The following is a 72,089-nucleotide window of genomic DNA, read 5'->3' as shown; positions in this document are numbered from 1 at the left end:
AGTGCAGCCAGTATTCAATTCCTGGGCTAAATAATTTTAGAAAGCTTTGTGTTATTGAACCTACAGGGTTTTTCTGTAGTTTTAACTCTTTCTTTCTGTGATTTTCCCATTAGTCACGTAAGTAACTGCAATATAACAGACATTGAGGATAAAGAAGGACTGAATAGAACAATCCTTGGCCTCATGAATTTGAGAATCTAGCAAGGGAGTCAAACAATTTAATCATTCAGAGACAATTTATTGAGTGCCTGGCCTAAGATGAGCACAACAAAACCCCAGCACAGAGGAATCATTTTAATGGGAGAGATAGATAATAGGTAAGCCAACTTAAAAAAAAAAATCGTACTGGTTTTTCTTTAATAGTGATGCATATTTGAACTAAATAAGCACATTTTAAAAAGAGCAGTGATTGAGAAGTGGCTTTTTAACTAAGTGGTTCTGAAAGGGCCTCCCTGAAAAAGTCTGTTTTGAACAGATTTCTGAATAATATCAGCTAGGAAGCTGCGTAAAAATCTCAGGGATGGGTGATTTTTCCAGTCAAAAAACTATAAAGGCTCCAAAGTCACAATAGAGCTATAAGTTTCTCTAATAAAGTAACTTCTGACAAAGAATGAGAAGAAATAACTAACCCAGGTTTGAAAGAAAAGGGACAGACTTTCTATGGAATTAATATTTAATTAAAGCTCTAAAGGACTAAAATACAATAGAGCAAAATTCTGGTCACGCTGATATACCTAATGAAAGTTCAAAAAAAATGTGTGGGTAGCAAAGAGTGTGTGGGAATGTTGGTAAGAACAGTGGGGAAGAGTCATCCCTGAACATGTTCTTAAATGAAGCAATTCTTGTGTTGTTTTAAAGGGTAAATTGGAGTTTGCCTAAGTGATTAGAGAAGGATGCCTCAGCTTATGGAATTTCAAAGCCATAAAAATGTGATAAACTACTGCAGACATTTTCATGTATATTTGTTGTTGCTTCTAGTAATGGTGATCTAAAAACTCCTACTTAAGATAACTAAAAGTCCAGACAAAATAGCTTTAAAATTAAAAATATCAGTATGATTATAAAAATTAAGAGTGGGATTACTGGGCCAAAATACGAAATACAATGAGAGCCTAGAGATATATGCCCTGAAGCCATTTTAGCTATGAGAGCATTTGAAACTGCTAAAACACACTGAGCTGTGTTGTTAATAGACTCTTGATACTAGAGAAACAAAATTCAAAATCCAGCAGCAATCAAATTTGAGGACTTTCGTACAACCCAAATTTAAGTTGAGATCCCCAAAGCACAAGGAGAAGCAGAAATAAGACTATAGCCTACCTTGCCTTCTGTGTAACCTGAGAAAGTCAATCACTGAATTTGGAATATGACTGTCTTGTAGAGTCACAGATATAAGAGAAAATCCTGCCAAGGAGGACCATACCATTATTATAGCTCTTAATTATCCCTACTCAATAAGAGTTTCAAATATAATGTCTTGAACATAGCAAAATGTAACAAAGCACACAAAGAAAAACCATTAACAAGATTTGATAGACAAAATGGGATTAAGTATGATGTTAAAATGATCAATAAAGATTGTAAAATGGCTTGATTACTCTGCTCAAAGAAATGAGAGGGGAAGCAAATTGAACAAAAAACTGAAACTAAAAATGATATTGAGAAAGATTTTATAAATTAACCAAATGGATACTCTAGAACTTTAAGGATATGACAGCTAATTTAAGATACCACAGGGGTGCCTGGGTGGCTCACTTAATTAAACCTCCAATTCTTTTTCCTTTTTTTTAACACCTTAATTTTATTTTATTTCTTTCATTTTGGCTCAGGTCATGATGTCAGGGTTGTGAAATAGAGCCCAGAGTTGGGCTCTGTGCTGAGCCTGGAGCCTGCTTAAGATTCTTTTCCCTTCTTTTTCTATCCCTCCCTGCGCTCTCACTTGCTCGCTCTCTCTTGCTTGCAAATAGATAGATAGATAGATAGATAGATAGATAGATAGTTAATAGACAAAGCAAAATAAAAGCAGATTATGAAAATAAATATAAAGATTTTGAAATGAAAACAAGTTCAAAATAAAATAGAGAAGACCTACACAGCTAAAAGTTCATTCAGAAAATCTACTATTAAAGAAGTCAGTATGACACAATGTTAAGATATCAAAAGATTTGAGCATGTACTTTACAGAAAGGGTAATCCAAATGGCCACTCATATATAAAAACTGTTTATCTTTATTATGAATCTGGAATTAAATTAAATTAAATTAAAAATAAATTAAAACCTAAAATGACATACTATTACACACTTACCATATTGGGCAACAGTAAAATTGTCTTGCAAGAATGTGAAAGAATAACAGTGCCCATAATAAAAGCATTTGAGGTAAGTTGGACAATATTTAGAAAACTTAAAAATAAAAATAAAGATTTGGTCCATTCCTAGAAATACAACATGGAACTAAATGAATATTTTCACCAGGATATGCAAACAGATGATTATAGCTATTTCATTCATAACGGCAGATCAGTAGTGGTCTATTTGCACAATGTTACATTAAATAAGAGAGAATATTAACAAACTGGGAGAAGGGGCTAGGTTGTTATCATAAAAAGATCTTCTATGGTGCTGATTATGTTCTATTTCTCAAAATATTTAAGTTAAAAAAGTTTTCAAATTTATATCTAGATAGATAGATGATAGATAGACAGATATCCCAGAAGCTGCAATGCTAGGCTAAGACCAGGCTTTAAAGGGCTTTTCTATACTCTACTAAATACTTGAAACCATTCATTATATCATAGCTCAGTGTTCAAATCTCCATTTGTTTCCTCAGTTTCCTAATATTTATCTTAAGGTGACCTGATCCAGACTTTTGATCACCTTTGTCTAAATATTTCTATTTTAACAAAGTCCTTTTTAACACTGAGAGACTAAAACTTAGAAAAATACTCTGATTGTTATCTCAGTAGAGTGGAAAATATATAGTTACCCATTAACTAATGATATCCATGTCTACATTAGCTCCATGACATTTTTAATTCTTGGGAGCTTTTGGTTAAATGAATTTTTTAAGCTTCCTTTAAATGAAGCTTTAAGCCATCACCACATGAATAAAATTAAAGAACTAAATGAAAACAGGCCAAGTATTTACAGAGTAATAGAATGTGCAGTGGAAAGAGTACAATTCTGAAATCATAAAGCCTAAATTAGTGTGATGCATCTTTACTAGCCATGTAATCATAAACCAGTTATCTAAATGTGTTATCCTCAGTTTTTTCACCCATGAAATGGTGATGATAATACTTATTATGCAGAGTTGTTGTGTGGATGTGATGAAGCATGGTGCATGAGAGTCTCATATTCCATGCTAAAATGATAGCTATTTTTTTAAAGATTTTATTTATCAGAGAGAGAGAGGGGGAGAGAGCGAGCACAGGCACACAGAATGGCAGGCAGAGGCAGAGGGAGAAGCAGGCTCCCTGCTGAGCAAGGAGTCCGATGTGGGACTCGATCCCAGGACGCTGGGATCATGACCTGAGCCGAAGGCAGCTGCTTAACCAACTGAGCCACCCAGGCGTCCCGACAGCTATTTTTATACTTATAATAATTCTAATAATAGTAATTAAATTGTTCAAAATGGTAATATTCATTTATATTGAGGCATTGTATTGACTATTCATAGACACATTTACCAAAATAAATTTCATTTTACTTTACCCCCTCTGAGGATATATATTCCATAATTCAATATGAATCTCATTATGAATAATTATTATCATAATAAATATGCTGATTTTTCTTCTATTTATTTTTAGGGAAGTATCCTTTACTGTTGAACATAAAGAAACTTAAGCAAGTCTGTCTTATTCAAAATTTGCATGCTGCTTTCTTATGAAACTAGATTATAGAGTTGTATGAAATAAATTCATGCAGTTAAGACATTTAAGTTTGGAAAACTGGGTGGTCAGTTTAGTATTTCAAAAGAAGATTTTAAATTTAAACCTTAAAACTGAGCTCTTTCAGCTTTATTTATAGACCATCCTTCATGCTTCATAAGTACTCCTTCATTGTAAACTAAGTAATAGTTTTTGTCACAGTGTATATAACTAAAATGGATTTTATATTCTATTATTTCAGAGTTAGTTGCAGTTTCTACTTCCTTACTTCCTTTTTTGAAAAATAGATTAATTCTACAAAAAGTTTTTGCCAGCTTTATTGAAAAAAAATCGACATATTATAATTTGTAAATTTAAGAAATGATTTCTTATAACATTGCAAACTTTTAACATTGTGTAAATTTTGTACAATTTGATAAATCGGTATACATCTTTATTGCAATATAATCTACATAAAAATGTTAATACATCTACTATCTCATATAGTTGCCACTGTTTTTTATGCATGTATCGTAAGGAATTTTAAGATCTACTCTCTTAGCAACTTTTATGTATATAATATAGTAGAGATAAACTTCAGAGGTCTTGTGGGTTTTGTTCCAGACTGCCTCAATAAAGTGATTATCTCAATAAACTAAGTCAAATTATTATTATTATTTTTTTTTGGTTTCCCAGTGCATATAAAAAATTATGTTTCCCAGTGCATATAAAAAATAAACACTATACTGTACTGTTCAAAAGCATTATGTTTTTAAAGAAAAACAATGTATATACCTTAAGTAAACTAGTTCTGAGTTTTCAGTGGGTCATAATTACTGATCACAGATCACCATAACAAATACAATAATAATGAAAAAACTTGAAATATTGCAAGAATTACCAACATGTGACAGAGAGACACAAAATGAACAAATGTTAGAAAAATGGTGGCAGCAGACCTCTTTTATACAAGATTGCTATAAACTTTCAACTTGTAAGAATGTGATATATGCAAAGTTTAATAAAGGGAAGCACAATAAAAAAAGTATGTATATTTTATTAACTATGATCATCATGCTGTATATTAGATCCCCAGAACTTTTTCATATTATAGTTGCAAGTTTGTACCCTTTGACCACCTTACTCCACCCCAGGTTCACCCCTTGTCAACTCAACTCTAAGTTTCCATTAGTTTGCCTTTTCCTCAGATTCTGTATGTAAGGGATATCATAATACATAAATTAAAAAATATATAAAATCTTTGAAATATTTCACTTAGTATAACACCTTCAAGATCCATCCATGCTGTTGTAAATGGCAGTATTTCTTAATTTTTCATGGTTAAGTAGTATTCCATAGTATATATTTACCATACTTATTCATTCATCCATTAATGGATACTGAAGTTATTTCCATCTCTTGCTTAGAGTTAATAATGTGATAATAAACATAAGAGTGCAGATATGTCTTTGAACAGTGACTTCGTTTCCTTTAGATATATCCCTAGAAGTGGGATTACTGAATCATATGGTAATCTTACTTTTAATAATATGAATAATCTCCATACTGTTTTCCATACAAATTTATATCCCTATCACAGTGCATAAGTTCCCCATTTTCCCCAACATTTAACAAAATTTGTTAGTTTCAATTTTTTGGTAGTATATATTCTAATAGGTAGTAATATCTTGCTGTGTTTTTCAGAGGTAAACAACAACAACAAAAACATAATGACTTTGAACGGAGTTTTTTACGTTGAGCACTTTTTAATGCTCCTGTTGGTCATTTATATAACTTTTTTGAATAAAAAAGTCTATTGAAATCCTTTTGCTATTTTTTTAATTATATATATTTTTTCTATTTGTATCTGTTGGTTATTAACCTCTTTTCAGATATAAGATTTGTAAGTATTTTGTTACATTCTGTGGATTGTGTTTTCATTCTCTCAAAGGCAGTTGCTCTTAGAGTCTGCACATGGCACTTGGGGCCTGCTGGTCATTGGCTACTGCCCTCTGTACCTTGGGTCTAACAGCTGCGGGGCATGAATATGAGCACATCTCTTGTTCTAGGACTTAATATAGTTTGGGGCACATGGTAAGCAATAATCACTTCTTTAGTTGATCCAAGTGTTGGACCTTTCTTAATTATTCTACTACCACAATTTACTTGTTCTAAGATTTGCCCCCCCCCATTTTAATATCTCTTAAGGTGGCACTCACCTTGCACTTGATGTCATATCCTAGTTTAACTGACAGCATTTCTCTTTCTTAGTAGTACATAAACTATATTGCATCTTACCCTTGATAAAAGCTAGGGTGCAATTAAATACTCTATTATTTTTACGATTCTGATATTTGAAATCTTCCGGTAACTCCCTCTGGCCCCACAGTGTAGTACCTCACCTCCTCGCCATAGTACACAAACCATCTCACCCCAGTGTTAACCCCGGGGCTCGGCCTCCATCCCCAGGTGATGCTGCCAGATCAGCTGTCGGTTGTCATAAACTTGCTGTAGTTTCCCGAATGCACTGTGCTGCCTCCTGGCACTTTGAAACTTGACACACTCATCCTCATTCTTCGCTTTGCCCTTGTCTATCACCTCCCCTGAAAATCTGTTCCTAAGTGGCTTTTCCCAGCTCCAACCTACCCTTGGCACTCTTTTATCTCCCTGTGGTAAAGCCTGTCACACTGCACCATGGACATGCCCGTTACTCCCAGAGAAGAGAAAAGGGACAATGAGGGCCCCCAGCATTTGCAGCTCTAGTGCAGAGTCCCATGCCTGGCTTGCAGGAAATGCCAGATCACGAAGACAAATGGAGATCATCCTCTGGCTAAAACCAGCTCTTCTTTGCCTACCGCAGGATCTGGATCAATAAAGAGCAGCCAGTTATTATTGCTGTTTTTCTAGGGATTTTTTCCCCATATATTTCCCAGGTCTTTACTTTTTTTATAGCACTTTAATTCAGGCTTCAACCACTTCCTAGTCAGATCAGGTGAAATCATTTCCTTCCCATACCCTCGATGATGTATTTCACATCTAGTAATTCTTTTTTTAAAGATCTTATTTACCCATTTGACAGACAGATCACAAGTAGGTAGAGAGGGAGGCAGAGAAAGAGGGGGGAAGCAGGCTCCACGCTGAGCAGAGAGCCCGATGTGGGGCTCCATCCCAGGACCCTGAGCCGAAGGCAGAGGCCTAAACCACTGAGCCACCCAGGAGCCCCCATATCTGGTAATTTTTAACCAACGTGGATTTGCTGCATCAAATAGTTCCTTCTTCTTCAAATATAAATATATAAATATATTGATCAAGTCACTCGCATGTCTTAGGAGAATGTCATACCATTAGTAGCAAACTTGAAATCTTGGCCATTGGTTTCTATTTTTGTTTTGGTTAGATTTGGTTCGTTTTTTGTAATTTTAAAAATCCCTCCAGCCCTTGGCACTGTCTGACCTGATTGCTTTCAGCTGTTTCTGCAACATAATCGTCCAGGCAGCGAAACTCTCATTGTTTACAGTGGCGCCCCCTTCTGAACACTTTGTTAATAAAAAGCTTTTTTTTTTTTTTCGGGCTATGGTAAATGTGGAACAACAATGAGGTATTTCAAAGAGGTGAACCACAGATAAATTTTCTAAGGGTGGGGTGAGGGTTACTCAAAAAGGAACTTGACAAGGCTTTTAAAGATATCGACAATCATTATAACATAAGGTGACTGATTGTCACCGTGCCCTTAACTGGGCCAACACTTGTTGGCTTCCAAGTTAGACTAACATAGTTGAGATGGTTCTAGGGGCTTTCTAGCACAGGGTCTCATGAGGCAGGGATTCTAGCCACTGGCTGTGCAAGGCATGAGGCCTGTTAGTGATTCTATTTTTTCCTCTGCAGAATGGGTCTTTCTACATTCCAGGTCCTTTCTACCCCAACAAATAATGCGGCGATTCTCTCAGTGAGTTGTACTTTTGGTTTAAACAGCCAACTGTCTCTTAAAAAGGTTTTTTGTCAAATTCCTTTAAAAAAAAAGTCCTTTCAAAAAAAAATTTTTTTATTTTTTATTTTTAAATCCCATATGTTTACTCTGATCGTGGAACTTTGTCATTTTGACCTTCTCTGCTGATTAAAATATTCTTCATCATCAGCTCTCCTCTCCTGGTGGTCTCTCCGGAAGGGGTCTTCTCTAGCTCTTCTAGCAGGAGATGGGCACTTCCCCTCTACCCCTTTTTCCAGACCAGCCTTACCTATCCTGCAGGGTCAGGTCGGCCTGGTCTTTTATCTGTTGTTCTCTTCTGAGTGGTTAGTTTTCATAGATACCGTGCTTTACTTTTGTCAGGATTTAACCTGGACTATCAAAACCCCTTTCTTGTGACAGTGAAGCTTAAGAAACAGTCCGGATGAGAGAACCAGGAACGCAAACAGATCATATTTATCCTGAATGTTCTGTCCAAAATGAAAAATACATTTCTGAGGAGCCTCAAGTTCTCTGAGAAGGGAAGTTTCACCAACTCTGTCATGTAGGGGCATCAATTCCGATTCTGTGTCAATTTTCCTACTTTCCCAGCTAGTAATTCTCTACCTCAGAAAGCCCACTCTCAACCGTTTCCTCTCTCAAAGGCAGTTGCTCTTAGAGTCTGCACATGGCACTTGGGGCCTGCTGGTCATTGGCTATTGCCCTCTGTACCTTGGGTCTAACACCTGCGGGGCATCAAGATGAGCACGTCTCTTGTTCTAGGACTTAATATAGTTTGGGGCACATGGTAAGCAATAATCACTTCTTTAGTTAATCCAAGTGTTGGATCTTTCTTAATTATTCTACTACCACAATTTACTTGTTCTAAGTTTTGTCCCCCCCCATTTTAATATCTCTTAAGGTGGCACTCACCTTGCACTTGATGACATACCCTAGTGTAACTGACAGCATTTCTCTTTCTTAGTCGAACATAAACTATAGTGCATCTTACCCTTGATGAAAGCTAGGATGCAATTAAATACTCTATTATGGTTACGATCCTAATCCAATCCATTACTCTAACACTGACTACTACATAACCCTGTCGTTGACCCTAATGTGGACTTTAAACCAATACCTGATCCTGACCGTAAACCTGACACTGGCCCTAGACTTCACCCTGAACCTGACTCAGGCAAACACCAGAAACCTAACCCTGAACCTAAAAGTGACCCTGACCCTGACCCTAACACTAACCCTGACACTGAATGTGAGCCTGACCCTAACTCTAACCCTAAACCTAACCTTCCCTGACACTAACACGGCCCCTGACCCGAAACCTAACGCTGAACCTAACCCTAAAACTAACCCCTAACATTATCCCTGACACTGACCCTAACCCGGTCTAACCCTAACCCTCAACCTACCTCTACCCTAACCCTAACCACACATTAACAATAATCCCGAAACTCTCCCTGACCATGATCATAACCCTAACTCTGAAATTTGCCTTTGTCAGATCTTAAACTTAAACCTGACCCTGGCCTTGACCTTAACACTGACCCTAACCCAGATTGTAAACCTAACTCTGATGCAAACCGTGATCCTGAACAGAATCGTAACCCTAAAGCTAACCCTGATCCTGAACCTACTCATAAAACAGAACCTAAACATAAAGCTGACCTTACCATAACCATGAAGTTAACCCTGACCCTGACCCTACCATGACACTAAACCTGTCCTAAACCTAACCCTGAACTGACATGACCTTGCCCCCAAACATAAACTTGAACCTGACCGTAAATCTGACCATCATCCTGAACCTGACACTAAACCTAACAGTCACCCTAACACTGACCCTGACCCTGACACTGACCGTAACCCTAACCCTGACCCTACTGTGAGCCTGACCCTAAACCTAACCATGAACTTAACCCTAACCCTGACCCCTACCCTAAGCCTCGCTAACCCTGACCCCAACGAGGTCTGAACCTAACCCTGATCCTAAGTCTTTCTCCTCCCTGACCCTAACACTAACCTGGTCTAAACCCAGCTCTGTTCCCTCCAGTGGGGACAACAGCTGCACCCAGGCCTCCCAAGGGCTGGGGGAAGGCTGTATGGGGGTCACTGGATGGGCACTGCATTGAGTGGAGTGTGAGCCTTGAGCAGCTTTGGGACCAGCGGCTCAGGGAGCTCTGGTGGAGCAGAAAGTTTGGTAAGGAGCCCCCAGGCAGTGGTGACCTCACTTCCCTGACGACAGAGCCCAACAGAATTGGAACCCATGTATCCAGGCACCCCATAAAGAGAAAACCCTCCTGCCCAGCTCATTTCTAGGCACATCCTAAAGGAAGCAACATGTTCTTCTGCTGTACTGAAGCCGAGAGGATGCAGGGAGAAGAGAGCTGGCCCGTCAGACAGGTCCCCTCGCTGGCAGGTCATATCAGGTTTCCCCAACGCCTCAGGCCCTTTGGCTAATAAAATCAAAAGGTGACACCAGGGGGCTCAGAGTCAGAGAGTCCCACCACTTCTGATCCACTGGTGTAGCCCTAGGTCTCTTCGCAGTCTCTCTCACTGTGTGTGTGTGTGTGTGTGTGTGTGTGTGTGTGTGTGCGCGCGCGCCTCTGAGTGTCTGTGTCTTTGTGTGTATAGAGGACCTGGCCATGCCATCATGGGTGGAGATGCCCCAAGCAGGATCAGGCTGATGAGGGGTTAGATGTCTGGTGGGCAAGTCATGTTCACACCCCAGTTTAAGGCTGGTTAAGTGGGATCGGGTGGAGGGTCTACACCCTTCCGCCCAGGGTTTATCCGGAGACCTTGAAGGAATGGGTCATGACCGTGGAGCGGGGCTAATCCCAACAGTAACCACTAACCCTGACCCTGACACTGACTGTGAGTCTGCACCAAACCCTAACCCAAGCCCTGACCCTGACCCTGACTGTGATCCTGAACTGAACCCTAAACCTAAACCTAAGCCTGACACTCACCCTGATGTGGACCCTGAACTTAAACTTAAATCTGACCTTACCGTAACCATGACTCAAACCTAATCATGACACAGACCATGACCCTAATCCTAACCCTGACGCTGACCGAACCCTGACCCTAACCCTAACCCAGACCGTGACTGTGAGCATGACCCTAACCCTAAACCTAGTGGTAACTCTAACCATGACCCTAATACGGACCCTGAACCTAAACCTAACGCTGACCCTGACCCTGACCCTAACACTAACCCCTACCCTAAACCAAACACTAACCTTGACCTTACGCTGTCTAACCCTAACCACAACCCTACTTCTAACTCTAACCCTAACCCCAATCCCAAACCCTACCGCCAAAACCTAACTGTGACACTGAACCGAACATTGAACCTAAACCAAAGCCTCACCCTAAACCTGACCCAGGACCTGACCTTCACCTGACCCTGACCCTGACCCTAATCCTAACCATGACACTAACACTGACCACTACATATTCCTGTCCCTGACCCGAATGTGGACTTTAAACCAATACCTGAACCTGACCCTAAACCTGACACTGGAGCTAAACTTCACCCTGACCCTGACCCAGACCATGACGATAAACCTAACCCTGACCCTAACAGTGACCCTGACCCTGACCTGAACAACAACCTGATCCTGACTGTGAGCCTGACCCTACTCTAACCCTAAATGTAGACCTGACCCTGACACTAACACGGGCCCTCCCCCGAATCCTATCGCTGACCTAACCCTAACACTAACCCCTAAACCTACCACGGACCCTGATCTTAACAAGTTCTAACCCTAACCGTCAACGAAACGCTAACCCTAACACAAACCCTAAACTTTAACAATAACCCTTACTCTATACCTGACTATGATCATAAGCCTAACCGTGAACTTTGCCTATACCAGACCCTGACCCTAAACCTGACCCTGGCCCTGAGCCTAAACCTAACCATGACCCTAACACTGACCACTACATAACCCTGTCGATGACCCGAATGTGGACTTTAAACCAATATCTGGTCCTGACCGGAAACTGACCCTGGCCCTAGACTTCACCTTGACCCTGATCCTGGCAAAGACCATAAACCTAACCCTGACCCTAAGAGTGACCCTGACCCTGACCCTAACACTAACCCTGATACTGAATGTGAGCCTGACCCTAACTCTAAACCTAAATGTAACCCTGACCCTGACACTAACACGGGCCCTGACCCGAAACCTAACGCTGAACCTATCCCTAAAACTAACAACCTAACATTGTCCCTGACACTGATCCTAACCCGGTCTAACCCTAACCCTCAACTTACCTCTAACCCTAACCCTAACCCCACTTTAACAAAATCCTGACCCTCTCCCTGACCCATATCATAACCCTAACTCTGACCCAATCCGTGATCCTGAACAGAATCGTAACCCTAAAGCTAAGCCTGATCCAGAACCTACTCATAAAACAGAACCTAAACATAAAGCTGACCATGAGCCTAACCCTGACCCTGACCCTAACCCTGACACTAAAACTGTCCCAAATCTATCCCTGACCCTGACATGAATCTTGCCCCCTAACAAAAACTTGAACCTGACCCTAAATCTGACCATGACCCTGAACCTGACCCTAAACCTAACCGTCACCCTAACACTGAGCCTGACCCTGACTGTGACCGTAACGCTAACCCTGACCCTACTGTGAGCCTGACCCTAAACCTAACCATGAACCTAACCCTAACCCTGACCCCTACCCTAAGCCTTACGCTAACCCTGACCCCAACGACGTCTAACCCTAACCCTGACCCTAAGGCTTTCTAAGCCTAATCCTAACACTAACCTGATCTAAACCCAGCTCTGTTCCCTCCAGGGGGGACAACAGCTGCACCCAGGCCTCCCAGGGTTGGGGGGAGGCTGTATGGTGGTCACTGTATGGGCACTGCATTGAGTGGAGTGTGAGCCTTGAGCAGCTCAGGGCCCGGGGACTCAGGGAGCTCTGGTGGAGCAGGAAGGTCGGTAAGGAGCGCCCCGGACGTGGTGATTTGGCTTCCCTGACGACAGAGCCCAACGGAATAGGAACCCATGTATCCAGGCACCCCTTTACAGAGAAAATCCCCCTGCCCAGCTCATTTCTAGGCACATCCTAAAGGAAGCGACATGTTCTTCTGCTGTACTGAAGCCGAGAGGATGCAGGGAGAAGAGAGCTCACCGCCAGACACGTACCCTACCTGGCAGGTCATGTCAGGTTTCCCCAGTGCCTCAGGCCCTTTAGATAATAAAATCAAAAGGTGACACCAGGGAGCTCAGAGTCAGAGAGTCCCACACCTTCTGATCCACGGGTGTAGCCCTAGTTCTCCTCCCCGTCTGTGTGTGTGTGTGTGTGTGTGTGTGTGTGTGTGTGTGTGTGCACGTGTGTGCCTCTGGGTGTTTGTGAGGGTGTGTGAAAAGAAGAGCTGGCCATGCCATCGTGGGTGGAGATGCCCCAGGCATGATCAGGCTGATGAGGGGTTAGATGTCTGGTGGGCAAGTCATGTTCTTACCCTAGTTTAAGGCTGCTTAAGTGGGTTGGATGGAGGGTCTACACCCTTCTGCCCAGGGTTTATCCTGAGACCCTGAAGTGTAGGGTCCATACACAGGAGCGGGTCTAACCCCAAAAGCAACCAAAACCCTGACCCTGACCCTGTCTGTGATCCTGACCTGAACCCTAAACCTAAACCTAAGCCTGACACTGACCCTGATGTTGTCCCTGAACTTAAACCTAACGCTGATATTACTGTAACCAAGACTCATATGTAACCATGACCCTGACCCTGACCCTAATACTAACTCTGAAGCTGACCTAACCCAGACCCTAAGCCTACCCATGACCGTGATTGTGAGCCTGACCCTTACCCTAACCTAAAGGTAACTCTAACCATGACCCTAATACGGACCCTGAACATAAACCTAACGCTGACCCTGACCCTAACACTAACCCCTACCCTAAACCAAACCCTAAACCTGACCTTACGCTGTCTAACCCTAACCCTAACCATAACCCTACTCCTAACTCTAACCCTAACCCCAATCCCAAACCAACGCTAAACTTCACCATGACCCTGACCCAGACCATGAGCATAAATCTAACCCTGACCCTTACAGTGACCCCGACCCTGACCTGAACAACAAACCTGACCCTGACTGTGAGTCTGACCCTAACACTAACCCTAAATGTAACCCTGACACTAACACGGGCCCTCCCCCGAATCCTATCACTGAACCCAACCCTAACACTAACCACTAACCCTACCACAGACCCTGATCCTAACAAGCTCTAACCCTAAACGTCAACCAAACGCTAACCCTAACACTAACCCTAACTTTAACAATAACCCTGACCCTATACCTGACAATGATCATAACCCTAACCCTGAACTTTGCCTATACCAGACCCTGACCCTATACGTGACCCTGGCCCTGAGCCTAAACCTAACCATGACCCTAACACTGACCACTACATAACCCTGTCGCTGACCCGAATGTGGACCTTAAACCAATACCTGATCCTGACCGTAACCCTGACACTGGCCCAAGACTTCACCCTGACGCTGACCCAGACCATGACCATAAATCTTACCCTGACCCTAACAGTGACCCGACCCTGACCTGAACACTGAACCTGACCCTGACTGTGAGCCTGAGCCTAACTCTAACCCTAAACGTAACCCTGACCCTGACACTAACACGGGTTCTGACCCGAAACCTAACGCTGAACCTAACCCTAAAACTAACCCCTAACATTATCACTGACCCTGACCCTAACCCGGTCTAACCCTAACCCTCAACCTACCTCTAACCCTAACCTTAACCCCACTTTAACAATAATCCTGACCCTCTCCCTGAACCTGATGATAACCCTAACTCTGAAATTTGCCTATGTCAGACCTTAACCTTAAACCTGACCGTGGCTTTGACCTTAACACTGACCCTAACCCTGACTGTAAACCTAACCCTCACCCAATCCGTGATCCTGACAGAATCATAACACTAAAGCTAACCCTGATCCTGAACCTACACATAAAACAGAACCTAAACATAAAGCTGACCTTACCATAACCATGAACCTAACCCTGAACCTGAACCTAACCCTGACACTAAACCTGTCCCAAACCTAACCCTGACCCTGACATGAACCTTGCCCCCAAACCTAAACTTGAACCTGAATCTAAATCTGACCATGACCCTGAACCTGAACCTAAACCTAACCGTCACTAACACTGACCCTGACCCTGACTCTGACCATAACCTTAACCGTGACCCTACTGTGAGCCTGACCCTAAACCTAACCATGAACCTAACCCTAACCCTGACCCCTACCCTAAGCCTTACGCTAACCCTGACCCCAATGACGTCTAACCCTAACCCTGATCCTAAGTCTTTCTTAACCCTAACCCTAACACTAACCTAGTCTATACCCAGCTCTGTTCTCTCCAGCGGGGACAACAGCTGCACCCAGGTCTCCCAGGAGCTTGGGGGAGGCTGTATGGGGGTCATTGGATTGCCACTGCATTAAGTGGAGGGTGAGCCTTGAGCAGCTTGGGGACCGGTGGCTCAGGGAGCTCTGGTGCAGCAGGAAGTTTGGTAAGGAGCCCCCAGGCAGTGGTGACCTCACTTCCCTGATGACAGAACCCAACGGAATTGGAACCTTTGTATCCAGGCACCCCATTACAGAGAAAACCCCCCATCCAAGCTCATTTCAAAGCAAATCCTAAAGGAAGCGACATGTTCTTCTGCTGTACTGAAGCCGAGAGGATGCAGGGAGAAGAGAGCTCGCCCGCCAGACACGTCCCCTCCCTGGCAGGTCATATCGGTTTCCCCAACGCCCAAGGCCCTTTGGCTAATAAAATCAAAAGGTGACACCAGGGGGCTCAGAGACAGAGAGTCCCACACCTTCTGATCAACCAGTGTAGCGCTAGGTCTCCTCCCCATCTGGTGTGTGTGTGTGTGTGTGTGTGTGTGTGTGTGTGTGTGCCTCTGGGTGTCCGTGTGTCTGTGTGTAAAAAGGACCTTGCCATGCCATCGTGGGAGGAGATGCCCCAAGCAGGATCAGGCTGATGAGGGTTTAGATGTCTGGTGGGCAAGTTATGTTCACACCCCGGTTTAAGGCTGGTTAAGGGGGATCGGGTGGAGGGTCTACACCCTTCTGCCCAGGGTTTATCCTGAGACCCTGAACAGATGGGTCCATGACCCAGGAGCGGGGCTAACCCTAACAGTAACCACTAATCCTGACCCTGACACTGACTGTGAGCCTGCCCCAAACCCTAACCCAAACCTTGACCCTGACCCTGACCCTATCTGTGATCCTGACCAGAACCCTAAACCTAAAACTAAGCCTGACACTGCCCCTGATGTGGACCCTGAACCTAAACCTAACATTGATATTACTGTAACCAAAACTCATAACTAACCATGACCCTGACCATGACCTTAATCCTAACCCTGATGCTGACATAACCCTGACCCTAACCCTACCCATGACCGTGACTGTGAGCCTGACCCTTACCCTAAACCTAAAGGTATCTCTAACCATGACCCTAATACGGACCCTGAACCTAAACCTAACGCTGACCCTGACCCTAACACTAACCCCTACCCTAAACCAAACCCTAACCCTGACCTTACTCTGTCTAACCCTAACCCTAACCATAACCCTACTTCTAACTCTAACTCTAACCCCAATCCTAAACGCTATCGACAAACCTAACTGTGACACTTAACCGAACATTGACCCTATACCAAAGCCTGACCCTAAACCTGACCCTGGCCCTGACCTTCACCTGACCCTGACACTTATCCTAACCATGACACTAACACTGACCACTACACAATCCTGTCCCTGACCCGAATGTGGACTTTAAACCAATACCTGAACCTGACCCTAAACCTGAGACTGACGCTAAACTTCACCATGACCCTCACCCAGACCATGACCATAAATCTAACCCTGACGCTAACAGTGACGCCAACACTGACCTGAACACTAAACCTGACCCTGACTGTGAGTCTGACCCTAACACTAACCCTAAATGTAACCCTGACCCTGACACTAACACGGGCCCTCCCCCGAATCCTATCGCTGGTCCCAACCCTAACACTAACCACTAACCCTACCACAGACCCTGATCCTAACAAGCTCTAACCCTAAACGTCAACCAAACGCTAACCCTAACACTAACCCTAACTTTAACAATAACCCTGACCCTATACCTGACTATGATCATAACCCTACCCTGAACTTTGCCTATACCAGACCCGGACCCTATACGTGACCCTGGCCCTGAGCCTAAACCTAACCATGACCCTATAACTGACCACTACATAACCCTGTCGCTGACCTGAATGTGGACTTTAAACCAATACCTGATCCAGATCGTAAACCTGACACTGGCCCAAGACTTCATCCTGACCCTGACCCAGACCATGACCATAAATCTAACCCTGACCCTGACAGTGACCCTGACCCTGACCTGAACACTAAACCTGACCCTGACTGTGAGCCTGACCCTAACTCTAACCCTAAACATAACCCTGACCCTAACTCTAACCCTAAACATAACCCTGACCCTGACACTAACACGGGCCCTCCCCAGAATCCCATCACTGAACCCAACCCTAACACTAATCCCTAACCCTACCACGGACCCTGATCCTAACAAGTCTAAACCTAACCGTCAACCAAACGCTAACCCTAACACTAACCCTAAACTTTAACTTTAACTTTGACCCTATACTTGACTATGATCATAACCCTATCTCTGAACTTTGCCTATACCAGACCCTGGCCCTATACCTGATCCCGGCCCTGAGCCGAAACCTAACCATGACCCTTACACTGACAATGATATAACCCTGTCGCTGACCCGAATGTGGACTTTAAACCAATACCTGATCCTGACCGTAAACCTGACACTGGCCCTAGACTTCACCCTGACCCTGACCCAGGCAAACACCAGCAACGTAACCCTGACCCTAACAGTGACCCTGACCCTGACCCTAACCATAACCCTGACACTGAATGTGAGCCTGACCCTAACTCTAACCCTAAACATAACCCTGACTCTGACACTAACACGGGCCCTGACCCGAAACCTAATGCTGAACCTAACCCTAAAACTAACCCCTAACATTATCACTGACACTGACCCTAACCTGGTCTAACCCTAACCCTCAACCTACCTAGCCCTAACCCTAACCCCACTTTAACAATAATCCTGACCCTCTACCTGACCCTGATCATAACCCTATCTCTGAACTTTGCCTATGTCAGACCTTAACCTTAAACCTGACCCTGGCCTTGACCTTAACACTGACCCTAACCCTGAATGTACAGCTAACTCTGACCCAATCCAAGATCCTGAACAGAATCGTAACCCTAAAGCTAACCCTGATTCTGAACCTACTCATAAAACAGATCCTAAACATAAAGCTGACCTTACCATAACCATGAACCTAACCCTGACCCTGACCCTAACCCTGACACTAAACCTGTCCCAAACCTAACCCTGACCCTGACATGAACCTTGCCCCCAAACCAAAACTTGCCTGACCCTAAATCTGACCATCATCCTGAACCTGACACTAAACCTAACCGTCACCCTAACACTGACCCTGACCCTGACTCTGACCGTTACGCTAACCGTGACCCTACTGTGAGCCTGACCCTAAACCTAACCATGAACCTAACCCTAACCCTGACCCCTACCCTAAGCCTTACGCTAACCCTGACCCCAACGACGTCTAAACCTAACCCTGACCCTAAGTCTTTCTAAACCCTAACCCTAACACTAACCTAGTCTAAACCCAGCTCTGTTGCTTCCAGCGGGGACAACAGCTGCACCCAGGCCTCCCAAGGGCTGGGTGGAGTCTGAATGGGGGTCACTGGATGGGCACTGCATTGAGTGGAGTGTGAGCCTGAGCAGCTTGCGCTCCGGTGGCTCAGGGAGCTCTGGTACAGCAGGAAGTTCGGTAAGGAGCCCCCAGGCAGTGGTGACCTCACTTCCCTGACGACAGAGCCCAACGGAATTGGAACCCACGTATCCAGGCAACCCATTACAGAGAAAAACCCCCTGCCCAGCTCATTTCTAGGCACATCCTAAAGGAAGCGACATGTTCTTCTGCTGTACTGAAGCCGAGAGGATGCAGGGAGAAGAGAGCTCGCCCACCAGACACGTCGCCTTCCTTCAGGTCATATCATGTTTCCCCAATGCCTCAGACCCTTTGGCTAATAAAATCAAAAGGTGACACCAGGGGGCTCAGAGTCAGAGAGTCCCACACCTTCTGATCCACGGGTGTAGCCCTAGGTCTCTTCCCCGTTTCTGTGTGTGTGTGTGTGCCTCTGGGTGTCTGTGTGTCTGTGTTTAAAGAGGACCTTGCCATGCCATCCTGGGAGGAGATGCCCCAAGCAGGATCAGGCTGATGAGGGTTTAGATGTCTGGTGGGCAAGTTATGTTCACACCCCAGCAAATCTTAGAAAAGTAAATTGTGGTACTAGAATAATTAAGAAAAGTTCAAATCACTAAAAAAGTGATTATTGCTTACCATGTGCCCCAAACTATATTAAGTCTTAGAACAAGAGACGTTCTCATCTTGATGCCCCGCAGCTGTTAGACCCAAAGTACAGAGGGCAGTAGCCAACGACCAGCAGGCCCCAGGTGCCATGTGAAGACTCTAAGAGCAACTGCCTTTGAGAGAGGAAACGGATGAGATTGGGCTTTATGAGGTAGAGAATTATTAGCTGGGAAAGTAGGAAAATTGACACAGAATCGGAATTGATGCCCCTACATCACAGAGTTGGTGAAACTTCCATTCTCAGAGATCTTGAGGCTCCTCAGAAATGTATTTTTCATTTTGGACAGAACATTCAGGATAAATATGATCTGTTCGAGTTCCTGGTTCTCTCATCACGACTGTTTCTCAGGCTTCACTGGCACAAGAAAAGGGTTTTGATAATCCAGGGTAAATCCTGACAAAAGGAAAGCACGGTATCTATGAAAAACTAACCACTCAGAAGAGAACAACAGATAAAAGGCCAGGCCGACCTGACCCTGCAGGATTGGTAAGGCTGGTCTGGCAATAGGGATAGAGGGGAAGTGCCCATCTCCTGCTAGAAGAGCTAGAGAAGTCCCCTTCCGGAGAGACCACCAGGAGAGGAGAGCAGTAGGTGCTGATGATGAACATTTTAATCAGCCGAGAAGGTCATAATGACAAAGTTCCACGATCAGAGTAAACATATGGGATTAAAAAATAAAAAATAAAAAAAAGATTTTTTTTAAAAAGACTTTTTTTTTTAAGGAATTTAAACAAAAGTCCTTTTAAAGAGACAGTTGGCTGTTTAAACGAAAAGTACAACTCACTGAGAGAATCGCCGCATTATTTATTGGGGTAGAAAAGACCTGGAATGTAGAAAGACCCATTCTGCAGAGGAAAAAATAGAATCACTAACAGGCCTCATGCCTTGCACAGCCAGTGGCTAGAATCCCTGCCTCATGAGACCCTGTGCTAGAAGGCCGCTAGAATCATTAAAACGATGTTAGTCTTTCTTGGAAGCCAACAAGTGTTTGCCCAGTTAAGAGCACGGTAACAATCAATCACATTATGTTATAATGATTGTCGATATCTTTAAAAGCCTTGTCAAGTTCCTTTTTGAGTAACCCTCACCCCACCCTTACAGAAATTGATCTGTGGTTCACCTCTTTGAAATACCTCATTGTTGTTGCACATTTATCATAGCCAAAAAAAAAAAAAAATCTTTTTATTAACAAAGTGTTCAGAAGGGGGCGCCACTGTAAACAATGAGAGTTTTCGCTGCCTGGACGATTTTGTTGCTGAAACAGCTGAAAGCAATCAGGTCAGACAGAGCCAAGGGCTGGAGGCATTTTTAAAATTACAAAAACCGAACCAAATCTAACCAAAACAAAAATCAAAAATCAAAACCAATGGCCAACATTTCAAGTTTGCTACTAAAGGCATGACATTCCCTAAGACATGCGAGTTACTTGATCAATATATTTATATATTTATATTTGAAGAAGAAGGAACTATTTGATGCAGCAAATCCACGTTGATTAAAAATTACCAGATATGGGGGCTCCTGCGTGGCTCAGTGGTTTAGGCCTCTGCCTTCGGCTCAGGTCATGATTTCAGGGTCCTGGGATGTAGCCCCACATCGGGCTCTCTGCTCAGCGGGGAGCCTGCTTCCCCCCTCTCTCTCTGCCTGTCTCTCTACCTACTTGTGATCTGTCTGTCAAATGGGTAAATAAGATCTTTAAAAAAAGAATTACTAGATATGAAATACATCGAGGGTATGGGAAGGAAAATGATTTCACCTGATCTGACTAGGAAGTGGTTGAAGCCTGAATTAAAGTGCTATAAAAAGAGTAAAGATCTGGGAAATATATGGGGAAAAAATCCCTAGACAAAAAGCAATAATAACTGGCTGCCCTTTATTGATCCAGATCCTGCGGTAGGCAAAGAAGAGCTGGTTTTAGTCAGAGGATGATCTCTGTTTGTCTTCATGATCTGGCATTTCCTGCAAGCCAGGCATGGGGCTCTGCACTATAGCTGCAAATGCTGGGGGGCCCTCACTGTCCCTTTTCTCTTTTCAGGAGGACAACGGGCATGTCCATGGTGCAGTGTGACAGGCTTTACCACAGGGAGATAAAAGATTGCCAAGGGTAGGTTGGAGCTGGGAAAAGCCACTTAGGAACAGATTTTCAGGGGAGGTGATAGACAAGGGCAAAGCGAAGAATGAGGATGAGTGTGTCAAGTTTCAAAGTGCCAGGAGGCAGCACAGTGCATTCGGGAAACTAAAGCAAGTTCATGACAACCGACAGCTGATCTGGCAGCATCACCTGGGGATGGAGGCTGAGCCCCGGTGTTAACACTGGGGGTGAGATGGTTTGTGTACTATGGCGAGGAGGTGAGGTACTACACTGTGGGGGCACAGGGAGCTACCAGAGGATTTCAAATATCAGTATCGTAACCATAATAGAGTATTTAATTGCATCCTAGCTTTCATCAAGGGTAAGATGCACTATAGTTTATGTTCGACTAAGAAAGTGAAATGCTGTCAGTTAAACTAGGATATGTCATCAAGTGAAAGGTGAGTGCCACCTTAAGAGATATTAAAATGGGGAGGTGGATAAATCTTAGAACTATAAATTGTGGTACTAGAATAATTAAGAAAAATAATACAAGAACACTTGGATCAACAAAAAAATTGATTATTGCTTACCATGTGCCCCAAACTATATTAAGTCTCCAAAAATTTTATATCATTTGATAGGTCAGATATATATAAAATTACATTTAAAGTTTTAAAAATATCAGCAAATATTTACATGTAAATGCAAATTTCAAAGAAAATCTACTTTTCCAAACACGACTTTTTATCCTATTGTTTTTTAATTTTGTCGACAACTGATAAAATGTTTAGCGAGACTATAAATGTTTGATCGAAAAAAATGATTAATAGATGTAGGTTCAAATTATTATGTTCCATTAAAAATGATTTAGTCTTTGATGAACATCTGTTTGGTAATATGTTGTATCCAGATATAGTAAATTAATGACATATATAAAATTATAGGGAAATGACACCTTCCGTTCCATTATGAGTAGAGCTTTTAAAATGCTATTTGTCACAACCTGTCATCTTGTCATTATGTAGCATTATGTAACATTTAAAAAATGTATACTCTTCACTTTGAAGTCTTTTAGAAATCTAAAATATGACTTTCTATGATTTGTGTTTCCATATTCCTTTATTGCCAGTTTGAACAAATCCACATGCTTGGATTCAAAGGTAATAAAACTCTTATTTGGAAAAATGATGTTTATTTTTGTTCTCTCACCCTTAGCAGGTGGTTTCATTTTAGCACACTTCAGAGTTATAATTTCATGCTTATTAAAAACATTTATTATGATCTACGTAGATGAATGAAACTTTTATTTATTAAATTATTTGCCAAAAAAATCTGTTATTTTTAAAAATGTATTTCCTTTGAAGGGTTATTTTAGAGCATTCAGAGAGGATCTAGGAGTGTGGTATTATGCAATTTTTAAGTAGGTATGAAATGGTTATTTATATGATTGTTTCTTTAAGGCTTATGTATATTGTCCATTATATGCTATAAAATATTTTGAAAGTAAATTTAAGGTATGTTTTACATAGTTTATTTTTTTGAAAAAAATATTGAAATGACTTATGAAATTCAGTATACTCTACAAATTTTCTACTGAACCTATTATATGGCAGATATTTTCCAAAGTGGTGGTATCATGATATATGCCAACAACAGTTTAGATTTTTTGTTGCTTCTCAATCTAGCTCAGACCAAGTACAATTAGCTTTATAATTTTAGCCATTCTAATAGATATGTAAGCATGTCTCATTATGATTTTAATTTGTATTTCTTTAATGTCTAAATGTTGAGAAATTTGTCATGTGCTTATAAGCCATCCATATCCTTTTGGTGACATGTCTCTGCAATAATTTTCTTCACATGTAAAATTGGATACACTGGTTATTAGTAAGGTTTTTTATTTTTTTCATTTTTTAATAATCAGAGTAGATGTCCATTATCAGATATATAATTTGCAAATCCCTTCTCCATCTTTACGGTTTCTCAATGGAGCTTTGATACCTGTGTCTTTCAAGAAAGTGATACTTCTTTCCTGGTACACGGAGGAATGACTAGAACATTACCAATGTTGACCTTTGCAAAGAAAATCATGGCTTAAGATATATGTAGTCTGCGGTTGTTGGGAGTGTTCTGTAATATCAAGCATATCTAGTTAGTTGATAATTTTGTTCAAGTCTTACATATCTTACCAATTTGATGACCATTTTTCTATATAATCTTAAAATAAAGGTGTTGAAATTTTTTTCCATTTCTATTCTAAGGTAGAAGTTATGATTTTTGTTCTTAGTTTTTCCCTATATATCCCCAAATCTGTTATTAAGTATTAAAAGTCAAGAATTATTATACTCCCTGAGGAATTCATCCTTTTACTCTTCTGTGTTTTTGACTTGATCTTTATGTCTGATAATGAAATTTGCTTTAAAATCACTTTTCATTATCTTGATATAACCACCAAAGTTATAGTGTGATTAGTGTTAATATAGCATATTTTTTCTTTTACTTTTTTTTTAACTTTTTATTTTTTATAAACATATATTTTTATCCCCAGGGGTACAGGTCTGTGAATCACCAGGTTTACACACTTCACAGCACTCACCAAAGCACATACCCTCCCCAATGTCCATAATCCCACCACCTTCTCCCAAACCCCCTCCCCCCAGCAACCCTCAGTTTGTTTTGTGAGATTAAGAGTCACTTATGGTTTGTCTCCCTCCCAATCCCATCTTGTTTCATTTATTCTTCTCCTACCCACTTAAGCCTCCATGTTGCATCACCACTTCCTCATATCAGGGAGATCATATGATAGTTGTCTTTCTCTGCTTGACTTATTTGGCTAAGCATGATACGCTCTAGTTCCATCCATGTTGTCGCAAATGGCAAGATTTCATTTCTTTTGATGGCTGCATAGTATTCCATTGTGTATTAAAGCACTTCTATATTTAATCCTGACAAAAAAAAAACTAAACAGCTTTTTAGCTCTGGAAGCACATTTCTAAATTATCTTTTTTTTTTAAATGAAGCAGGAGCAATTTTTGTTAAGGGACCTAAACTGAAAGTAGGTTTAGACATTTATTTATTTATTTATTTATTTAGGAAAAGATTTTATTTTGTTTATTGACAGCAAGAGAGAGAAAGAGAGAGAGAGAGAGAGTGGAAGCGCACAAGGGGGGGGGGAATCACGTGCAAAGGGAGAGGAAGAAGCAAGCTCCTTGGGGTGCAAGTAGTCCCATGCAGGGCTGGAGCCCTGTACACTGGAATCATGACCTCAGCCAAAGGCAAACATCTGCTTAAACAACTGAGTCATCCAGGCACCCCTAAAAAATTTAAAAAAAAAAGAGCTTTTAAAAACATTTTGTTTCTTTCTTTTTTTAAAATATTTTATTTATTTGACAGACAGAGAGATAGGAAGAGGAACTATAAGCAGGGCAGAGGGAAAAGGAGAAGCAGGTTTCCCACTGAGCAGAGAGCCTGATGTGGGGCTCCGTCCCAGGACCCTGGGATCATGATCTGAAAAGAAGGGACACTTATGGAGGAAGCCACCCAGACACCTCTTTTCTTTGTATTTAATATATGGCAACTGATGCTTCCCAGCCACGAGGAGCATATTACCCATTGATTAAATCTTTGATAACAACCTATTTAAAAAGGTGTGTAAATATATACTTACTCAGATTTATACACTTTGTGTTTTCTTCATAGTTTGGGGCTGGACCCCATGGTCACAACACTGCTTTCAGCCTTTGCCTTCCCATCTTTTGAGACCAGGTATTTGGTCAGCAAAGCAAATTAGTATCAAAATTAATAAGCCCTTGGCACCATATCTCTGGAGCAGGGGTTGCTCTTAGCCCAGGCCCACAGCAGTTGACCTCCCCTCGCTAGTGCTATAGCCCCAAGGACTAGGTCCCTGCCACCAGAACTCAGTCTTACATGTTATGCTAAGCAGACAAAACCAAAACAGGAAAGCTCCAACAGCTTTCACTGGCATGCCTCATCTCCCACTCCCTCGACGTCCAGGCAGTACCAGATGCCAGGGAGGGGTCTTGCTCCAACATATGGGCGGGAAGGAAGTAGCCACGAGCAAGTACCTGCCTCTCTGTGCCTTTCTTTCATGAGCAGGTTGTAAGGAGGAGGAAGAGGAAGGGGAAGAGAGGTGAACTTCAAGGGGTGAAGGCCTCAGGTAGGCAGCTGGCTCTTGCCAGTAGGAAAGGGACAAAGCAGAAGGCAGTTAGTCTTGCAGGGAGGGTGGGGGGTAAGGGTTACAGCTTATGACGGAATCTGGACAGGAGTAATAGGGATACTAGTCATTTGAGTCCACCATTGGCAAGCTGGGCTGGGTGTCAGGGCAGATAGGCCTCCCTGGGCAACGGCACATGAGAGAAGGTGGAATTCTTCTCTGAGGAGCAGGTGGAGCTTCAGGTGTTGGGAAAGCATAGACAGTATTGTTCCAGGGCCAAGGACAGGTCCAGGTACTCCTGGTTGGAGGTCAAGGCCACAGTATGATCCAGGTCTTCTACCAGCAGCTTGAAGGAACCACATGCCAGCCACCCCTCATTATTGTGTATACCTCTCTGGTGCACTTATTGGCTTATCCATCAAATGACTCCTTCAGCAGCTTGAAAACCACCTCCACAGGCACTCCAGGATATGGGAGGCTTCCAGATTGAAGATTTTGCACAGGATCACCCCAAAAGACCAGAAGTCACTCTGGTGGATGTAGCTCTGGTCAAACATGGCCTTAGGGACCATCCACTTCACAGGCAGTCCACTGTTGGTTGTCTTTTTATAGTAACTGATGTGGTGATATCTCTGGCAAGGCTGAAGTCTGAGATCTTCATCATGTTGTCCTTTGTCACCAGCACTTCCCTAGTGGCCAGGTCTTGGTGTATGCACTTCTTGGAGGCAAGGTACTCCATGCCTCAGGCTACCTGATAGGCACAGGATACCAGGTCCTTGGAGGAGAGTTGCTCTGCTGCATTGTGGCTGATATTGTAACAGTACTGCAGGTCAGGAGGCCTCTGGGCCTGCAGGTACTCCTGTATGTTGTCTTTGGAGGCCTATTCCATGAGAGTGTACGAAGGACCATCCTGTGTGCAGGACCCAGCAGGTTGATGGTGTCCTTGTGCTGTCCAATCATCTTCATCATCTCCATTTCTGAGATTAGGTTTAATAGGTCTTTCTCTGTTGCATCTGACTTCAACATCTTCACAGACACTTTAGTCAAATGGTTGGATTTGTCTTTGTCCAGCCCAATGGCCTCCTCCAACACCACCTGCCCAAAGTAGGCCTGTCTTAGGGGTCTGCCTAAACTGCCTACAACCAGCCTGTCTCAAGGCAGTTATGAACTCTAGATTATCCTCAAAAACATTAAACCACAAGCTAAAAATTATCTTCACTAGGTCTCTCTCGCAGTTCTAAATTTCTTATCTTTCATCATTTATCTTTTTCCTAATTCTTATTTTCAGTATAGTTTATTTTGCTTCCAGGTGTTTCCCCTGGTTTCTGTATGCTGTTTCATAAGGAAGAATTATACTGTCATAAAATTATTTCTTGAGCATTCATTACATCTCTCAGTTAAAATGGGTTCTTTTATGGTATTGATTCATTTGAGTTTTCTCAAAATGGGAAGAATTTTCAAAATGGTGTTTTCCACAAGGTTCAGAGTATGTCTTAGCCTCATCTTTAAGCGTTTTGCAATTCACTTTACAAATTCTTGACCCTCTTTTTATCTTTTTAAAATAAAATGTTTTATTTTTACTATTTTTTATTTGAGTATAGTGATATTCAGTGTTACATTGGTTTCAGGTTTTCAATATCTCCATACATTATTCTATGATCACTATAAATATAGCCACCATCTGTCACCATATAACACTATTATAATATCATTGATTATATTCTCTACACTGTCCCAGATCTCTTTTTAAAATCTCTAATTTTTATGTTATCTGTTATTCCAATTTTCAACCATCATTTTACATGGTTACTTTAATAAAATATGCCTGATTACACACTCTTTGCTGAAAACCATAGCTTTTGATTTATAGTAGTCTTCTTCTTCCTCTTTTTTTTTTTAATTAACATATAATGCATTATTAGCCGCAGGGGTACAGGTCTGTGAATCGCCAGGTTTACACACTTCACAGCACTCACCACAGCACATACCCTCCCCAATGTTCATAACCCCACCACCCTCTCCCTACCCTCCCCACCCCCCGGCAACTCTCAGTTTGTTTTGTGAGATGAAGAGTCTCTTATGGTTTGTCTCCCTCCTGATCCCATCTTGTTTCATTTACTCTTTTCCTGTCCCCCAAGAACCCACATTGAACCTCCATTTCCTCATATCAGAGAGATCATATGATAGTGTCTTTCTCCGGTTGACATATTTTGCTAAGCATAATACCCTCTAGTTCCATCCATGTCATCGCAAATGGCAAGATTTCATTTCTTTTGATGGCTGCATAGTATTCCATCGTATATATATATATACCATTCATTTGTTGATGGACATCTAGGTTCTTTCCATAGTTTGGCTATTGTGGATATTGCTTCTATAAACATTTGGTGCACGTGCCCCTTTGGATCATATACTAGTCTTCTTTACCTCTATCAGAACCCAGGAAGCTTTATTTATTTATTTACTCACATAAACACATGATCCAACACAACGTTTTTTGTTGTTCAAATGTATTATAATGTCTTACCGCTTAACACTATGCTTACTGTTCTCTTTCACTGTCTGACTAAATCCTCATCATCACTATGCCATTTAATGACAAAGAACAATTGAACTCAGAGTTCTCTCCATATCAGGGAATGAAGACTCCACCCTTCTGTTTGTGCAGGTAAAATAAATGTTGATATTGTCTGTCCTGCACAACCCCATCCTGTTCACCGGAATATTCACCATCAAAATATATACAAAATAAAAACCATACCTCACCACTTCTATTACCACCCAGCATGCTAAAAACACCATCATATGTTCCTGAATTATTGACTTGATTGATAACCCCACTTCCACACATACTGCACTCCTTTCTCCCTGCAAATTTATTTTGGTACAGCAACTTAACCTAAAATTCAAGTCAGATGATTTTATTCTGCTGTTGAAAGTCTTTTGGTATCTTCCCCTTTCATATTAAATAAAAACTGAAGGTGTTTCAGTGTACTAGAAGGTCATACATCAATACGTTCTTCCTCTCTCCACCACTATGAACTCCTCATTGGCCTCCTTGCTTTTCCTCAAAAGTAACAGACAAGCTGTTCACACAAAGTCTATATACTTACTTGCTCTGCCTAGAGCAATCTTTTCCTTTAATATTTGTACAACACCCTCCTTCACTTCCTGGGTCTTTGTGCAAATAACATCTCATAAATGAGATATAACCACCCAACACAAAATAAAATTAACTTTCATCCCAGCATTCTCCAATGGCTTTTACCTTTCTTGTATTTCTTTGTAACACTTATCGCCATCAACCATCAATCATTATTCTATTACTGGTTTATTTCCTTATTTGAGACAGAGAGAGAGAGAATTGGGAGGGTGCGCAGAGGAAGAAGAAAACACCCCAATGCCTAGAAAGCCTGCTGGGGAGTTACATCCCAGGACCCTGAGATCATGACCCAAGCCAGAGGCAGTCACTCAATGGACTGAGCCACCGAGGTGCCCCTCTATTATTGGTTTATTTCACTATTATATTTCAAAAGAATGTAAGCTCTTTGTGGTCAGCTATTTTATATGTTTTATTAATTGAAGTATTCTCAGAAAGGTAGCTGGCAGATTGTAAGGGATCACTAAACTGTATTTTGTTGTTATTATTGGGCTCCTTTATGGGCTTTACCTCTTACGCTAGAAGTCTATCCTTCAGATGTAAGCAATAAGAATAGAACCCTGCTGCCGGGTTCAAATGAGTAAAAAGCCTGTATTAAGTGGATATTTTAAAAGCTAAATGAATGGTTTAATAGTTGTATATAGGGAGAAAGGGAACATATTTTCCACAGTTTAGAAGTGGAGTTCTTTTATAGAGTTCTTGTACAAGCCTACACTATTTAACGATAATGGGCAGTTGTACATTACAATTATACAAACACTTTGGTATTTATATCATTTTTTTGTAATTCATGACTGGATCATTTGATTCCTTAGGAGCATTACAGCATTTCAACTTTTCACGTTCAATAAACTTATTGGGGTTGCTACCTTTTTTATTCAAATGGAGAAATAGTCATGATTTCATCTAAAGAAAGTGTTATTGATTGTGTTGTTTTCTAGGAATGAGTCACACATGCTAGTTTAAAAGTTTTGTTAAATTCCCAAGTCTGTCACCAATAAAAGCCTTTTGTAGATTAGTAACTTGATCAAAACAGAAAAGTTATGTAACACTCAATTGTTATACTATCTTTGTTTCCATCTTGCATTGTAATAACGCCCATCTTAACTCTATTTAAGACAAGTCATCGACAGATGGCTTTCTGGCATTGATGGCCTGATATGAAATCTAGTATAACTAAAAGTTTTTGGTTTTAGTAGCATATAAATCAATTTAGAAAAATATATGTATTTGAATATAAGATAAAGTTTTAAATTATTTGGCAATAGTAAACGAAACTATTTTTTTGTAAATTTTTATTTTCTAAAATTTTATTGAGCTCTTTTGCATATTGAAACAAGTTACAAAAAGTTAAGGTTTATTTACCCCAATTCAAAATTATTAGGAATATAATCATAGAGGTTGAAGTATTTAAAATATTGAACCCCAAATATTTTATTAGGTAAATTCATGAATGCTGAGCATTCACTGTTAAAATATACTAATACTATTGATAGACTGGTAGAAGCCTAAAATCAAATATTTATTAAATATTTATATCCATATCTTTTCATGGCTTGGTAATTCATTTCTCTAGCATTAAATAATATTCCATTGTTTGCATGTACTACACTTTATTTGACCTTTCACCTGTGGAATGATATCCTGGTTGCTTCCAAGCTTTTGTCAGTTATGAATAAAACTACTATAGACCTCTTTGTGGGTATAGGTTTCATCTTCTTTGGATAAATACCAAGAACTGCTACTGCTGAATCATCTGGCAAGAATATGTTTAGTTTTGTAAGAAACTGCCAAGTTGTTTTCCATTCTTTATTCTCAATAGACATAAAAGAACATTCCTGTTGCTCCACATCCTCACCAACATTTCGTGTTCTGTTTTCAGTGTTCTGAATTCTGGGTATGTACGGGTGTCTCTTTTTTGTTTTAATTTGCATTTTCCTGATGACATATGATGTGAAGCATCTTTTTATATGCTCATTTGCCATCTGTAATATTTTCTTTTGTGAGGTATCTGCTAAGGTCTTTGGCTCATTTTTAATCAGGTTTTTCCCCCATTGTTGAGTTTTAAGGGGTCTTTGTGTATTTTTGATTAACAGTCCTTTGCCAGATGTGTATTTTGCAAATTTTTTCTCATAGTCTGTGCTTTGCCTTTTCATTCTCTTGGCATTGTGTTTCACAGAGTAGACATTTTTAAATTCAGTGCTTGTGCTTTTGTAGCTAAAGTTATTTCCAAAACCAAGGTCATTTAAATTTTCTTCTATATTACCTTCTACATGTTTCATGTTTAGGTTTATAATCCAATATGAGTTAATTTTTGTGAAGAGTGTATGATATCTGCCTGGATTTATTTTATTTTATTATTTTATTTTATTTTTTTTTTTATATTTTTACATTTAGCTTCACCATTACTCCAGAACCATTTGTTTAAAAGATTGTATTTTACTCTCTTGTATTGCTTTTGCTTTTATATTAAATATAAAATATAATTGATAATATATATTCTGTTCCTTTAATCTAGTCTTTCTGTGGTATTACAATATCTTGCTTACAATTATCGTTATGGTCAACTTTTTTTTAAGATTTTATTTATTTATTTGACAGAGAGGGATCACAAATAGGCAGAGAGACAGACAGAGAGAGAGATGAGGAGAAGCAGGCTCCCTGCTGAGCAGAGAGCCCAATGCAGTACTCGATCCCAGGCCCCTTGGATCATGACCTGAGCCGAAGGTAGAGGCTTAACCCACTGAGCCACCCAGGCGCCCATCGTTATGGTAAACTTTGAAGTCAGTCCTCAGTCTTTGTTCTCCTTCAACACTATGTTGACTATTGTGAGTCTTTGCCTCTTCATATAAACTTTAATGTAAGTTTGTTAATATTAAAAAACAAAGAACTTGCTGGAATGCATTAATTGTATAGGTAAACTTGGAAACCAGTGACCTCTTGAGCTTAGCAGGAGATAGACCATGGTCATCAGTTGTCACAGTGGTGCCTCTGGCAGAACCTTTTGCAAATCCCTAGGTAAAATGAGACCTCAAGGATCTGAGATATGTCTAAGAAGTACTTGATACATCCCTTTGGTATGGTTTATTGAAGTGTCCACCTGTCTGAAAGCTGAGGAATCTAGATAAGGGAGGGAAAATTAGTGATGATAAAACATATCAACAATCATTAATAAATTTTGTAAAACTAATTGTCATGGCTCATATACAGTATGACCAACAGAGGGGCATTCAAAAGGAAAGCATCAGTTATGTTTATTGTGAAATTTTTTTATTCAAAATAAAGCAATGTGAGGGGAACACACTATGAGAAAATTAACATTTTTTAAATGGTAAATATCTTACAAAATGGAATAGGTTTTATATTCTAAGTAGTATATTGAACAGTAAAACATTGGGGTGCCTGGGTGGCTCAGTGGTTTGGGCTGCTGCCTTTGGCTCGGGTCATGATCTTAGGGTCCTGGGATCGAGCCCTGCATTGGGCTCCCTGCTCCGCAGGAAGCCTGCTTCCCTCTCTCTCTCTCTCTTCTTGCCTCTCTGCCTACTTGTGATCTCCGTCTTTCAAATAAATAAATAAAATCTTTTTAAAAAAAGAAAAGAAAATTAAAACATTAAAAAATAAAATTTTAATTTAAAAATTATGTAATTTTTAAAAAAGGTTAAAAATAGCAGAACCATTTTTCTTATAACTGGAAAATACATTGTATATATATATCTATCAAAAATAACTTGTCATGGGGGCGCCTGGGTGGCCCAGTGGGTTAAAACCTCTGCCTTCGGCTCAGGTCATGATCCCAGGATCCTTGGATCGAGTCCCACATTGAGCTCTCAGCTCAGCAGTGTTCCTGCTTCTTCCTCTCTCTCTGCCTGACTCTGCCTACTTGTGATCTCTGTCAAATAAATAAATAAAATCTTTTATAAAAAATTTAAAAAAAATAACTTGTCATGTCTGGAATCAGGAGCATATGGAAAAAAATAATATCTGAGGACAATACTTCTGCCGTTTTGTGCCTTGTTAATATTTTTAAACAGTCAGGCAACTTTTAGCTTTATTGAAATACCTGCTAAGATACCAGCAGTGCCTTTTGGAGCCCTATGACTATAAAAATTAATTGCAAATATTCAAAATGTTTACTATGGTGTCACTATTTAGGGCCACCACCAAGTATGTTTCAGAAGTAAGCATAACTGTTACTCTTCTGTAAGGCAAAAGGGCATATTTTCAGGAGTTCCATCTGCTGTACCAGGGGGTGAATCAAGTAATGATTTTGTCTATAACTAATTCACTTTTCAATCTAACATTCCTTATTCCACATTATAATAATAAAAACTAGGAGGAGACTAAAACAAACAAACAACTACAACTACAACAACCAGCTTTTCCTTCAGTGGAAAAGTAAATATAACCTTATGAGTAGCCTGAAATTTATTTTTAAATATTTTTAAGATAAACCTTTTTGTTAGAAAACCATATATTTTATATTACTAAGAAATACCAGGCAAAGTTTTATTAACTTTAGACTATTAAAATGTCTAGTTACTTCTATTTATCTATTAACTCATCTCTTTTTGAAGTAGAACATGATCACACCTATTGTATCTACCCAATTTTGTATGCTTTGGTTATTTTATGTTTGCTATTTCCTTGCTTAATTTTTACAATATTTGATACATAATAGTATCTTTAAGTCCATCTATGGTTTCACAGAATTTGTTTGAACTTCATAAAAATGTACCATACTTTTTGCACTGCCCTTGTTTTACTTCTCTATTAACTTTCCAAGATTTATTCACTTTAGAGTGTGTAGCTATCATTTATTTTTATTCCTCCATAATGCTATGTTTACAAATTTGTATTTATCTGTACTTTTAAAATTATCTTAATTATAAACCATTTCTCATCTCACGTAACACTCATGTTACTTCTACACTTATCAGATATTATGTAACTGAAAACCACAACTCAGCAACAATATAGCACCATTTTTCAAAATTAAATGGCTTACCAGAATTCTTTAATTCTATCCTTTATTTGTATTAGATGACCCTTTATTCTGGTATTTGGCATTGTTCATATGGAGGAAAGCTTATAAGTTGATATTCCATCAATAGAAGGATTTATTATGATTGATTAATTATTTTCATTTAGAATGCATAGAATATGGTTGATTTAATATTTCTTTCTTACTCTCTGCCTGAAACATAGTGCTATCTATGTAATAGCCACTAAAATATTAAGTTAATCACCTAGATTTTAAACTGCATATTAATAGGAATAACATCCAGAACTCTTCTCAGATTGGGACACCTGGGTGGCTCAGTCAGTTGAACGCCTGAGCCTTTAGCTCAGGTCATGATCTTAGGGTCCTGGGACTCAGTTCTGCAACAGAATCCCTGCTTAGCCGGGAGTTTGCTTCTCCCTCACCCTGCTGCTCCCCCTGCTTGTGCTCTCCCTCACTCACAAATAAATAAAATTAAAAAAACAAATTCTTCTCAGATAGCTAATATAGAATATCGTCTTTGTATTCATCAAAGGGAAAGTGCCATTAAATAATGAAATTCAGACTACTTCAAATTCATTTTTTAACCAGTAAGAAAGTACTGGAAACAAGCCAAAAATGTCTTTAATGAATCAAAGAAATAGATTGATTTTCAATATCTTAATGTTTCTAAAATAAATTGCAACATTTTTATACTAGATATCAGTGTAAATATTCATTATACAAGGATATTCTAAAAATAAACGTGAGAAAACTACTTGTCATATATGATGACAAAAACGAGTTTGACAAAAGTCAGTTTGGGTAAAACTTACAACACCTACCACCTGAAACTCTTGTTCTATAAGTTAATTATTTTAATTTACAAAAATACAAAAATAATATATCAGAGTAAGTCTATTGATAGATTTGAAGGTACACTCTGGTTGTGCACTGTTTACTATTGAAAGGGGAATCAAATATGTGATGCTTATGGTGTGACTATATTAAAATTCAACAAGTTCAGAAGCATGCGAGGAATAGAATAAAGACAAAAAATGACCCTTACTTATCCTAAAGATAGACAATGGTATATATGTTCTAGTTGGGGAGAGAATCCAGTCAGTAGATATAGATTGTGGTAGTGGAAAAAAAATGACACAACGTTTTGGTTGAACGTTTAGCACTATATTTAACAAAGTGAAATTGTGAGTTAATAGCCTTGAATAAAATCCAAAAAATATTTTCAATTCATTGAAGATTATTTAGGAAAAACTTGAAAAATACAACTTGACAAGGATTCCAATAAAAGATTCATAAGCAACACAAGTTTCAGAATTTTTAGTATATTTTCCCTAAAAAGCCATTTGATTTAAATTAAAAAGAATTCTATTTACCTGCCACTTAAATAAGAGGAAATTATTTGGTTTTGTAATAAGTCAAAAAAATAAATTAACATATCTTTAGAAAACAGATATGCACACTAATTTAAAAATAATAGTGCTTAAGCTGTTCAGCAAACATTTGTAAAATTCCTTGCCATCAGCTAGCTCTGGAGTTCTGCTAGGTGAGTAAGGCCATGTATGTTACTGCTCAGAGTACTGATGCAAAGCAATTGTCCCCTTCACATCCATTTTTTGCTGTTGATATGTCATGCTATGTTGTTTAGAGATACATAGATGGCCCTACATGAAGGCCTTTTTTTTGTGTATATGGGTGACTGTGATTTAACTTTCAAATAAGATGGCTCCTGATTTACAATGATTCAATTTACAATATATTTGGCAAAGATGTGAAAGTGAAAGTGATTCAGTAGAAACTGTACTTTGAATTTTGAATTTGGGTCTTTATAAAAAGGGCCAGTGACATGTGGTATGGTGCTGTCTTGTGATGCTGGGCAGGGGCAGTGAGCCACAGCTCCCAGTCAGCTAGAAGATTACAGGGGTGAACACCTGATATTCTTACAACCATTCTATATATAAACATTCTTCTTTTTTTTAGTGTAATATTTAATAAATTGCATGTGATATTTGATACTTTGTTATAAAATAGGCTTTGCTTAAGATGATTTTGCCCAAATGCAGGCAAATGTAAGTGTTCTGAGTATGTTTAAATAAGCTTAAGGTAAGTGATGATATTTGGTAGTTTAGGGGTATTAAATGCATTTTCAGTTTTTTATGTGTTTCTCTGTACATAGCCCCCTTGTAAGCTGAGGAACATCTCTATATGTATATGTAGCCTTGGTATGGCTTACATATTATTGGCATGAAACATCTAGAACAGTACGTGTGCCATATAATTGTCTACAACATCCAACAAGTTTCTTGAAAACTTGTGCCAAAGGGGTTATGTCTTTAAGGATTCTTATTTCAGAAGGGTTCTCTCAAACGTAAGATTTTTCAGAAGTTAAGTGAAAATCTGACCAAACTAAACATTTTTCCATTTTCCCTACTGAGCAAAGATAGCTAAAATCTGTCTGCCATTTTCAACACTGTACTCAATGATTGTAATTCTAATTTAAGAACAGATGATTTATATCAAAACCACATGTTGGCCTAATCTTATACAATATTCATAAATCTCACTCAGAGCCTTGGACATTTTTATTTGTTGAGTTTATATGGTACTATGGACATTCATCTTTTTTGACCTCATAGCTTCATGTATGTCTATACTTTTGAAAATACATGCATCATCGTTCCATTGTAAAATGTCTGGGTTATGAAATGTGCTATGTTATCAAAATGGTAATAAGAACATACAAATGACCTGATGTAATGAACTGGACCAGATTGCCAGATATCACATTTCCTACCAGAAAGATTCAGTGGAAAGTTTTAAAATGGCCAGCTATACTTCGACTGAATTATAACTCATTTAACTTCTTTCTTTGTGTACAGTATTATACATTAGTCAGTATTATAGTAAATAAGTACTTTGGACAGATGTAAATATGCTGTAATAAAAAATGTTTTTCTTCTTTCTTTTAGTCCTTTTTACTTGTAAGACTAGCCACAAATACCATGCCTCTCCCCAAATAATTTGCAATCTAAATTTATCTCTAAATGAATTTATTGCACAGAAAAAATATATATATATATATATACACTTACAGTAGACATGTTCAAAAATAGTTACACAACAGCAGGGCCCTAAATGTAAGCAGTATAGTTGTTTTGTTTTGTTTTGTTTTGTTTTGTTTTTTTCTTTAAAAAAAAAAGAGGTTATGTGAAATATTGGAATTTTATTTCGAGGTCTAGTATTTCAAGACAGTTAACCACACTTACGGTGTCAACAGCCTCTTGTTGGCAGTGTGATTTTATTGGCTCCATGGAATAACAGCAAGAATTTACTATTGCTTCTTTCTTTTATTACACACACAGAAAAAAAAATTGACACATTTGCTCAAGACCATCCAGAATCATTTTAACCTATCAAAATTGATGGGAGGCCTTCACTGCCAAAGTCACTGCTGGGTTTTCACAATTCATTGCAGACAATCTGCTACTCCCATTATGATAAAGGAGAGAAGAGTCATAATCAGGGAAGAAAGCGAGATTAATACTTGGAATTATCATTGAATTATTTAGCCTGCTATAGGATTATTATTATTAGTGTCATTTGATAATTTTCTCTCATTTTATTAAACACAACTGTGAGTAATTACCCTACCTAATATTTCTCTGTATTGGCTGACTAGCTAGCAAACATTCATGAAAATATCCATTAGCCACACTTATAAAATGCTGCATTATGATGCTGTTGAATCAGAACATACCACTACCTGATCTTGTAGCTCTTTGAGGATTTGCAAATCAATTAATTATATGTTTCTTGGATTCTTCCCATACAATTAGAAAATTTATAATAGAGTCCATGAACATTATTAGTTTTACCATTTTAAACCAGCAATCACACTTTGATTTTTACGACAAAAGCAGAAATATAAACACACACATTTGGGTCAGTTTTCTGTTAGTCTGTCTGGACTTCAAAATTCTATTCCTCAAGATAATGCACACCAAAGTTCTGGATTAAACAAGAAATTAGATGGCACCTGAACACTTGGTTTAATATTCTCCAAAGGACTATGAAACTTATTTCTTACATTATGACATTGTTTTACAAAGATCCACACTTTTATAATGTACTAACATTATTTTTAATCATGATTAAAAATCAAACATAAAAATTTCTACGTTTTGCTTTTGCCACCTCAATTTAGAACTTATTTATAGCCTGATAATTCAAAGGTCCCTATGTTTATGAAAATATGGACAGAAAAAGCTCTAAGATCCCATTCAGAACTTGATATTAATCTAAGTCTTTTGGCTCCATTTATCCTGAGAGCAAAGAGTAGGACAAAGGATTTGAGTACTGTTAGTTTATCTGGGAGATTACCCAAGGTAGAAAAGAATTGGAAAGTGATACAGTGAAGAAGCAACTTTGTCAAGAGGTACATTGTTGATATAATTGTTGTGGATAGAAAATGAAGGCTTGCTTTTACTGAAAGGTCCTGAGAAACTTCTTTAAGTTGTCCTCATGAAGACCTGAAAACTGACAATTTTATCTATGGCTCTTATTTCCACTTCACTGAGAGCTGTCCTCAGAGGACATTAACTCTCCTACACTTTTGGGTTGTGTTGGAGACATTCTAAAATGAGAGAGAGAACATGAGATGCTATCAGTGTTAAGTAACTGCAATTTCCCATGGAACTATCCACCACAGGTTTGGCTATAATCAGGTGTTGGGCCTTGATATCAGAGGGATTTGAGGCAGTATCATTTTAGGTTAATCATTATATCTGAAATTTCCAAAAACTTCAACTGATGAAACTTTGATCATAAATCTATAAATATAACAATAAATCTACAGTATTCAAATTATTATCATAGAAATACACAGACAAAGCATCAATTGATTAATATTTAAATGTTACAAAATACTGAACTGAAAGGATTTGGTCATAGAACAACGTGTAAGAAGTAGAACTTAGGTTTAGGTTAGAACTCAGGATGCATTTGAGACTCAGTTAAGAAATTGAATGGAGGGACGCCTGGGTGGCTCAGTGGGTTAAGCCACTGTCTTCGGCTCAGGTCATGATCCCAGGGTCCTGGGACCGAGCCCCAAGTTGGGCTCTCTACTCAGCAGGGAGCCTGCTTCCTCCTCTCTCTCTGCCTGCCTCTCTGCCTGCTTGTCATCTCTCTCTGTCAAATAAATAAATAAAATCTTAAAAAAAAAAGAAATTGAATGGATGTATGACTATCTTATAGGTTTGCTAAAAATCAGTGACTTTGTGTTCACGTGTGGCTATGCAGGAATTTTTAACTTTCTCTAAGAAGTTATTAGATTTGATTATATAGTGGCAGTAAAGGATGGGGAAAAGCAAAGTACAAACCCCATAAAGACAAAGACACTGAGTATGAGAAAAGAGTAATAGATAAGAAGAATCAATGCATTTGAGGAAACTGGGAATTGAAATAAACAATGATTGTTGATTTTTTTAGATGGAGAAAACAAAACTAGCTTGCAAGAAGGAAATAACAGAAGACATGTTGTGATGTGAGGCAGAATCCTGGAAAAGGAAGTAACGTGGAATAAAGGAGTAGGGAGAGCATATCAGGTAATTTGGATAGGAAGGAGTTAGGAGATAATTGCTTGATAAATTTTATATGGCCCACTTAAATGCACAGATTTCTCTTCTTTAATTTATATGGAGAACAGGGTGTCCTTTCTCTTCCCTTTCAGAGCACCAGAGGTGTACTCTTTCAGACTGAAAACCTGAAAAGCTCAGGACTCAGTTGCTTAAGCACAGCTGAGAGGACATATTTCAATTAAGATTTACATTTTGCTGTATGTAGTAGACTTTCAAAAGTGGTTTAACCATATTTTTTCATTTAACAAGAAGACTACAGAGAGTGTTTTCTGGTGTTGGTTCAGCGTCTTAAGAAAGTGAAGTGAGGGGCGCCTGGGTGGCTCAGTGGTTAAGCCGCTGCCTTCGGCTCAGGTCATGATCTCAGGGTCCTGGAATCGAGTCCCGCATCGGGGTCTCTGCTCAGCAGGGAGCCTGCTTCCTCCTCTCTCTCTCTCTCTCTCTCTGCCTGCCTCTCTGCCTACTTGTGATTTCAAATAAATAAAGAAAATCTTAAAAAAAAAAGAAAGTGAAGTGAACTATCTTAGAGGTTTTCATGGCTTTTTATTCACAGTTGCAAAAATTGCTGTTGGAGTTCTCACTATTAAGCCCACATGTCTGGCAGAAAGATAGAGGTAAAGAGAATGATATATTGTACGACTGATATTTTGTCATGTGGTTACAATATAAATAGAAAAGAGACAATAAAATATTTGATGTTGTTTTAAGTTTCCTTGTTGTCCATCCCTCAGTGCTTTCTGAGATTCAAGGAAAAAGTAAATGGATATTGACCTGGCAACTATCAACACCTGTCAGTCTCTCTTGGATAACCAATATCTCTATAATCTCTTCTTCCCAGTAAAAAAAAATGAAATATATTCATAACCCACACTGTGCCATATCAAGTTACTGCACCAAGATAAAATTACAATGATTTTCAGTTGTTCCAAATGGACAGAATACCCTTCCTTATGATATCATGTCTTATAAGATAGATAATTGGCTTGCTACCAATATACCCAGATGTGACTGTGGAAGAGACAGGAAAAAAATAATAATATTTATTTATTCCTTGGGTTGACTCTGTTTACACAGATGCATTAGTATTAGAAAAGGTTGGTTTGGGACATTGGAATGAATTTACTTAATGGGTCTGTATGTAATTGTGTTGGAGGAAATTTTTAATTTCTACAAAAATTATTAGAATTCTATCTTATTATTTTTTGTTAATTTTCACATGTTAACAAAGCCAACGTTTTTTCTAGCAGACAAGATCTTAAATCCTAACAAAACTCAAGTTTTTCCTTTTTTTTTTTAAATTTGAGAGCCTCATGTTCTCTCATGCTGCTTTAAATACAACTCAAAAAAAAAGGAGCTAAATGGGGCAGTAAGACCAGACTTTTTATTTTATTTTATTTATCTTATTTTTAATTAAAAAATTAAAGATTGTATTTATTTATTTGAGAGAGAGAGAGAGCATGAGTGGGGCAGGGGGAGGTAGCTGCAGAGAGAGACTGAGAAGTATACTCCCTAATGAGCAAAAAGCCCGATATGGAGCTCGATCCCAGGATCCTGACTGAGATCATGACCAGAGACAAAGGCAGATACATGTGCAAAATCCCTTTTTTTCTGGGAAACAATACAAGAGATGTTTGGAAAAGTACTAGGGAATCAACTTTAATAGGAGATACAAAAATTTAATTGACTTTTGTAAAGCTACAGGGATCCAAATGATGGGAATCCCAGCCCGTTTAGGTTGTGTACCACAGAGTATTCCTCTCTGTAATATTTTATTTTCTTCCATGTCTACTAACTCCAGTCCAAGTTCACTGATCTCTTTTTAGATAGTGCAAAACATGGCAAAGAATACCAAACGAGTGCCCAATATTCTACATTTATTATATCATTTCTAACATAGAGAAGTGTGTTATCAAGGCTGGTTCTGTGAACGAACATAGTTACGCTAAAGTGTGTTTTGTTCTCCAAGAAATTAAATGCATGATTATCACACAATTATAAAATACTTGTGTCAAGAATTTTTATTCAAAAATTAATAAGAAGCAGATATTAAAACTAGTTCACATGGTTATTTGGGATATAAGCAGAGTTGTGCAGCAGAAGTGCTCTGGGCCCATAATTTGGGTTATAGAATTTATGTTTTCTAATGAAATATCACTAACTTGCATTATTGTTAACAAGAATCTTGTGCATTACCATCAGTTTTCTACATTATAACCTCTTGCTCTACAGTTTGTAAATAACTTTGTCAATAGCAAGCTAGTAAACAGGGTGACTCCAATGGATTGAGATAATCTCCAGAGTTTCTGCTACATAATGCCCATTGAAAAGACTCCATTGAAAGGACACCTAAGAATTTATTTTGCCCAAAACTTTGATCATTTTTTTCACTGCCCTTACCTATTTTCCAAACCTAGTCCTTTTGCTTCACCTTTCAGTCTACGGACAACCCTGTATCTGACTGACTTGTTAATTCTGGGAATGTCTTGCAGATTAATTTGCTTGCCAGAGGTGGTTCCTCTAATTGATGTCTAAGAACCCTAATTAGTTAAGAAAACTTTTTTTAACATTTTCATTGCTATTTATTATTATTATTATTATTATTGCTATTTATTATTATTATTATTATTATTATTATTGCTTTGTAATGAGAGTCATTACTTTTGTCTAGCCAATTCTTATTATTATTATTATCTCTATTATAAATAATTCACAAGGGCATCTTTCTGACAAAAGACAAAGAGCTGGCTACTAGTAGAAAAAGTACATTTGACTCTGTCAGTGAAAGTGGTAAAGGGATTTGAGAAAATAAGGCAAAGCACTGGAATTATGTGTTAAAACTTTAAATATTATAGACCCATTTACTTAATTTCTAATACTGTTGTTGCTTATAATTAAATAAGATGTTTTCCATGAACCACGCATTACAGCAAATATATTGTTTATACAGATTAAATGTTCATCAAAAGGGACGCCTGGGCGGCTCAGTTGGTGAAGCAGCTGCCTTTGGCTCAAGTCATGATCCCAGCATCCTGGGATCGAGTCCCACATTGAGCTCCTTGCTCGGCCGGGAGCCTGCTTCTCCCTCTGCCTCTGCCTGCCATTCTGTCTGCCTGTGTGTGCTCTCTCGCCCACTCTCTCTGATAAATAAATAAAATCTTAAAATAAAGAAATAAATTTTCATCAAAAAATAGTAAGTGTATTTTATTGTAGGATCATGATCAGCATTTTGCAGATGAGAAAAGTGAAATTTAGAAAGGTATGTCTCTTCAAATCCCTCATACAATATCTGGCCTAGATAGAAGGATATACTATCACAATTGAGGAAGATAATTGAGATTACTTAAAATGATAAACTTTACTGTATAGGGTTTTTAAAAGTTTGCCACAGATTCAGATTCTTTTAAAATATATATCTATTTTGTGTAAAGAGAATGCACTGAGAAGTAAAAAGAAAGTGATATATCAGTGCTACCAACTATTGGCTATAATATCATCACCTTATTTATGAACAATAAAACAGTGTGCAATATTTAAATAAATTTAAATAAATTCCTATTTATTTTATATATTTATAAATTTAAATAAATTCCTATTTATTTATTATTAAAGAAATTCCTCTATCAAACAGTATGTTTTGAAGATTGCGAGCAGGAAATTGTTGTACTACATGGAAGTAATCAGAAAATGTGATCTAAAAGTCTGCTTTCAAGGGCGCCTGGGTGGTCAGTGGGTTAAAATTCTGCTTTCAAGAAGCTATAACAGTAAGTACTGAGCATTAGCTATTATATGCTATGGATGAATAACTGAAATCTACATTTGAAACTAATGGTACACTATATGTTAACTAATTGAATTTTAAAAAGTTAATTTAAAAAAAACACTATTTTATAAAACAATATTCCCAACAGGCCCTTTTGCTTTAAAATACTCACTTTGTAATGAGAGTCATTACTTTTGTCTAGCCAATTCTTACACCACTGTTTATCCCTTCCCTGCTTTATCCCTTCCCAGTATCAATAAAGGCTCACTTGGGTTACCTAGAAGCCATGAGAAAGCTTGTAATAGATCTGACTGGTTTTCACCAGAAATTTGACCACCATGTGCACAGGGAAGTCTATTGATAAAGGCTTTATTACAATAAGTTGCAAATACATGGATGATTTTGAATTCTCTTTCTTGAGGTCTTGTTTCATGATAATAAATTTAGGGTGGCTTATTGGAATGGATGTTATTAACATATCTTCATAGTTATAAGTACATGGAATTGTAAAATAGATTAATTAATGTGGCATTACTGACAGCTGTCCTCATTTTGAAATCAAATTACAGTGTACTAAGATGAGGAAGCAAAGCAGATTTGGGATTATGAGTGAAATAATTTAAAAAAGTCTTAGGGGTATGATCAGACTATTGGGTAATTCAGTAGAAAAATGTCAACTGATTGAGATTCTGTGTTCCCTGATTTCAGAGAGAAGTTAAGATAAATAAGTAACACGAGGAGACTAGAAAGCCAAACATAAGTGATACTTTTGTGCCAGGGTGTGTATACATCTGTTTATCTTCTTGCTTTACCACTAAGGTTGCTCCTAGAGGAGAGTTTAAATATGTGTTGGAGCTAATCTCTGTGGATTACACAAGAAACCACATCCTACAGCTCTCCCTGAAACACCCTTTATGATTTCAATATAATTTGGTTTTTGCATTTTTAGAAATAACAAAATACTTTGCAAACTCATCTACTTTATTACCACCACAAGTGAGTCAGCTGACTCCACATTTTATCACAATGACAGTCACAGAGGAATGGAGGAATGAGTAGAGTTATCAATATATGTGCTTTTAAGAAGTATGACAGGGTAGCAGCTATTTCCAGGAACCAAAACATGGGTCAGCAGCTGTGCAGGAAAAGTGATGGAATAAATGACTCATTTCAGAGGAGTTCTATAACATATTAGTTCTATGATGTATTTTCAGCACCCAATTACCCGCTTTGATCTAAAGATAAGGATTTACAGTTAAGATCCCATTTATGATTTGACTGGTAGGGTCTGAATCATGTTTACTATTGTTTTGACTATTACTTGAAACCTATAGTAGTACTTGGGATATGTGTTGTGTATTCTGTGCTATTTTTAGATTAGATAACTTCTGTCTCAAACTCCTGTTAATTTGTTTTGTTTATTTGATAGTGGTTTCAGTAAATGGGTATATCTGAAAAATTACAAAGCCACTATTAAAATAAGTTATTATGATATATAGCATGGAATTGCACATTCCTCCTTTGAATCCGACAGAGCTTCACCATATCCTTAACAACTTGGGAAAAACATGCTATTATTTTTCTTTATAGAATTTCTCATGTTAGTCTGTGATGGTTGTCATCAGCAGTAACTCCTCTGAAGGCTTTGTCAAAAGAGTTGAAAAAATTGGAAAGGTGTGAATGAAGCTGTTTGCTGAATATAAAGAAAAGAGCATTGAAGTACAATTCACACTCTTACTTCTCCTTCTATGCTTTCAGATGTTTGACATTTGAAAATTTTGCTTCTAGAAGAGATGCCCTATATAATTCTTACTTTAAGGAGCAAGTTGCTTTTATAATTTTTTTTATTATTCTACCATTCAAGTATTTCCATTTAAATTAAATTCAATACCATTTAAAAAAAATCAAAAGTGCAGCCAGTATTCAATTCCTTGGCTAAATAATTTTAGAAAGCTTTGTGTTATTGAACCTACAGGGTTTTTCTGTAGTTTTAACTCTTTCTTTCTGTGATTTTTCACATTAGTCACGTAAGTGACTGCAATATAACAGACATTGAGGATAAAGAAGGACTGAATAGAACAATCCTTGGCCTCATGAAGTTGAGAATCTAGCAAGGGAGTCTAACAATTCAATCATTCAGAGACAATTTATTGAGTGTCTGGCCTAAGATGAGCACAACAAAACCCCAGCACAGAGGAATCATTTTAATGGGAGAAATAGATAATAGGTAAGCCAACTTTAAAAAAAAAATCGTACTGGTTTTTCTTTAATAGTGATGCATATTTGAACTAAATAAGCACATTTTAATAAGAGCAGTGATTGAGAAGAGGTTTTGTAACTGAGTGGTCCGAAAGGGCCTCCCTGAAAAAGTCTGTTTTGAACAGATTTCTGAATAATATCAGCCAGGAAGCTGCGTAAAAATCTCAGGGATGGGTGATTTTTCCAGTCAAAAAACTGTAAAGGCTCCAAAGTCACAATACAGCTGTAAGTTTCTCTAATAAAGTAACTTCTGACAAAGAATGAGAAGAAATAACTAACCCAGGTTTGAAAGAAAAGGGACAGACTTTCTATGGAATTCATATTTAATTAAAGCTCTAAAGGACAAAAATACAATAGAGCAAAATTCTGGTCACGTTGATATACCTAATGAAAGTTCATAAACAAGGTGTGGGTAGCAAAGAGTGTGTGGGAATGTTGGTAAGAACAGTGGGGAAGAGTCATCCCTGAACATGTTCTTAAATAAAGCAATTCTTGTGTTGTTTTAAAGGGTAAATTGGAGTTTGCCTAAGTGATTAGAGAAGGATGCCTCGGCTTATGGAAGTTCAAAGCCATAAAAATGTGATAAACTACTGCAGATATTTTCATGTATATTTGTTGTTGCTTCTAGTAATGGTGATCTAAAAACTCCTACTTAAGACAACTAAAAATCCAGACAAAATAGCTTTTAAAGTTAAAAATATCAGAATGATTATAAAAATTAAGTGTGGGATTACTGGGCCAAAATACGAAATACAATGAGAGCCTAGAGATATATGCCCTGAAGCCATTTTAGCTATGAGAGCATTTGAAACTGCTAAAGCACACTGAGCTGTGTTGTTAATAGACTCTTGATACTAGAGAAACAAAATTCATAATCCAGCAGCAATCAAATTTGAGGACTTTGGTACAACCCAAATTTAAGTTGAGATCCCCAAAGCACAAGGAGAAGCAGAAATAAGACTATAGCCTACCTTACCTTCTGTGTAAACTGAGAAAGTCAATCACTGAATTTGGAGTATGATTGTCTTGTAGAGTCTCAGATATAAGAGAAAATCCTGCCAAGAAGGACCATACCATTATTATAGCTCTTAATTATCCCTACTCAATAAGAGTTTCAAATATAATGTCTTGAACATAGCAAAATTTAACAAAGCGCACAAAGAAAAACCATTAACAAGATTTGATAGACAAAATGAGATTAAGTGTGATGTTAAAATGATCAATAAAGATTGTAAAATGGCTTGAGTACTCTGCTCAAAGAAATGAGAGGGGAAGCAAATTGAACAAAAAACTGAAACTAAAAATGATATTGAGAAAGGTTTTATAAATGAACCAAATGGATACTCTAGAACTTTAATGATATGACAGCTAATTTAAGATACCACAGGGGTGCCTAGGTGGCTCACTTAATTAAACCTCCAATTCTTTTTCCTTTTTTTTTAACACCTTAATTTTATTTTATTTCTTTCATTTTGGCTCAGGTCATGATGTCAGGGTTGTGAAATAGAGCCCAGAGTTGGGCTCTGTGCTGAGCCTGGAGCCTGCTTAAGATTTTTTTTCCCTTATTTTCTATCCCTCCCTGTGCTCTCACTTGCTCGCTCTCTCTTGCTTGCAAATAAATAGATAGATAGATAATAGACAAAGCAAAATAAAAGCAGATTATGAAAATAAATATAAAGATTTTGAAATGAAAACAAGTTCAAAATAAAATAGAGAAGACCTACACAGCTAAAAGTTCATTCAGAAAATCTACTATTAAAGAAGTCAGTATGACACAATGTTAAGATATCAAAAGATTTGAGCATGTACTTTACAGAAAGTGTAATCCAAATGGCCACTCATATATAAAAACTTTATCTTTATTATGAATCTGGAATTAAATTAAATTAAAAATGAATTAAAACCTAAAATGACATACTATTACACACTTACCATATTGGACAACAGTAAAATTGTCTTGCAAGAATGTGAAAGAATGAAAGTGCCCATAATAAAAACATTTGAGGTAAGTTGGACAATATTTAGAAAACTTAAAAATAAAAATAAAGATTTGGTCCATTCCTAGAAATACAACATGGAACTAAATGAATATTTTTACCAGATTATGCAAACAGATGATTATAGCTATTTCATTCATAACGGCAGATCAGTAGTGGTCTATTTGCACAATGTTACATTAAATAAGAGAGAATATTAACAAACTGGGAGAAGGGGCTAGGTTGTTATCATAAAAAGATCTTCTATGGTGCTGATTATGTTCTATTTCTCAAAATATTTAAGTTAAAAAAGTTTTCAAATTTATATCTAGATAGATAGATGATAGATGGACAGATATCCCAGAAGCTGCAATGCTAGGCTAAGACCAGGCTTTAAAGGGCTTTTCTATACTCTACTAAATACTTGAAACCATTCATTATATCATAGCTCAGTGTTCAAATCTCCATTTGTTTCCTCAGTTTTCTAATATTTATCTTAAGGTGACCTGATCCAGACTTTTGATCACCTTTGTCTAAATATTTCTATTTTAACAAAGTCCTTTTTAACACTGAGAGACTAAAACTTAGAAAAATACTCTGATTGTTATCTCACTAGAGTGGAAAATATATAGTTACCCATTAACTAATGATATCCATGTCTACATTAGATCCATGACATTTTTAATTCTTGGGAGCTTTTGGTTAAATGAATTTTTAAGCTTCCTTTAAATGAAGCTTTAAGCCATCACCACATGAATAAAATTAAAGAACTAAATGAAAACAGGCCAAGTATTTACAGAGTAATAGAATGTGCAGTGGAAAGAGTACAATTCTGAAATCATAAAGCCTAAATTAGTGTGATGCATCTTTACTAGCCATTTGTAATCATAAACCAGTTATCTAAATGTGTTAGTCTCAGTTTTTTCACCAATGAAATGGTGATGATAATACTTATTATGCAGAGTTGTTGTGTGGATGTGATGAAGCATGGAGCATGAGAGTCTCATATTCCATGCTAAAATGATAGCTATTTTTTTTTAAGATTTTATTTATTTATCAGAGAGAGAGAGGGGGAGAGAGCGAGCATAGGCACACAGAATGGCAGGCAGAGGCAGAGGGAGAAGCAGGCTCCCTGCTGAGCAAGGAGTCCGATGTGGGACTCGATCCCAGGACGCTGGGATCACGACCTGAGCCGAAGGCAGCTGCTTAACCAACTGAGCCACCCAGGCGTCCCGACAGCTATTTTTATACTTATAATAATTCTAATAATAGTAATTAAATTGTTTAAAATGGTAATATTCATTTATATTGAGACATTGAATTGACTATTCATAGACACATTTACCAAAATAAATTTCATTTTACTTTACCCCCTCTGAGGATATATATTCCATAATTCAATATGAATCTCATTATGAATAATTATTATCATAATAAATATGCTGATTTTTCTTCTATTTATTTTTAGGGAAGTATCCTTTACTGTTGAACATAAATAAACTTAAGCAAGTCTGTCTTATTCAAAATTTGCATGCTGCTTTCTTATGAAACTAGATTATAGAATTGTATGAAATAAATTCATGCAGTTAAGACATTTAAGTTTGGAAAACTGGGTGGTCAGTTTAGTATTTCAAAAGAAGATTTTAAATTTAAACCTTAAAACTGAGCTCTTTCAGCTTTATTTATAGACCATCCTTCATGCTTCATAAGTACTCCTTCATTGTAAACTAAGTAATAGTTTTTGTCACAGTGTATATAACTAAAATGGATTTTATATTCTATTATTTCAGAGTTAGTTGCAGTTTCTACTTCCTTACTTCCTTTTTTGAAAAATAGATTAATTCTACAAAAAGTTTTTGCCAGCTTTATTGAAAAAAAATCGACATATTATAATTTGTAAATTTAAGAAATGATTTCTTATAACATTGCAAACTTTTAACATTGTGTAAATTTTGTACAATTTGATAAATCGGTATACATCTTTATTGCAATATAATCTACATAAAAATGTTAATACATCTACTATCTCATATAGTTGCCACTGTTTTTTATGCATGTATCGTAAGGAATTTTAAGATCTACTCTCTTAGCAACTTTTATGTATATAATATAGTAGAGATAAACTTCAGAGGTCTTGTGGGTTTTGTTCCAGACTGCCTCAATAAAGTGATTATCTCAATAAACTAAGTCAAATTATTATTATTATTTTTTTTTGGTTTCCCAGTGCATATAAAAAATTATGTTTCCCAGTGCATATAAAAAATAAACACTGTTTATTTTTTATTTTTATTTTTATTTTATGTTCAAAAGCATTATGTTTTTAAAGAAAAACAATGTATATACCTTAAGTAAACTAGTTCTGAGTTTTCAGTGGGTCATAATTACTGATCACAGATCACCATAACAAATACAATAATAATGAAAAAACTTGAAATATTGCAAGAATTACCAACATGTGACAGAGAGACACAAAATGAACAAATGTTAGAAAAATGGTGGCAGCAGACCTCTTTTATACAAGATTGCTATAAACTTTCAACTTGTAAGAATGTGATATATGCAAAGTTTAATAAAGGGAAGCACAATAAAAAAAAGTATGTATATTTTATTAACTATGATCATCATGCTGTATATTAGATCCCCAGAACTTTTTCGTATTATAGTTGCATGTTTGCACCCTTTACCACCTTACTCCACCCCAGGTTCACCCCTTGTCAACTCAACTCTAAGTTTCCATTAGTTTGCCTTTTCCTCAGATTCTGTATGTAAGGGATATCATAATACATAAATTAAAAAAATATATAAAATCTTTGAAATATTTCACTTAGTATAACACCTTCAAGATCCATCCATGCTGTTGTAAATGGCAGTATTTCTTAATTTTTCATGGGTAAGTAGTATTCCATAGTATATATTTACCATACTTATTTTATTCATTCATCCATTAATGGATACTGAAGTTATTTCCATCTCTTGCTTAGAGTTAATAATGTGATAATAAACATAAGAGTGCAGATATGTCTTTGAACAGTGACTTCGTTTCCTTTAGCTATATACCTAGAAGTGGGATTACTGAATCATATGGTAATTTTACTTTTAATAATATGAATAATCTCCATACTGTTTTCCATACAAATTTATATCCCTATCACAGTGCATAAGTTCCCCATTTTCCCCAATATTTACCAAAATTTGTTAGTTTCAATTTCTGGTAGTATATATTCTAATAGGTAGTAATATCTTGCTGTGTTTTTCAGAGGTAAACGACAACAACAACATCATAATGACTTTGCCCTGAGCTTTTTACGTTGAGCACTTTTTAATGCTCCTGTTGGTCATTTATATAACTTTTTTGAAAAAAAAAGTCTATTGAGATCCTTTTGATATATTTTTAATTATATATTTTTTCTATTTGTATCTGTTGGTTATTAACCTCTTTTCAGATATAAGATTGTAAGTATTTTCTTACATTCTGTGGATTGTGTTTTTATTCTCTCTCTCTCTTTTTTTTTGGCAATGCAGAAACTTTAGTTTGATGTAATACGATTTATTTATTTTTGCTTTTTTTGCTTGTGTTTTTGGTCTGGTATCCAAAAAACTATTGGCAAGACCAATGTCAAGGAGAATTTTTCCTATGTTTTCCTTTAGGAAATGTAGTTTCATGCATCACCTTTAAGTCTTTAATCTATTTCAAGTTAAGACTTATGAGTGATATAAGGTTCCAGTTTCATACTGTTTATGTGACTATTCAGTTTTAAATATCATTTATTGAACAGACTATCTTTACCCATTACATATGTTGGCCCCTGTCAAATATTAGGTGACTGTATGAAAGGATTTATTTCTGTTCTACTTGTTTATTGGTCTGTTTTTATGCCAGTATAGTTTATTGTTTTGAGCATGAGGGCTTTGTAGTATAGTTTCAAATCAAAAAGTGTAATTTCTCTTCTTCATTCTTTCTCAGAACTGCTTTGATTATTTGTTGTCTTTTATGGTCTCATATAAATTTTAGGAATCTTTACTTACTTCTGTAAAAAATAATATTGGATTTTTTTAAGATTTTTTATTTATTTGACAGAGAGAGATGACAAGCAGGCAGAGAGGCAGGCAGACAGAGAAGAGGAAGCAGGCTTCCTGCTGAGCAGAGAGCCTGATGCGGGGCTCGATCCCAGGACCCTGGGATCATGACCTGAGCCGAAGGCAGCGGCTTAACCCACTGAGCCACCCTGGCGCCCCTAACATTGGATTTTTGATAGGAATTGGATTTACAGATGGTTTTCGGTAGTATGGACATTTTAACAATGTTAATTCTTACCATTCATAAATATGAGCTATCTTTCCATTTGTGTCTCCTTCAATTTCTTTATCAATGTCATAGTTTATGGAGTACAGATCTTTCATCTTCTTAGTTAAATCTATTCCTAAGTATTTTATTATTTTTGATGCTATTGTGAATTAGATTGTTTTCTTTATTTTTTCAGGTAGTTCATCATTAGAGTGTTAAAATGCTCCTGTCTTTTGCTTACTTTGGCTTACTTTGGATGATATGAAAAACAGGGAAGCATTCCATATTAAAAAAAAATGAAACAAAACAAAATTCTTGTCTTTTATATATTGATCTTGTATTTGGCGGCTTTACTAAATTTGTTTATTCAAATTTTTTTGTGAAATTTTTAGGATTTTTTTACATGTAAGTTCATGATATCCAAAAAAAGAAAATTTTACTTCTTCCTTTTTTTTTTTTTTTGGAGTCTCTTATTTCTTTGTGTTCCTTGTTTCTCTGGCTAGGACACCCAGTACTATGTCAAATGAGAGTAGTGAAAGTGGACACACTTGTCTTTTTTCTGATCTTTAAGGGGAAAACTTTCAAACTTTTTTGATTGAATATGAGATTAGCTCTGGGCTTGCAATATGTGTTTTTTCTTTAATAAATTTTTAAAATTATTTTTTAAAAATTTTTTATAAACATATAATGTGTTTTTATCCCTAGGGGTACAGGTCTGTGAATCACCAGGTTTACACATTTCACAGCACTCACCATCACTCACCATAGCACCTGCCCTCCCCAATGTCCATACTCCCAACACACCTCCCCCCAGCAACCCTCAGTCTGTTTTGTGAGATTCAGTCTTTTATGGTTTGTCTCCCTCCCAATCCCATCTTCTTTTATTTTTCTTTTCGTACTCCCGAAACCGCCTATGTTGCATCTCCACTTCATCATATCGGGGAGATCATAGGATAGTTGTCTTTCTCAGATTGATTTATTTCGCCAAGCATAATACCCTCTAGTTCCATCCACGTCATCACAAATAGCAGGATTTCATTTCTTTTGATGGCTGCATAGTATCCCATTGTACATATATACCACATCTTATTTATTGATTCATCTGTTGAAGGACATTTAGGTTCTTTCCATAGTTTAACTATTGTGGACATTGCTGCTATAAACATTTGGGTGCATGTGCCCCTTCAGAATGCCACGTTTGTATCTTTAGGGTATATACCCAGTACTGCAATCACTGGGTCATAGGCTAGTTCTATTTTCAGCTTTTTGAGGCACCTCCACGCTGTTTTCCAGAGTGGTCGCACCAGCTTGCATTCCCACGTACAGTGTAGGAGGGTTGCCCTTTCTCCACATCCTCGCCAGCATCTGTCATTGACTGACTTGTTCATTTTAGCCATTCTGAAAGGTGTGAGGTGGTATCTCATTCTGGTTTTGATTTGTATTTCCCTGATGCCGAGTGATGTGGAGCATTTTTTCATGTGTCTGTTGGCCATTTGGATGTATTCTTTGCAGAAATGTCTGTTCATGTCCTCTGCCCATTTCTTCATTGGATTATTTGTTCTTAGGGTGTTGAGTTTGATAAGCTCTTTATAGATTTTGGATACTGGTTCTTTACCTGGTATGTCATTTGCAAATATCTTCTCCCAGATAACTTCTGACAGTCATCTTTTGGCTTTGTTAACTGTTTCCTTTGCTGGGCAAAAGCTTTTTGATCTGATGAAATCCCAAGAGTTCATTCTTGCCCTTGCTTCCCTTGCCTTTGGCGATGTTCCTAGGAAGAAGTTGCTGCTGCTGAGGTCAAAGAGGTTGCTACCTGTTCTCTCCTCAAGGATTTTGATGGATTCCTTTCTCACATTATGCTTCTTCATCCATTTCCAGTCTATTTTCATGTATGGTGTAAGGAAATGGTCCAATTTCATTTTTCTGCATGTGGCTGTTCAATTTTCCCGTCCCTAAGGCCAGGGGCTCCTTCTCTACTCTGGGGGCGGCGTGCTGTGCCTTCCCCCATGTGCTCAGGGGAGCGCGGTGACAGACGTGTGCGACTATGCTTCTCTCTCAGACAGAGGGGATGCTAGGGAAAAAGTATTTCGCTCCATGCGGGTATCTTCCACCGTGCTGCAGAGACTAGCTCAGGCAAGCAGCAGCAGCATCCACAAACCCAACTCTAATTTCCCAACGAATGCTGTGCTTTCCCAGGGGAGATGCCCAGGCAAAGAGGCTTTCGCTGTATGCGGGTTTCTCCCACCGCGAGACTGGGCTCAGGCAAGCAGCAGCAGCCCGCAGATCATTTCTCAGCGAATGCTGTGCTTTCGCAGAGGCTTTGGCTTGGAGCGAACAGCACTTCGCCGCTGCTTCCTCAGCAAGGCTTCAGTTAGGGAAGAAGAGCTGCAGGAGAGCTGGTGCCTCTTGGGCCTTGCTTTCCCGGGCTCCATGTTTGTGTCCTGGGTTCACCCTGCCAGGCCGAACTAAGCAGACACAGCCACAACCATGAAGTAGCGTGCATAGCCTAGGGTGGCACTCTATGCACACTACCATCTACCGGTTTAGGCATTGCTAGGCCTTTTACTCTAGCGCTCAGGCGGACTCGGGGACTAGGCCAGTGCTTTCCCCACCGGAAAGGAGAGGTGACAGGATCCCTGCACACCGCTCTGTGCACTGAATAGGGAGCTTTGGGGGACTGTCCAAACTCTTTCCCCTTAAACCCCATGCCTCCTCCAAGCTTCCACATCCTGGAGGAAGAAGGCATCTGATGGCCAGTTCTTTCTGGGAGTTGTTTCTCGAGTTCAGGGTAGGCGCCTGGTAGCAAGCCCATGTCTCCACCACAGACAGGTGGCCAAGGATCTGCTGTCTCCTTGAGCCCAAAGGACAGGACCGGCATGCTTTCTGCCCAGACTCCTTCCTCAGAGTGGAGCCCTTTCCCCTGCCCTAATCTACCCCTCGTGTCTCCTTAGCAGCCAGGCTTCCGTCGCTCTGCAGTGACAGACGTGTCCCTTTCCTTAAGGCTCTTTACACAGGTGCCACCGCGCTTCTCTCAGGCAGAGGGGATGCCCAGGCAAAGAGGATTTCGCTCCATGCCGGTTTAGTCCACCGTGCTGTGGAGACTAGCTGAGGCAAGCAGCAGGCAGCATCCCACAGACCCGACTCTGATTTCCCAAAGAATGCTGTGCTTTCCCAGAAGGGATGCCCCTGCAAAGAGTCTTTCACTCTATGCGGGTTTCTCCCATCGTGCAGCGAATACTAGGCTAAGGCAAGCAACAAAAGCAGCCCACAGAATCGACTTTGATTTCCCAGCGACTGCTCTGCTTTTGTAGAGGTTTTCAGCTTGGCGCGAATCGCACTTAGCTGCTGCTTCCTCAGCAAGGCTTTGGTCGTTCGCTCTATCGCAGCAGGGAAGAAGAGCCGCGGGAGAGCTGGTGCCTCTTGGGCCTTGCTTTCCCGGGCTCCAAGTTCGCGCCCGGGGTTCACCTTGCTAAGCCAAACTAAGCAGACACAGTCACAGCCCTGCAGCAGCGAGCCTGGCCTAGCATGGCATTCTATGCCTATTACGATCTCCTGGGGTAGGTAAGGCTTTGCCTTTTGCTCTGGTACTCAGGCAGACTCGGGCTCTAGGCCAGTGCCTTCAGCACAGGAGAGAGGATGCGACAGATTCCCTGCACACGGCACGTGCACCGGGATGGGGAACTGTGGGGGACTGTCACCACTCCTTCCCTGGCACACCCCCTGCCACCCACAACGCTGCCACATCTTGGTGGAACACGGCATCTGACTGCCCGTTTCTCCATGGGGTTGTTTCTGCGAGTTGTGGGTATGGCACCTGGGGGCAAGCCCGTCTGCACTTCCACAGGTGGCCAACGAGATGCTGTCCCCTTGGGACCAGAGGCACAAGACAGGCCTGCCTTCTGCCCAGACTCCTTCCTCAGAGGATAGCACGCGCCCCTGCCCTAGTCGTCCCCTCATGTCTCCTTAGCAGCCAGGCTTCCATCTCTCCGCACAGGGAGCGGGTGACACTTGTCTTGCTACCGGCCTGCTCTTCATGCCATGGCAGCCTATCCTGCTTCCCGAGCGTTTCCCGATGCCAAGTCCAAGGGCTCCTTCTCTTCCCCGGGGGCGGAAGGCTGCGCCTTCCCCACACATGCTCCTGGGGAGAGCGGTGACAGATGTGTGCAACCACGCTTCTCTCTCAGGCAGAAGGGATGCTAGGGCAAAGAGTATTTCACAGCATGCGGGTACCTTCACCGTGCTGCGGGGACTAGCTCAGGCAAGCAGCAGCAGCATCCCCAAACCCAACTCACATTTCCCAATGAATGCTGTGATTTCCCAGGGTAGATCACAAGGCAAAGAGGCTTTCGCTGTATGCGGGTTTCTCCAGCCGCAAGACTGGGATCAGGGAAGCAGCAGTAGCCCGCAGAACATTTGTCAGCGATGCTGTGCTTTCACAGAGGCTTTAGCTTGGAGCGAACAACACCTCGCCGCTGCTTCCTCAGCAAGGCTTCAGTCGCGTCAGGGAAGCAGAGCTGCGGGAGATCTCATGCCTTTTGAGCCTTGCTTTCCTGGGCTCCATGTTCGCCTCCTGGGTTCACCCTGCCAGGCTGAATTAAGCAGACACAGCCACTACCCTGCAGTAGCGTACAGAGCCTAGGATGGCACCCTATGCACACTACCATCTCCTGGTGTAGGTATGGCTTGGCTTTTTACTCTGGCGCTCAGGCGTTCTCGCGGACTAGCCCAGTGCTTTCCGCACAGGAAAGGAGACGTGACAGGATCCCTACACACCGCCCGTGCACTGAATAGGGAGCATTCGGGGACTGTCCTCACCCCATATCCTTAAACCCCATGCCACCTCCAAGGTCCACAACCTGAAGGAAGACGGCATCTGACTCCCTGTTATTTCAGGGAGCTGTTTCTGCGAGTTCAGCGTAGGCTCCTGGTGGCTAGCGCATGTCTGCCCCAGGGACAGGTGGCCAAGGAGCTGCTGTCTCCTTGGGCCCAGAGGCTCAGGACAGGCATGCTTTCTGCCCAGACTCCTTCCTAAGAGTGGAGCACGCGCCCTGCCCTACTCATCCCCTACCTCTCTGTAGCAGACAGGCTTCCATCTCTCTGCACAGGGAGCGGGTGACACTTGTATTGCCACCGGCCGCTGTGCCTGCCAGGGTCAGCTCTCCTGTTTCGCAACCGTTTCCAGACCAGAAAGCCAACGGCTCCTGCTCTTCTCCCTGGGCAGCGTGCTGCACCTTCCACAGACATGCTCCTGGGGAGCGCAGTGATAGACGTGTCCCTTTCCTTAAGGCTCTTTCTACAGGCACAACCGCGCTTCTCTCTCAGGCAGAGGGGTGCTAGGGCAAAGAGGATTTCGCTCCATGCGGGTATCTTCCACCATGCTGCGGAGACTAGCTCAGGCATTAAGCTGCAGCATCACACACATCCGATTCTGATTTCCCAACGAATGCTGTGCTTTCCCAGAGGGGATGCCCGGGCAAAGGGGTTTCGCTGTATGCGGGTTTCTCCCACCGCGAGACTGGGCTCAGACAAGCAGCAGAAGAGACCGCAGAACCGACTCTGATTTCCCAGCGACTGCTATGCTTTCCCAGAGGTTTTCAACTTGGCGCGAACGGCACTATGCTGCTGTCCTCAGCAAGGCTTTGGTTGTTCGCTCTGTCGCGGCAGGGAAGAAGAACAGCGGGAGAGCTGGTGCCTCGTGGGCCTTGCTTTCCCGGGCTCCAAGTTCACACCCGGGTTTGAACTTTCTAAGCCAAACTAAGCAGACACAGTCACAGCCCTGCAGCAGCTTGCGTGGCCTAGCATGGCACTCTATGCCTATTACCATCTCCTGGGGTAGGTAAGGCTTTGCCTTTTACTTTGGCGCTCAGGCAGACTCGGGGTCTAGGCCAGTGCCTTCAGCACAGGAGAGAGGAGGCGACAGGATCCCTGCACACGGCACGTGCACTTGGATGGGGAACTGTGGGAGACAGTCTCCACTCATTCCCCGCACACCCGCTGCCGCCCACATCGCTGCCACATCTTGGTGGAAGACCGCATCTAACTGCCCGTTTCTCCAATGGGTTGTTTCTGCGAGTTGCGAGTATGGCACCTGGTGGCAAGCCCAAGTCTTCCCTTGAGAAGGGGGCCAAGGAGATGCTGTCCCCTTGGGACCAGAGGCACAAGACAGGCCTGCCTTCTGCCCAGACTCCTTCCTCAGAGGATAGCACGGGCGGTGTGCAGGGATCCTGTCACGTATCCTTTCCTGTGGGGAAAGCACTGGGCTAGTCGTCCCCTCATGTCTCCTTAACAGCCAGGCTTCCATCTCTCCGCACAGGGAGCGGGTGACACTTGTCTTGCTACGGGCTTGCAGTTCGTGCCATGGCAGGCTATCCTGCTTCCCGAGCGTTTCCCGACCCCAAGGCCAAGGGCTCCTTCTCCTCTCCGGAGGCGGCGTGCTGCGCCTTCCCCACACTTGCTCCTGGGGAGCTCGGTGGCAGAAGTGTGTAAGCACGCGTCTCTCTCAGGCTGTAGTGATGCTAGGGCAAAGAGGATTTCGCTCCATGCGGGTATCTTCCACCGTGCTGCGGAGACTAGCTCAGGCAAGCAGCAGCAGCATCTCCAAACCCAACTCACATTTCCCAACGAATGCTGTGATTTCCCAGGGTAGATGACAAGGCAAAGAGGCTTTCGCTGTATGCGGGTTTCTCCAGCCGCGAGACTGGGCTCAGGCAAGCAGCAGTAACCCGCTGAACATTTCTCAGCGAATGCTGTGCTTTCTCAGACGCTTTGGCTTGGAGCGAACAACACTTCGCCGCTGCTTCCTCAGCAAGGCTTCAGTCGCGTCAGGGAAGTAGAGCTGCGGGAGAGCTCGTGCCTTTTGGGCCTTGCTTTCCCGTGGTCCATGTTCGCCTCCTTGGTTCACCCTGCCAGGCCGAATTAAGCAGACACAGCCACTACCCTGCAGTAGCGTACGGAGCCTAGGATGGCACCCTATGCACACTACCATCTCCCGGTGTAGGCATCGCTTGGCCTTTTACTCTGGCGCTCAGGCGTTCTCGCGGACTAGCCCAGTGCTTTCCCCACAGGAAAGGATACGTGACAGGATCCCTGCACACCGCCTGTGCACTGAATAGGGAGCTTTCGGGGACAGTCCGCACCCCATCACCCTATACCCCATGCCACCTCCAAGCTTTCACATCCTGAAGGAAGACAGCATCTGACTCCCTGTTATTTCAGGGAGCTGTTTCTGCGAGTTCAGCGTAGGCTCCTGGTGGCTAGCGCATGTCTGCCCCAGGGACAGGTGGCCAAGGAGCTGCTGTCTCCTTGGGCCCAGAGGCTCAGGACAGGCATGCTTTCTGCCCAGACTCCTTCCTAAGAGTGAAGCATGCGCCCTGCCCTACAGATCCCCTCCTCTCTCTGTAGCAGACAGGCTTCCGTCTCTCTGCACAGGGAGCGGGTGACACTTGTATTGCCACCGGCCTCTGTGCCTGACAGGGCCGGCTCTCCTGTTTCGCAACCGTTTCCAGACCAGAAAGCAACGGCTCCTGCTCTTCTCCCTGGGCAGCGTGCTGCACCTTCCACAGACATGCTCCTGGGGAGCACAGTGATAGACATGTCCCTTTCCTTAAGGCTCTTTCCAGAGGCGCAACCGCGCTTCTCTCTCAGGCCGAGGGGTGCTAGGGCAAATAGGATTTCGCTCCATGCGGGTATCTTCCAATGTGCTGCAGAGACTAGCTCAGGCAAGCAGCAGCAGCATCCCCAAACCCAACTCACATTTCCCAACGAATGCTGTGATTTCCCAGGGTAGATCACAAGGCAAAGAGGCTTTCGCTGTATGCGGGTTTTTCCCACGGCCAGACTGGGCTCAGGCAAGCAGCAGTAGCCCGCAGAACATATCTCAGCGAATGCTGTGCTTTCTCAGAGGCTTTGGCTTGGAGCGAACAGCACTTCGCCGCTGCTTCCTCAGCAAGGCTTCAGTCGCGTCAGGGAAGCAGAGCTGCGGGAGAGCTCGTGCCCTTTGGGCCTTGCTTTCCCGAGCCCCATGTTCGCCTCCTTGGTTCACCCTGCCAGGCCGAATTAAGCAGACACAGCCACTACCCTGCAGTAGCGTACAGAGCCTAGGATGGCACCCTATGCACACTACCATCTCCCGGTGTAGTTATCGCTTGGCCTTTTACTCTGGCGCTCAGGCGTTCTCGCGGACTAGCCCAGTGCTTTCCGCACAGGAAAGGAGACGTGACAGGATCCCTACACACCGCCCGTGCACTGAATAGGGAGCATTCGGGGACTGTCCTCACCCCATATCCTTAAACCCCATGCCACCTCCAAGGTCCACAACCTGAAGGAAGACGGCATCTGACTCCCTGTTATTTCAGGGAGCTGTTTCTGCGAGTTCAGCGTAGGCTCCTGGTGGCTAGCGCATGTCTGCCCCAGGGACAGGTGGCCAAGGAGCTGCTGTCTCTTTGGGCCCAGAGGCTCAGGACAGGCATCCTTTCTGCCCAGACTCCTTCCTAAGAGTGGTGCACGCGCCCTGCCCTACTCATCTCCTCCTCTCTCCGTAGCCGACAGGCTTCGGTCTCTCTGCACAGGGAGCGGGGGACACTTGTATTGCCACCGGCCACTGTGTCTGCCAGGGCCGGCTCTCCTGTTTCGCAACCGTTTCCAGACCAGAAAGCCAACGGCTCCTGCTCTTCTCCCTGGGCAGCGTGCTGCACCTTCCACAGACATGCTCCTGGGGAGCCAGTGATAGACGTGTCCCTTTCCTTCAGGCTCTTTCCACAGGCACAACCGCGCTTCTCTCTCTGGCAGAGGGGTGCTAGGGCAAAGAGGATTTCGCTCCATGCGGGTATCTTCCACCATGCTGCGGAGACTAGCTCAGGCATTAAGCTGCAGCATCACACACATCCGATTCTGATTTCCCAACGAATGCTGTGCTTTCCCAGAGGGGATGCCCGGGCAAAGGGGTTTCGCTATATGCGGGTTTCTCCCACCGCGAGACTGGGCTCAGACAAGCAGCAGAAGAGACCGCAGAACCGACTCTGATTTCCCAGCGACTGCTATGCTTTCCCAGAGGTTTTCAACTTGGCGCGAACGGCACTATGCTGCTGTCCTCAGCAAGGATTTGGTCGTTCGCTCTGTCGTGGCAGGGAGGAAGAACAGCGGGAGAGCTGGTGCCTCGTGGGCCTTGCTTTCCCGGGCTCCAAGTTCACACCCGGGTTTGAACTTTCTAAGCCGAACTAAGCAGACAAAGTCACAGCCCTGCAGCAGCTTGCGTGGCCTAGCATGGCACTCTATGCCTATTACCATATCCTGGGGTAGATAAGGCTTTGCCTTTTACTTTGGCGCTCAGGCAGACTCGGGGTCTAGGTCAGTGCCTTCAGCACAGGAGAGAGGAGGCGACAGGATCCCTGCACACGGCCCATGCACTTGGATAGGGAACTGTGGGGGACAGTCTCCACTCCTTCCCCGGCACACCCCCTGTCACCCACATCGCTGCCACATCTTGGTGGAAGACGGCATCTGACTGCGCGTTTCTCCATGGGGATGTTTCCGCGAGTTGCGGGTATGACACCTGGTGGCAAGCCCAAATCTGCCCTTGGGACAGGTGGCCAAGGAGATCATGTCCCCTTGGGTCTAGAGGCACAGGACAGGCCGGCCTTCTGCCCAGACTCCTTCCTCAGAGTGGAGCTCACACCCCTGCCCTAGTCGTCCCCTCATGTCTCCTTAGCATCCAGGCTTCCATCTCTCCGCACAGGGAGCGGGTGACACTTGTATTGCTACCGGCCTGCTGTTCGTGCCACGGCAGGCTATCCTGATTCAGAGCATTTCCCGACCCCAAGGCCAAGGGCTCCTTCTCTTCTCCGGGGGTGGTGTGCAGCGCCTTTCCCACACTTGCTCCTGGGGAGCACGCTGACAGACGTGTGCAACCACGCTACTCTCTCAGGCAGAGGGGTGCTAGGGCAAAGAGTATTTCGCTCCATGCGGGTATCTTCCACCGTGCTGCCGGGACTAGCTCAGGCAAGCAGCAGCAGTATCCCCAAACCCAACTCAGATATTCTAACGAATGCTGTGCTTTCCCAGAAGAGATGCCCTGGCAAAGAGCCTTTCGCTGTATGCGGGTTTCTCCCACTGTGAGTTTGGCTCAGGCAACCAGCAGCAGCAGCCCACAGTACCGACTCTGATTTTCAGCGAATGTTGTGCTTTCACAGAGGCTTTGGGCTTGGAGCGAACCGCACTTCACTGCTGCTTCCTCAACAAGGCTTCGTTCGCTTCAGGGAAGAAGAGCTGCGGGAGAGCTGGTGCTTCTTGGGCCTTGCTTTCCCGGGCTCCAAGTTCGCGCCCGGGGTTCACCTTCTTAAGCCGAACTAAGCGGACACAGTCACAGCCCTGCAGCAGCTTGCGTGGCCTAGCATGGCACTCTATGCCTATTACCATCTCCTGGGGTAGGTAAGGCTTTGCCTTTTGCTCCGGCGCTCAGGCAGACTCGGGGTCTAGGCCAGTGCCTTCAGCACAGGAGAGAGGAGGCGACAGGATCCCTGCACACGGCCCGTGCACTTGGATGGGGAACTGTGGGGGACAGTCTCCACTCATTCCCCGGCACACCCCCTGCCAGCCACATCGCTGCCACATCTTGGTGGAAGACGGCATCTGACTGCCCATTTCTCCATTGGGTTGTTTCTGCGAGTTGCGGGTATGGCACTTGGTGGCAAGCCCAAGACTGCCCTTGGGACAGGTGGCCAAGGAGATGCTGTCCCCTTGGGACCGGAGGCACAAGACAGGCCTGCCTTCTGCCCAGACTCCTTCCTCAGAGGGGGCACGCGCCCCTGCCCTAGTCGTCCCCTTATGTCTCCTTAGCTGCCAGCCTCCATCTCTCCGCACAGGGAGCGGGTGAGACTTGTCTTGCTACCGGCCTCCTGTTCGTGCCATGGCAGGGTATCCTGCTTCCTGAGCGTTTCCCGACCCTAAGGCCAAGGGCTCCTTCTCTTCTCCGGGGGCGGCGTGCTGCGCCTTCCCCACACTTGCTCCTGGGGAGCGCAGTGACACACGTGTGCAACCACGCTTCTCTCTCAGGCAGAAGGGATGCTAGGACAAAGAGTATTTCGCTCCATGCAGGTATCTTCCACCATGCTGCGGAGACTAGCTCAGGCATTCAGCTGCTGCATCCCACACATCCGATTCTGATTTCCCAACGAATGCTGTGCTTTCCCAGAGGAGATGCCCGGGCAAAGAGGCTTTCATTGTATGCGGGTTTCTCCCACCGAGAGACTGGGCACAGGCAAGCAGCAGAAGAGCCCGCAGAACCGACTTCTGATTTCTCAGCAAATGCTGTGCTTTAGCAGAGGCTTTGGCTTGAAGCGAACAGCACTTTGCCGCTGCTTCCTCAGCAAGGCTTCAGTCGCGTCAGGGAAGAAGTGCTGCCGGAGAGCTGGTGCCTCTTGGGGCCTTGCTATCCCGGGCTCCAAGTTCACATTCTGGGTTCATTCTGCCAAGCTGAAATAAGCAGACACAGCCTCGACACTGCAGCAGCGTGCGTGGCCTAGGATGGCACTCTGCTCAAAATGCCATCTCTCAGCATAGGCACAGCCGGCCCTTTTGCTCTGGCGTTCAGGTGGACAGGGACTAAGCCAGTGCCTTCTCCATCCTTGAGGAGACGTGAGAGGATCACTGCACACCGCCCGTGCCCTGGAGTGGGAGTAATCGGTAACTGTCCCTGTTTCCCCGGGACACCCCCTGCCTCCGCCAATGCTGCCACATCCTGGAGGAAGACGGCATCTGATTGCCCGTTCCTCCAGGAGGTGTTTCTGCGAGTTCAGGGCTGGAAGCTTGGTGGCAAGCCCACGTCTGCCCTCTGGACAGGTGGCCAAGGAGATGCTTTCCACTTGGGACCAGGGGCACAGGAAAGGCCTTCCTTCTGCCCAGACTCCTTCCTCAGATTGGAGCACGTTCCCCAGCCCAATCGCCCCCTCATGTCTCCTTAGCAGCGAGGCTTCATCTCTCTGCACAGGGAGTGGGTGACACTTGTCTTGCCACCGGCCCGCTGTTCCTGCCAGGGCCAGCTCTCCAGCTTCGCGACCATTTCCCGACCACAAGGCCAATGGCTCCTTCTCTTCTCCTGGGCAGCTTGCTGCACTTTCCCCAGACAGGCTCCTGGGGAGCCCTGTGACAGACATGTCCCCTTCCTTAAGGCTCTTTCCACAGGCACAACCACGGTTCTCTCTCAGGCAGTGGGGATGCCCAGGCAAAGAGGATTTCGCCCCATGCGGGTTTATTACACCATGCTATTGGGTCTTGCTCAGGCAAGCAGCAGCAGCATCCCACAGACCCGACTCTGATTTCCCAAAGAATGCTGTGCTTTCCCAGAGGAGATGCCCAGGCAAAGACCCTTTCGCTGTATGAGGGTTTCTCCCGCCGTGCTGCAAATACTAGGCTAAAACAAGCAGCAACAGCAGCCCACAAAAACGACTCTGATTTCCCAGTGACTGCTATGCTTTCACAGAGGTTTTCAGCTTGGCGCGAACAGCACTTCGCTGCTGCTTCCTCAGCAAGGCTTGGGGTGTTCGCTCTGTCGCATCAGGGAAGAAGAGCTGCGGGAGAGCTGGTCCCTCTTGGGCCTTGCTTTCCCGGGCTCTATGTTGGCACCCTGGGTTCACCCTGCCAGTCCGAACTAAGCAGACACAGCCACAATGCTGCAGCAGCGTGCGTGGCCTAGGATGGCACTCAATGCACACTACATTCTCCCAGTGTAGGCAATGCTTGGCCTTTTGTACAGGCCCTCAGGCGGACTCGCGGACAAGGCCAGTGCCTTCCCCACAGGAGAGGAGAGACTACAGGATCCCTGAACACCGCCCGTTCACTGGAATGGGGAGCTTTGGGAGATTGTCCCCACTCCTTCCCCGGCAAACCCCCTGCCACCGAAAACGCTGTCACATCTTGGAGGAAGATGGCATCTGACTGCCCGTTTCTCGAGGGAGCTATTTCTGCGAGTTCCAGGTATGGCGCCTGGTAGCTAGCCCAAGTCGGCCCTACGGACAGGTGGTCAAGGAGATGCTGTCCCCTTGGGACCAGAGGCACAGGACAGGCCTGCCTTCTGCCCAGACTCCTTCCTCAGAGTGGAGCATGCATCCCTGCCCTAGTCATCCCCTCATGTCTCCTTAGGAACCAGGCTTTGTCTCTCCGCACAGGGAGCGGGTGACACTTGTCTTGCCACCGGCCTGCTGTTCCTGCCACGGCAGGCTATTCTGCTCCCTGACCTTTCCCGACCACAAGGCCAACATATCCTTCTCTTCTCCTGGGGTGGCGTGCTGCACCTTCCCCAGACATGCTCTTGGGGAGCGCAGTGACACACGTGTGCAACCACGCTTCTCTCTCAGATCTCAAATACACAACATAACCCTACACCTAAAGGAGATGTAGAAAGAACAACAAATAAAGCCTAAACCCAGCAGAAGAGGAATAATAAAGATCAGAGCAGAAATCAATGAAATAGAAACAAATAAACAAACAAATAAAAACCACAAAAAACCAACAACAACAACAAAAAACAATAGAACAAATCAACGAAACTAGGAGCTGGTTCTTTGAAAGAATTAATAAGATTGATAAAACACTTTCCAGACTTATCAAAAAGAAAAGAGAAAGAACCCAAATAAATAAATTAATGAATGAAAGAGGAGAGATCACAACCAACACCAAAGAAATACAAACAATTATAAGAACATACTATGAGCAACTCTATGCCAACAAATTCAACAATCTGGAAGAAATGGATACATTCCTAGAGACATATAAACTACCACAACTGAACCAGGAAGAAATAGGAAACCTGAACAGACCCATAACCAGTACAAAGATTGAAACAGTCATCAAAAATCTCCAAACAAAAGCCCCGGGCCAGATGGCTTCCCAGGGAAATTCTACCAAACATTTAAAGAAGAATTAATTCCTATTCTCATGATACTGTTCCAAAAAAATAGAAATGGAAGGAAAACTTCCAAACTCATTTTATGAGGCCAGCATCACCTTGATCCCAAAACCAGACAAGGATCCCATCAAAAAAGAGAACAGCAAACCAATATCCTTGATGAACACAGATGCGAAAATTCTCACCAAAATACTAGCCAATAGGATTCAACAGTACATTAAAAGGATTATTCACCACGACCAAGTGGGATTTATTCCAGGGCTACAAGGTTGGTTCAACATATGCAAATCAATCAATGTGATACAACGCATTAATAAAAAAAAAGAACAAGAACCACATGATACTCTCCATAGATGCTGAAAAAGCATTTGGCAAAGTGCAGTGTCCCTTCCTGATTAAAACTCTTCAAAGTGTAGGGATAGAGGGCACATATTATCAATATTATCAAAGCCATCTATGAAAAACCCACTGCAAATATCATTCTCAATGGAGAAAAACTGAATACTTTTCCGCTGAGGTCAGGAACACGGCAGGGATGTCCGTTATCACCACTGCTATTCAAGATCGTACTAGAAGTCCTAGCCTCAGCAATCAGACAACAAAAAGAAATTAAGGGCATCCAAATTTTGCCAAATTGGCAAAAGAGAAGTCAAACTATCCCTGCTTGCAGATGATATGACACTGTATGTGGAAAACTTAAAGGACTCCACTCCAAATCTGCTATAACTTGTATAGGAATTCTGTAAAGTGTCAGAATATAAAATCAATGCACAGAAATTGGTTGCATTTTTTTTTAAACCAACAAGACTGAAGAAATAGAAATTAAGGAGTGAATCCCATTTACAATTGCACTCAAAACCCTAAGATACCTAGGAATAAACCTAACCAAAGAGACAAAGAATCTATACTCAGAACTCTAAAGTGAGTACTAATGAAAGAAATTGAAGAAGACACAAAGAAATGGAAAAATGTTCCATTCTCCTGTATTGGAAGAACAAATATTGTGAAAATGTCTATGCTACCTAAAGCAATCTACACATTTAATGCAATCCCTATCAAAATCTCATCCATTTTTTTCAAAGAAATGGGACAAATCATCCTAAAATATATATGGAACCAGAAAATACCTCGAATAGCCAGAGGAATATTGAAAGAGAAAGTCGAAGTTGTTGGCATCACAATTCCAGACTTCAGGCTCTATTACAAAGTTGTCATCATCAAGATGGTAGGAAACTGTCCCCAAAACAGACATAGATCAATGGAACAGAATAGAGAGCCCAGAAATACACCCTCAACTCTATGGTCAACTAATCGTCAACAAAGCAGGAAAGAATGTCCTATGGAAAAGAGACAGCCTCTTCAACAAATGGTGTTGGGAAAATTGAACAGCCACATGCAGAAAAATGAAATTGGACCATTTCCTTACACCATACATGAAAATAGACTGGAAATGGATGAAGAAGCATAATGTGAGAAAGGAATCCATCAAAATCCTTGAGGAGAGAACAGGCAGCAAACTCTTTGACCTCAGCAGCAGCAACTTCTTCCTAGGAACATCGCCAAAGGCAAGGGAAGCAAGGGCAAGAATGAACTCTTGGGATTTCATCAGATCAAAAAGGTTTTGCCCAGCAAAGGAAACAGTTAACAAAGCCAAAAGATGACTGTCAGAAGTTATCTGGGAGAAGATATTTGCAAATGACATACCAGATAAAGGGCCAGTATCTATCCAAAATCTATAAAGAGCTTATCAAACTCAACACCCTAAGAACAAATAATCCAATGAAGAAATGGGCAGAGGACATGAACAGACATTTCTGCAAAGAATACATCCAAATGGCCAACAGACACATGAAAAAATGCTCCACATCACTCGGCATCAGGGAAATACAAATCAAAACCAGAATGAGATACCACCTCACACCTTTCAGAATGGCTAAAATGAACAAGTCAGTCAATGACAGATGCTGGCGAGGATGTGGAGAAAGGGCAACCCTCCTACACTGTACGTGGGAATGCAAGCTGGTGCGACCACTCTGGAAAACAGCGTGGAGGTGCCTCAAAAAGCTGAAAATAGAACTAGCCTATGACCCAGTGATTGCAGTACTGGGTATATACCCTAAAGATACAAACGTGGCATTCTGAAGGGGCACATGCACCCAAATGTTTATAGCAGCAATGTCCACAATAGTTAAACTATGGAAAGAACCTAAATGTCCTTCAACAGATGAATCAATAAATAAGATGTGGTATATATGTACAATGGGATACTATGCAGCCATCAAAAGAAATGAAATCCTGCTATTTGTGATGACGTGGATGGAACTAGAGGGTATTATGCTTGGCGAAATAAATCAATCTGAGAAAGACAACTATCCTATGATCTCCCTGATATGATGAAGTGGAGATGCAACATAGGTGGTTTCGGGCGTACGAAAAAAAAAATAAAAGAAGATGGGATTGGGAGGGAGACAAACCATAAAAGACTGAATCTCACAAAACAGACTGAGGGTTGCTAGGGGAGGTGTGTTGGGAGAGGATGGTGGGGGTATGGACATTGGGGAGGGCAGGTGCTATGGTGAGTGATGGTGAGTGCTGTGAAATGTGTAAACCTGGTGATTCACAGACCTGTACCCCTAGGGATAAAAACACATTATATGTTTATAAAAATTTTTTAAAAAATAATTTAAAAAATCCATTAAAGAAAAAACATATTGCAAGCCCAGAGCTAATCTCATATTCAATCAAAAAAGTTTGAAAGTTTTCCCCTTAAAGATCAGAAAAAAGACAAGTGTGTCCGCTTTCACTACTCTCATTTGACATAGTACTGGATGTCCTAGCCAGAGAAACAAGGAACACAAAGAAATAAAAGACTCCAAAAAAAAAAAAAAAAAAGGAAGAAGTAAATTTCTTTTTTTGGATAACATGAACTTACATGTAAAAAAATCCTAAAAACTTCATAAAAAATTTTGAATAAACAAATTTAGTAAAGCTGTCAAATACAAGATCAATATATAGAAGACAAGAATTTTGTTTTGTTTCATTTTTTTAATAGTTTTTCATGTCATCCTTGCTCAGTGATCACGCTAATCTTCTCTGCATCATTCCAATTTTAGTATATGTGCTGCCAAAGTAAGCACAAGACAGGAGCATTTTAACACTCTAATGATGAACTATCTGAAAAAATAAAGAAAACAATCTAATTCACACTAGCATCAAAACTAATATAATACTTAGGATAAGATTTAACTAAGACTATGAAAGATCTGTACCCCATAATCTATGACATTGATAAAGAAATTGAAGGAGACACAAATGGAAAGATAGCTCATATTTATGAATGGTAAGAATTAACATTGTTAAAATGTCCATACTACCGAAAACCATCTGTAAATTCAATTCCTATCAAAAATCCAATGTTAGGGGCACCGGGGTGGCTCAGTGGGTTAAGCTGCTGCCTTCAGCTCAGGTCATGATCCCAGGGTCCTGGGATCGAGCCCCGCATCAGCCTCTCTGCTCAGCAGGAAGCTGCTACCTCTTCTCTCTCTGCCTGCCTCTCTGCCTGCTTGTCATCTCTCTCTCTCAAATAAATAAATAAATAATCTTTAAAAAAATCCAATATTGTGTTTTTACAGAAGTAAGTAAAGAATCCTAAAATTTATATGAGACCATAAAAGACAACAAATAATCAAAGCAGTTCTGAGAAAGAATGAAGAAGCGAAATTACACTCTTGATTTGAAACTATACTACAAAGCCCTCATGCTCAAAACAATAAAGTATACTGGCATAAAAACAGACCAATAAACAAGTAGAACAGAATTGAGAGTCCAGAAATAAATCCTTTCATACAGTCACCTAATATTTGACAGGAGCCAACATATGTAATGGGTAAAGATAGTCTGTTCAGTAAATGATATTTAAAACTGAATAGTCACATAAACCAGCATGAAACTGGAACCTTATATCACTCATAAGTCTTAACTTGAAATAGATTAAAGACTTAAATGTGATGCATGAAACTAAATTTCCTAAAGGAAAACATAGGAAAAATTCTCCTTGACATTGGTCTTGCCAATAGTTTTTTGGATACCAGGCCAAAAACACAAGCAAAAATAAATAAATGGTATTACATCAAACTAAAGTTTCTGCATTGCCAAAAAAAAAAAGGGAATGAAAACACAATCCACAGAATGGAAGAAAATACTTACAAATCTTATATCTGAAAAGAGGTTAATAACTAACAGATACAAAAAGAAAAAAATATATAATTAAAAAAATAGCAAAAGGATCTCAATAGACTTTTTTTTTTTTTCAAAAAGTTATATAAATGACCAACAGGAGCATTAAAAAGTGCTCAACGTAAAAAACTCAGGGCAAAGTCATTATGTTGTTGTTTTTGTTTACCTCTGAAAAACACAGCAAGATATTACTACCTATTAGAATATATACTAACAAAAAATTAAAACTAACAAATTTTGGTAAATATTGGGGAAAATGGAGAACTTATGCACTGTGATAGGGATATAAATTTGTATGGAAAACAGTATGGAGACTATTCATATTATTAAAAGTAAAATTACCATATGATTCAGTAATCCCACTTCTAGGTATATAGCTAAAGGAAACGAAGTCACTATTCGAAGACATCTCTGCACTCTTATGTTCATTATAAAATTATTAACTCTAAGCAAGAGATGGAAATAACTTCAGTATCCATTAATGGATGAATGAATAAAATAAGTATGGTAAATATATACTATGGAATACTACTTACCCATGAAAAATTAAGAAATACTGCCATTTACAATACCATGGATGGATCTTGAAGGTATTATACTAAGTAAAATATTTCAAAGATTTTATATATTTTTAAATTTATGTATTACGATATCCCTTACATACAGAATCTGAAGAAAAAGCAAACTAATGGAAACTTAGAGTTGAGTTGACAAGGGGTGAACCTGGGGTGGAATAAGGTGGTCAAAGGGTACAAACTTGCAACTATAATAGGAAAAAGTTCTGGGGATCTAATGTACAGCATGATGATCATAGTTAATAATATATACATACTTTTTTTTGTTGTGCTTCCCTTTATTAAATTTTGCATATATCACATTCTTACAAGTTGAAAGTTTATAGCAATCTTGTATAAAATAGGTCTGCTGCCACCATTTTTCTAACACCATTTGTTCATTTTGTGTCTCTCTGTCACATGTTGGTAATTCTTGCAATATTTCAAGTCTTTTCATTATTATTGTATTTGTTATGGTGATCTGTGATCAGTATTTATGACCCACTGAAAACTCAGAACTAGTTTACTTAAGGTATATACATTGTTTTTCTTTAAAGACATAATGCTTTTGAACAGTGCAGTATAGTGTTTATTTTTTATATGCACTGGGAAACATATTTTTTTATTTGCACTGGGAAACCAAAAAATAATAATAATGATTTGACTTAGTTTATTGAAATAATCACTTTATTGAGGCGGTCTGGAACAAAACCCACAAGACCTCTGAAGTTTATCTCTACTGTACTATATACATAAAAGTTGCTAAGAGAGTAGATCTTAAAATTCCTTACAATACATGCATAAAAAACAGAGGCAACTATATGAGATAGTAGATGTATTAACATTTTTATGTAGATTATATTGCAATGCAGATGTATACCAATTTATCAAATGGTACAAAATTTACACAATGTTAAAAGTTTGCAGTGTTATAAGAAATCATTTCTTAAATTTTATGTCAATTATTTTTCAATAAAGCTGGAAATAACCTTTTGTAGAATTAATCTATTTTTCAAAAGAGGAAGTAAGGAAGTAGAAACTGCAACTAACTCTGAAATAATAGAATACAAAATCCATTTTAGTTATATACACTGTGACAAACACTATTAGTTAGTTTACAATGAAGGAATACTTATGAAGCATGAAGGATGGTCTATAAATAAGGCTGAAAGAGCTCAGTTTTAAGGTTTAAATTTAAAATCTTTTGAAATACTAAACTGACCACCCAGTTTTCCAACCATAAATGTCTTAACTGCATGAATTTATTTCATACAACTCTATAATCTAGTTTCATAAGAAAGCAGCATGCAAATTTTGAATAAGACAGACTTGCTTAAGTTTCTTTATGTTCAACAGTAAAGGATACTTCCCTAAAAATAAATAGAAGAAAAGTCAGCATATTTATTATGATAATTATTATTCATAATAAGATTCATATTGAATTAAGGAATATATAGCCTCAGAGGGGGTAAAGTAAAATGAAATTTATTTTGGTAAATGTGTCTATGAATAGTCAATACAATGCCTCAACATAAATGAATATTATCATTTTGAACAATTTAATTACTATTATTAGAATTATTATAAGTATAAAAATAGCTGTCGGGACGCCTGGGTGGCTCAGTTGGTTAAGCAGCTGCCTTCGGCTCAGGTCATGATCCCAGTGTCCTGGGATCGAGTCCC

This window comes from Mustela nivalis, assembly GCF_964662115.1.
Source record: "Mustela nivalis genome assembly, chromosome: 14".
In the NCBI taxonomy this organism is placed as follows: domain Eukaryota; kingdom Metazoa; phylum Chordata; class Mammalia; order Carnivora; family Mustelidae; genus Mustela; species Mustela nivalis.
This window is presented reverse-complemented; position numbering follows the sequence as displayed.